Source organism: Chiloscyllium plagiosum, unplaced genomic scaffold (assembly GCF_037043375.1).
Source record: "Chiloscyllium plagiosum isolate Xiang-an unplaced genomic scaffold, Cpla_swu_hap1 HiC_scaffold_33, whole genome shotgun sequence".
In the NCBI taxonomy this organism is placed as follows: domain Eukaryota; kingdom Metazoa; phylum Chordata; class Chondrichthyes; order Orectolobiformes; family Hemiscylliidae; genus Chiloscyllium; species Chiloscyllium plagiosum.
Window position 1 is genome coordinate 54,389,346 of NW_028270171.1, and position 72,089 is coordinate 54,461,434.

The 72,089-nt window shown below is 45.6% G+C and overlaps 1 long non-coding RNA gene across 1 annotated transcript; it reads right to left on the bottom strand.

Moving 5' to 3' along the window:
- Positions 1-13,209: 13,209 nt before the first annotated feature.
- Positions 13,210-41,639, bottom strand: LOC148141498 (uncharacterized). The gene is made up of 3 exons (XR_015752540.1): positions 41,552-41,639; positions 31,704-31,819; positions 13,210-13,692 (listed from the first exon to the last, which is right to left on the bottom strand). It is a non-coding gene; the product is annotated as an uncharacterized LOC148141498 (long non-coding RNA).
- Between the last annotated feature and the right edge of the window lie 30,450 nt (positions 41,640-72,089).

Genomic DNA, 72,089 nt, shown 5'->3' on the forward strand with positions numbered 1-72,089 from the left:
AGGTTTGTGACAGGAAATTGTGGAAAAGAGGAAATTATATTCTTTTTTGAATGGATGAAGTCTTATCAATAAGGCAAGTGGATTTGTGACACTGAGATAGAAGAGGTTTAGACACAAGAAAGATATGGTTACAGGGTGAACAAAAGGTGGACATAAATACTCAATGGATCATAACCTTGCGGAAACTCAGGCAAAATGGGTAACACTAAGAAAGGCATCACAGGGAAAGCATTTGACCTCAGATCATGAAGTAGAATCAGTCTGAATGTAAATTCCGGCTACTAGTTGCCAAGGACACAAGCAGCAGAACAGTTTTAGCCACCGAACAGCATTCCGTTGCTCATAACTGCATTACACAGGAACTCATTGGAATTTTTTTAACAAACACATGGTGATAATTTTGGGAACATCAATATTCACAAAATGTGGGACAGTCACACTGGCAAGAGTGATATTGGAAGAGGAGTTCAGAGAATTAGTTTTCAGTGTTTCTTTGAATAACACATTGTGCAACTGGCTAAGGACAGAACTATCTCAGAGCGACCGTTGTGTGATGAAACTTCGTGAATGAGTAATGTCACCTGGAGAGATCCTCTGTGAAATAGTGATAAAGTGCAATTTAAAGAAATATAAAGTTTTAAAGTGAATAACAGAAAGGACAAGCTACAACTAGAAACAAAAAATAACCAATAACATGAGTTTGAGAGGAGAAGTGACCAAGGTAAATAGGCTAAACAGACTGAAATATGTGCCCGTCAATGAACAGTGGAAAACATTTGAAGGAGCAGTGTAAATCACTCAACAAAAGGACATTCCACTGAAACAGACAAATCCTAAGCAAGAAATCCCCATCTGTCCCACACTCAAGTAAAAAGGATCATATTAGATTACTGGGCTCAGAGGATCACCAAAAAGTACTTAAAATTCTGAAGTGAGAGAATGTTTTAGGAGTAAGTTTTAACGGGATTGCAAAGGGTCTGCCCTCAGGAGGAGGTCAGATGGAAGAGGGAATAATTGTCAAGGTTTTATGTCACAAAAGGAACTGGGAGAGGTGAAGGTGCTGGAGGTGGTGAGAGTGTTACAGAGAGTGGTCAGGGTCTGAACGGTGTTACAAAGCCAGTACGGATTGCTGCAGCTGCAGCTGGAGGTAGGGAGGGATATATGTATTTTTATTTATTCATTCATGGGATGAGGATGTCACTGATTGGACCAACATTCTTTGCCCAACTGCTAATGACCCAGAGGAGAGCACAGAGTCAGCCATATTGCTTTGGTTCTGGTGTCACGTGCAGGCCAGACCAGGTTAGAATGTCAGATGTTCTTCTCTAAAGGACGTAAGTGAACCAGATGAGTACTTCCTACTGGTCAACAATGCTTTTATGGTGGCCTCACCAATGTCTTGTACAGATACAACATGACATCTCAACTCTTACTCTCAATGCTCTGCCCAAAGAAGGTAACCATCCCAAACGCCTGCTTCACCAACCTGTCAACCTGTGACACCACTTACAACGAACTGTGTACCTGCATCCCTGGGTCTCTGACTGACAACACTACCCAGGGCCCGAACATTAACTGTACAAGCCCCGCCCTGGTTTGTTTCACCAAAATGGAACACCCCACATTTATCTAATTAAACTCCATCTGCTATTCTTCAGCCCACTATCCCAGTGTACTATTCGTCCTGTTGTATCATAGATAACTTTCTTCACTTTCCACTTTACCAACAATTTCAGTGTCACTCAAAAAACTTATTTACCACAAAACCAATATTCCCATCCAAACCATTTCTCCAAATGACAAACAACAGGGGACCCACTTCACCGCTGGTCACATGTCTCCAGTCAGAAAGGCAACATGCCTCCCATCACCCACTGTCTCCTACCATCAAGCAAATTTTGTATCCAGTTGACTAGCTCCTCCTGAATGCCATATCCTTTTACATTGATCTGAGCTTATTACCCAGTTTACCATACAGAACGTAGAACACAGAACAGTACAGCACAAGACACTTCGGCCATGATGCCATGCCCATCTTTTAACCGACTGTAAGATCAAACTAACTTACATACCCTTCATTTTGCTATCATCCATGTGACTATCTAAGAGTCTGTTAAAATGTCCCATTACACCCACCCACCACTCTCTCTGTAAAGAACCTACATCTGAAATCTCCCCTTACCCATCCTCCAATCACCTGACAATTATGCCCCCTTGTACCATGTATGCCATGGGATAAAGAGGTCTCTCACTGTTCACTCTATCTTTGCCTCACACCATCTTGTTCATCTCTACCAAATCACACCACACTCTTCTTCACTCCAATGAGAAAAGCCTTAGCTCTCTCAACCTTTCTTCATAAGACCTGCCCTCCAGACCAGGTAGTATCCTGGTAAATCTCCTCTTTACCCTCTCTAAAGCTTCCACATCCTTCCTGTAATGAAGGGATCAAAACTGAACACAATATTCTAATCGGGATTTAAACAGGGCTGTATAGAACTGCAGCATAACCTCATGGCTTTAAAACTCAATCCCCCAGCTAATGAAAGCCAATACAACATATTATTTCTTAACAACACTACCAGCTTAGTGGCAAATTTGATGGATCTCTGGTCATGAAATCCAAGATTCATCTGTTCCTCCACACTATTCAGTATTCTTCTTTTACCCCTGTATTCTGCATTCATGTCTCACCACCCAAAATGCATCAATTCACACTTTTCCAGATTTGACTTCATCTGCCACTTCTCAGCCCAGCTCTACATCCTGTCAATGTCCCATTGTAACCTCCAGCAGACATCCAAACTATTCACCACTCCACCAACCTTCGTGTCATTGGCAAACTTACTTACTCACTCTTTCACTCACACATCCAAATCATTCATAAAATCACAAAGAACAGAGATTTTTTGACCTCTCCCTGCAGGAAACCACTGGTCACTGAGCTCCAGGCTGAATGATTTCCATCTGTCATCACCCTGTCTTCTATGGGCCAGGAATTCTGTATCCAGACAGGCAGGTTTCCCTGTATCCCATGCTCTGTACTTTCTCAATGAGCCATAAATGTTTTGTCACATTCTCAAAGGATTCAACAAGATTTGTGAGGCATGACCTGTCCCTTACAAAGTCATGTTGACTTTCTCTAATCAAACTATGGTTTTCTAAGGAATCATAAACCCTGTAACTCAGAGTCTCCAATAATCTGCACATCACAGACAGAAGACTGACAGGTCTGTGATTCCCAGGATTATCTCTATTCCCTTTCTCGAACAACGCATGGCTGATTCACATAACCTGAACATCTTTGGGCTGTGGGTGGAAACCGGAGCACCGGTCGGAAACCCACGCAAACATGGAGAGAATGTGCAAACTCCACGCAGACAGTGGCCTGGGGCTGGATTTGAAATCGCGTCCCGAGTGCTGTGAGGCAGCAGTGCTAACCACTGAGCCACCGTGCTGCCCCATGTAACTCTCTAGAGCCCTGCTTCTGATCTTTGGTTCCTCAAACTTAAATTAGCTTCCTTCTTCCTCTTGACTAGATGTTCTACATCCCTTGCAACCTTGTCAAATGCTTTGCTGAATTTCATGTAGACAACGTTGACTGCTCTGCCTTCATCTATCTCTTGGTAAACTCGTCAAAGAATCAATCCAGTTTGTGAAACATGGTTTTCCACTAACAAAGCCATGCTGACTATCTCTAATCAGCCCTTGCCTTTCCAAATGTACGTACCTCCTTTCTCTCAGAATCGCCTCCAACAACTTCCCAGCACTGGCTCACTGGGCTGTGATTTCCTGGCTTTTCCCTGCAGACCTTAAGTGATGGAATAGCATTAGCCACCCTCCAGTCTTCCGGTAACTCATTGTGTCTGTTGATAATATAAATATCTCTGTTAGGGACACTGCAATCTCTTCCCTAGCTTCCCATGAATATTCAAGGATAGACCTAATTAGCGACTGAGGATTGATCTACCTTTATTTGTTTTAAGATTCCAGCACTCATTCTTCTCTGTTGAGGATTCTTTCCAAGACATCGCTATTTATTTCCCCAAGTTCCTGAGCTTCCATGTCTTTCTCTACAGTAAATTCTGACAACACGATTTTGTCTAATATCTCACCCACCTCCTGATAGTTAAGGTGCCCTATTCTCTACCAAGTTATTCTTTATCCCTATTGAAACTTGTGTTAGGTTTCTGAAAATTCAAATAAACCGTATCCTCGGTACAACCACTCCTACATCCGTATCTATTCTGCTATTTATATTCACACCAATAAAAATAACATCCAACAGGCTCAAAAACACATTCTCTTTTTCTTAAAAGCGTTTCTAACGGTCCAGTTCATTGACATATCCTTTCAAACATATTTCACCTCCCGACTTACTATCAGGCTAACACTGTTTGGTTTCAGACTGGCAGCAGAAAGGGTTATGGGAGTTCGTGTTTATCAATATGGAAAAGGTAGCTTACAGTTTCAACAGGAAATAGATGTTTTGGAAATAAGGAGGGTCGTGGGGACTGAAGGACATTATGGAGAAGGGGAGTGATGTGGGGATTTTATGAGGTTATGCACGTAGAGAATGCAGTGGTGATTGAAGAACATTATGGAGATAGGGAGTGCTGTGGGGCCTGAAAGGGGCCAAAGAGATCTGCAGGGCTGTTAGGCCTGAAGGATGTTGCAAAGATCAGGATTAGATTAGATTACTTACAGTGTGAAAACAGGCCCTTCGGCCCAACAAGTCCACACCAACCCGCCGAAGCGCAACCCACCCATTCCCCTACATTTACCCCTTTACATAACACTACCGGGCAATTTAGCATGGCCATTTCACCTGACCTGCACATCTTTTGACTGTTGGAGCAAACCGGAGCACCCGGAGGAAACCCACGCAGACACGGGGAGAATGTGCAAACTCCACACAGTCAGTCGCCTGAGTCGGGAATTGAACCCGGGTCTCTGGCGCTGTGAGGCAGGAGGATCATGGGGATTGAAGGAGGTTGCTCTGAATGGGAAGTTCGTTGGGTCAGGATGAGATTATGGAGATAGGGAGGGTGGTGGGGCGTTCTGGAGGTTGTGGAGTTAGGGAGGTTTATGGGGAATGATTCAGGTTACATGGATAGGAAGAGTCGTGGGGACTGAAGGAGTTTATGGAGATAGGGAGGACTGTGGGGACTGAAGGAGGTTATATAGATTGTAAGTTTATAGAGAAGCACAGGAAAGAAGAGCAGGTATCGGCCATTTTACCAGAGTCGGTCCCACCATTCAATATGATCACGACTGATCATTTAACCCAGTACAGTATTCCTGCTTTCACACCTTACTCTGATATTATAGTGACTGCTGGCATTTAGTGATACAGTGGGCTGTAGTAACTGGGACGGGGGTGGGGGGGTGGATGGGGGGTGTATTACAGAGATAGGGAGGGTTGTGAAAGCTGGGACAGGTGACAGATACATGGCGGGTTTTAGGAATGGGAGGGCTTTGCAGGGATTTGGAGGAATGCAGGGATGGGATGTGATAACAATCACAGGGAGGATTTTGGGAGCTCGATCTGAGATGGGTACAGCTGAGAACAGAAGTGAGTCAAACATTCAGGACAGGCAGGGACGAGGTAGGACTAATAAATTAAACTAATAAATTAAATTTATTTCAATGCAAGGGGTATAACAGGGAAGGCAGATTAACTCAGGGCATGGTTCGGAACATGGGACTGGGTTATCATAGCAATTACAGAAACATGGCTCAGGGATGGGCAGGACTGGCAACTTAATGTTCCAGGATACAAATGCTACAGGAAGGATAGAAAGGGAGGCAAGAGAGGAGGGGGAGTGACATTTTTGATAAGGGATAACATCACAGCTGTGCTGAGGGATAATATTCCCAGAAATACATCCAGGGAAGTTATTTGTGTGGAACTGAGAAATAAGAAAGGAAAGATCATCTTATTGGGATTGTATTATTGACCCCCCAATAGTCAGAGGGAAATTGAGAAACAAACTTGTAAGGAGACCTCAACCATCTGTAAGAATAATCGGGTACGTATGGTAGGGGATTTTAACTTTCCAAACATTGACTGGGACTGCCATAGTGTAAAAGGTTTAGATGGAGAGGAATTTCTTAAGTGTGTACAAGACAATTTTCTTATTTAGTATGTGGATGAACCGACTAGAGAAGGTGCAAAACCTGACCTACTCTTCGGAAATAAGGCAGGGCAGGTCAGTGAGGTGTCAGTGGGGGAACATTTTGGGGCCAGCGACCATAATTCTATTTGTTTTAAAATAGTGATGGAAAAGGATAGACCGGATCTCAAAGTTTTAAATTGGAGAAAGGCCAATTTTGACGGTATTAGGCAAGAACTTTTGAAAGCTGATTGGAGGCAGATGTTCGCAGCTAAAGGGACAGCTGGAAAAAGGGAAGCCTTCAGAAATGAGATAACAAGAATCCAGAGAAAGTATATTCCTGTCGGGATGAAAGGGAACGCTGGTAAGTATTGGGAATTCTGGATGACTAAAGAAATTGAGTCTTTGGTTCAGAAAAAGAAGGAAGCATATGGCAGGTATAGACAGGATAGATCGAGTGAATCCTTAGAAGAGTATAAAGGAAGTAGGAGTATACTTAAGAAGGAAATCAGGAGGGCAAAACGCGGACATGAGATAGGTCTGACAAAGAGAATTAAGGAGAATGCAAAGGGTTTATACAAATATATTAAGGAAAAAGGGTAACTAGGGAGAGAATAAGGCCCCACAAAGATCAGCAAGGCGGCCTTTGTGTGGAGCCACAGAAAATGGGGGAGATACTAAATTAATATTTTGCATCAGCATTTACTGTGGAAAAAGCATATGGAAGATATAGACTGTAGGGAAATAGATGGTGACATCGTGCAAAATGTCCAGATATACAGAGGAAGTAGACTGGATGTCTTGAAATGGTTGAAGGTGAATAAACCCCCAGGAACTGATCAGGTTTTCCCCAAGAACTCTGTGGGAAGCTTGAGAAGTGATTGCTGGGCCTCTTGCTGAGATATTTGTATCATCGATCGTAACAGGTGAGATGCCGGAAGACTGGAGGTTGGCAAATGTGGTGCCACTGTTTAAGAAGGGTGGTAAAGACAAGCCAGGGAACTATAGACCGGTGAGCCTGAACTTAGTGGTGGGCAAGTTATTGGAGGGAATCCTGAGGGACAAGATGCACATGTATTTGGAAAGGCAAGGACTGATTAGTAATAGTCCACATGGCTTTGTGCGTGGGAAAACATGTCTCACAAACTTGATTGAGTTTCTTGAAGAAGTAACAAAGAAGATTGAGGAGGGCAGAATGGTAGATGTGATCCATATGGACTTCAGTAAGGCGTTCGACAAGGTTCCCCACGGGAGACTGATCAGCAAGGTTAGAACTCATGGAATACAGGGAGAACTGACCATTTGGATACAGAACTGGCTCAAAGGTAAAAGACAGAGAGTGGTGGTGGAGGTTTGTTTTTCAGACTGGAGGCCTGTGAGCAGTGCAGTGCCACAAGGATCGGTGCTGGGCCCTCTACATTTTGTCATTTACATAAATGATTTGGATGCGAGCATAAGAGGTATAGTTAGTAAGTTTACAGAGGACACCAACATTGGAGGTGTAGTGGACAGCGAAGAGGGTTACAACAGGATCTTGACCAGATGGACCAATGGGCTAACTTGCAGATGGAGTTTAATTCAGATAAATGCGATGTGCTGCATTTTGGGAAAGCAAATCTTAGCAGGACTTATACACGTAATGGTAAGGTCCTAGGGAGTATTGCTGATCAAAGAAACCTTGGAGTGCAAGTTCATAGCTCCTTGAAAGTAGAGTAGCAGGAAGATAGGATAGTGAAGGCGGCATTTGGTATGCTTTCCTTTATTGGTCAGAGTATTCAGTACAGGAGATGGGAGGTCATGTTGCGGCTGTACAGGACATTGGTTTGGCCACTGTTGGAATATTCTGTGCAATTCCGGTCTCCTTGCTATCGGAAGAATTGTTGTGAAACTTGAAAGGGTTCAGAAAAGATTTACAAGGATGTTGCCAGGATTGGAGGATTTGAGCTACAGGGGGAGGCCGAAGAGGCTGGGGCGGTTTTCCTTGGAGTGTCAGAGGCTGAGGGGTGACCTTATAGAGGTTTACAAAATTATGAGGGGCATGGATAGGATAAATAGACAAAGTCTTTTCCCTGGGGTCGGGGAGTCCAGAACTCGAGGGCATAGGTTTAGTTTGAGAGAGGAAAGATATAAAAGAGACCTAAGTGGCAACTTTTTCATGCAGATGGTGGTACGTGTATGGAACGAGCTGCCAGAGGATGTGGTGGAGGGTGGTACAATTGCAACATTTAAGAGGCATTTGGATGGGTATATGAATGGAAAGGGATGGGAGAAATATGGGTTGGGTGCTGGCAGGTGGGACTAGATTGGGTTGGGATATCTGGTTGGCATGGACGGGTTGGACCGAAGGGTCTGTTTCCGTGCTGTACATCTCTATGACTCTATCACTCAGAGGTTATAGAAATAAACTGTGTGGTCGCGTCTGGGGGAGATTAAAGGTATAAAGGTTTGTAGTTATCAAAGAAAATTACATCAATTGGGACCAGCAGAGTTGACGGAGACTGAGTGCGTTTCAGAGACAGGAAGAGTTCATAGTCATCATTAGAAATGCAGAAACAAATTTATGAGAGAAACAGGGCCACTCTGCTTTGTGTCCAGAGTCAAGGAGGAGTCCAACAGCTGGAGGAGGTTACTAACGTACAGAGCTTTTTTTGTTGTCGTGACGGGAAGGTTACAGAGATCATGAAGGTAGTAGGAGTTCAAAAAAGTCACAAAGACAGGGAGATTTTTCAGGTCTGGAAAGGACTACACTGACCAGGATGGCTGAAGGAACTGAAGAGTTGTTTTTCTTCAGTTAAGGAGAGATGTGACAGAACCCGGAATTCAAGGCAAAGGCAGAAACTTGGAGAGTTTTACTGATATGAGGAGCTTACAGGGATAAGCAGGATTGTAGGGGCTGATAGAGATAGGGGAAGTGGTATTGATGAAACAGACAATGGAGAAACTGACAGACATAGGGAGGGTTCTGTGGAACAGATGAATTTACAGACATGATGGTGATAATGAAGCCTGAGAATTTTCTCATCTTCCTTGCCCAGCATTGTTCCTACATCATGCCCTCAGGGTCGGAATTAAAGTCCATGAACTCTTCCGTGTGCTGTTTACTGTGAGTGTTCTTACCGGCTGCAGGATTAACTGAAGGCTCCAGATCTCACTCTCCATCTCTCTGGCTGATCAAATGTCTTCAATGTGGTGATGGACGAGACAGGAATTGGGAATTCTGCTGAGCCAGGGACATCAGGAATACCGACTGGAGACAGAGAAGTAGACAGAATGGGAAATTAGACTAATGCAATGAAGATTACACATGGAGAATGGCACTGAATCCCACAGAGATCTGGAAATTCCCAGTCTCCATCCATGGCTTGTGCAGTTGCTTCCCTCTGGAGTGGAGAATGCTGTTGGCTCAGGATCTGGAGTAGCTGCAAGAGTGAGAGACACTGATAGAGTCTGCAATTAGACCCACACAGTGAGGGATATCACATGGAGAGAGACAGTGATATCAGCAGAGTGCAGGAATGTATCAGGATAACACAATGGTATCATCAGAAGTGGTTCTGACCAGTGAGCACTGCTCACAGTACTCAGAGAGGACTGAGCTATTTTATTGGGATAGGCTCCTCTGGTACCAGATTATGCAGTGTGCTATAAATGGACACAGATGAGGAGGGGGAGAGGTCTGAGGTGAATGGAAATTCCCAAGTCCAAAGAGAAAGGTTGAAATATTGGAACACCATGGAGATGTGAATGAAGACCCAAAGAAAGAAACAGTAAAGGACTGAGTTTAATTAAAATACGACATTGTCAAACAGATTTGTGACAGGAAATTATTGGTTAAAATAAAGTAAATGCCATTTCCGCCCCTCGCAATTCCTCATACACCACAAGTGACATCACTTCCGCCCCTCACATCATCGCTAATGTCACTCACTCACTGCCGTGTTTGCCACCACTTCCGCCCCCACCAACGCCACTCATCTGCATTCTGCTGACACCACCCCCAGGTCCCACCGTCACCATCCCTGCCCCCAGAACCCTGAGGGGAATACCACCCCTGCTCATGACTCCATCCCCATTCCCCCTAACACCACAACCACTACAGTTACAGGACGAATGATCAGTCTTCAGCAAAGGCCTCACCTTTATCACCCTCCGTCCACACATCAATGAATTTAATACACGCCGTGACATCGAACACTTCTTCCACCGCCTCCGCCTCAGAGCTTACTTTTACAACGAAGACTCCCGCCTATTTTCTGAGGACCCCTTTGCCGGCATGCAATACACTCCATCCACCTGGACACCCCGCGCTGGCCTCTTACTTGCCTTCGATTTCTTCATTTCCAACTTCCACCGAGACCTTAACCACCTCAACCTATCTACCCCTCCCCCACTCCAACCTCTCACCCTCACAACGTACAGCCCTCCACTTCCTCTGCTCCAATACCGACCTCACCATCAAACCAGCAGATAAAGGGGATGCAGTGGTAGTCTGGTGCACTGACCTCTACACCGCTGAAGCCATGACGCCAACTCAAAGACACCTCCTCCAACTTCCCCCTCTACCATGACCCTACTTCCATCACTAAACCGTCATCTCCCAGAGCATACATAACCTCATCACCTCAGGAGGAGATCTCCCACCCACAGCTTCCAACCTCATAGCCCTGGATCCCCCACTGCCCGGTTCTACCTCCCTCCCAAGATCCACAAGCCTGACCACCCTGGCCGACCCACTGTCTCAGCATGCTCCTACCCCACCGAACTCATGTCTGCCTACCTCGACATTGTCTTATCCCCCAGTCCAGGAACTACCCACATTCTTTCGAGACACGACTCACACCCTCCACTCCTCCAAGACTTCCGTTTCCCTGGCCCCCAACGCCTCATCTTCACAACGGATATCCAATCCCTCTACACCTCCATCCACAATGACCAGGACCTTCTTCATCTCCCGACAGCAGTACCCTTCCACCGATACTCTCATTCGTTTGGCTGAACTTGTCCTCAGTTGAAACTTTATTGCTGGAACAGCACAGCAGGTCAGGCAGCATCCAGGGAACAGGAGATTCGACGTTTCGGGCACAGGCCCTTCTTCAGGATTGTCCTCACCCTTAACAATTTTTCCTTCAAATCCTCCCACTGCCTCCAGACCAACGGGGTAGCCATGGGCACCCATATGGGTTCCAGCAATGCCTGTCTCTTTGAAGGCTACATAGAACAGTCCATATTCCGTAGTTACAATGGCACCATTCCGCCCGTCTTCCTCCGCAACACTGATGACTGCACTGGCACCACCTCGTGCTCCCTCGAGGAGATTGAGCAATTCATCAACTTTATCAACACATTCCACCCTGACCTTAAATTTACCTGGACCATCTCTGGCACCTCCCTCCCCTTCCTGGATATCTCCATCCCCATTAATGACAACCGACTTGACACCGACATTTACTACAAACCTACCGACTCCCACAGCTACCTAGATGACACATCTTCCCACCCTACCGCCTGCAAAATTCCCAACCCCTATTTCCAATTCCTCCGCCTCCACCGTACCTGCTCCCAGGAGGACCAGTTCGACCACATAACACACCAGATAGCCTCCTTCTTTAGAGATCGAAATTTCCCTTCTCACGTGGTAAAAGATGCCCTGCAACGCATCTCATCCACATCCCGCACCTCCGCCCTCAGACCCCACCCCTTCAACCGTAACAAGGACAGAACACCCCTGGTGCTCACCTTCCACCCCACCAACCGTCGCATAAACCAAATCATCCGCCGACATTTCCACCACCTCCAAACGGACCCCACCACCAGGGATATATTTCCCTCCCCACCCCTCTACACTTTCCTCAAAGACCATTCCCTCCGTGACGACTTGGTCAGTTCCACGCCCCCCAAAAACCCACCCTTCCTTCCTGGCACCTTCTGCTGCCACTGCAGGAATTGCAAAATCTTCGCCCACACCTCTCCCCTCCCCACCATCCAAGGCCTCAAAGGAGCCTTCCACATCCAAAGTTTTGCCTGCACATCCACCAATATCATTTATTGTATCCGTTGCTCCCGATGAGGTCTCCTCTACATTGGGGAGACTGGACTCCTCCTAGCAGAGCACTTTAGGGAACATCTCTGGTACACCCGCACCAAACAACCACACCACTCTGTGACCCAACATTTCAACTCCCCCTCCCACTCTGCCGAGGACATGCAGGTCCTGGGCTTCCTCCACCGCCACTTCCTCACCACCCGCCGCCTGGAGGAAGAACGCCTCACCTTCCGCTTCGGAACACTTCAACCCCAGGGCATCAATGTGAACTTCACCAGTTTCCTCATTTTCCCTTCCCCCATCTCACCCCACCTCCAGCCTTCTAGCTCAGCACCGCCCTCATGAACTGTCCTAATGGCCTATCTCCCTTCCCACCTCTCCATTCCACTCTCCACTCTGACCTATCACCCCCATCCCCACCCCAATTCACCCATTGTACTCTTTGCTACCTTCTCCCATCCTCCACTCTGACCTATCACCTTCTTCCCCACCCCATTCACCTATTGTACTCCATGCTACTTTCTCCCCATCCCCACCCCCCTCTCATTTATCTCCCCACTCTGCAGGCTCCCGGCCTCTGTTCCTGATGAAGGGCTTTTGCCAGATACGTCGGTTTTCCTGCTCCTCGAATGCTGCCTGACCTGCCGTGCGTTTCCAGCACCACTCTGATCCAAACTCTGGTTTCCAGCATCTGCAGTTTTTACCTTATTGGGGAGTAGACTACCGAGATAAGGCATGTTGTAGACACTGAAGCAGGTTACAGCGATAGGGATGGTAGTCAGGAATGCAATACATTTCAAATATGTGGAGGGACTATCGGGAAGGGAGGAGGTTACAGCGATAGGATCTGTTATAGGAATTAAAAATTATTGAAGATACTGGACCACAAGGCATGCCATACATAGTGTTGCAGAGTAGTGAATTTTAATATAACAGAACTTACATTGGGGTGGTGATTGAGCCTGGGGTGTGTGTGTGTGTATTGTGCTTCCCTCCAGCACTGTATCAATGTCATGTTGTGTTAATAGATGTTTGGAGCCCTTTCATTGTTCTTTGCTCTGTGCACTGTGGGTGACCTTACTTCACTGCAGGATTTATTGAAGGCTCCAGATCTCCTTTCCCTTTGTCTGTCTCTGGCAGACCAACTGCGTTCAATGAGGTGATGGACGATCCACCCCGCAGCTGGGAAGGCTATTAAGTCAGGACTTTCCTGAGTACCGACAGGAGACAGAGAAATAGACAGATTGGGAAATTAAACAGATGCAGTGAGGGTTACACATGGAGAATGGCACTGAGTTCCACAGAGATCTGGAAAATGGAGCGATATTAAGTAATAGTCCCAGATTGCTGGAAGATGTCAGGATCACACAATTGTGTCGGAAGAATGGGTTTAGCTTCATGATGCCCTGGTATCGGTGCTCAGGGATGAGCACCCAGTGAGCAGGTGAAGTAATGGCCTAGTGGTATTATTGCTAGAGAATATATCCAAAACCTCAGCCAATGTTCAGGGGAGGCAGGATTGAAACCAGCCATCTGAAAAGGAGACATTTGAAATCAATAATTTTAAAAATAATAATTAACAATCCACAAATAAGTATGAAACCATTACTGATGTGCAACAAATCCAAACACTTGTCCTTTAGAGAAGGACATCTGCCCATCCTCACATGGTCTGCACAACATACCCACAGCAAATTGTTTGCCTCTCAATTATCCTCTGAAATGGCCGAGCAAGCTACTCAGTTCAAGGGCTTCTAGGACTGGGCAAGAAAGGCTGGTCAGCCAGAGACTCACACATCCCATACCTGATTTTTAAAAAAAATCTATTAGGATGGTCCCCCTGGAACTGTGCTGGGACCAATGTCATGGCCAATCATGTTAGTAGGTTTATGGACATGGCATTAAATTGACAGAGAGGATGCAGGTGAAAGGAGCTTTCCAAATCCAAAGGGAAAAGGTGAAGAAATGGAACAGCATGGGGATGTGGCTGAAGACAAGCAGAAAGGAACAGGATGGGACAGAGTTTAACGAAAATTGTACATCAGCAAATAGATTTGTGACAGAAAATTGTGGAAGAGAGTATATCATGTTTTTTTTTTTAATGGACAACGTTGCTGCAATAAGGTCGATGGATTTGTGACACAGAGATAAAAGAGATTTAGAACCAGGGAGACATGGATACAGGGTGAACAAAAATATTCAGTGGTTCGTCATCTCGTTCAAACCAAGGCAAAATGGGCAACGCTTACAAGAATGTATAACAAAGGCATTACAGAGAAAGCATTTGGCCTCAGATCATGAAGTAGAGTCAGTCTGAATGTAAATTCTGGCTACTACTTGCCAAGGACACAAGCAGCAGGACAGTTTTAGCCAGCGAACAGCATTTTATTGCTCATCACTGCAATAAACAGGAACTCATTGGAATGTTTTAGCAAAGGCATTGTGATAATTTTGGAAAACTTCAATATTTGTATAATCTGGGACAAACACACGGGCTACATTGATATTGGAAGAGGAGTTCGGTTAATTTTTTTTTCAGTGTTTCTTTGAGAAACACATTGTGCAACTGTTAAGAGGCACAATTATCACAGAGTGACCATGTAATGAAACTTAGTGAATGAGTAATGTCACCTGGAGAGATCCTTCGGGAAATTGTAATAAAGTGCAGTTTATATAAATATAAAGTTTTTAAGTGAATCACAGAAAGGACAAGCTGCAACTAGAATCAAAAATAGCCAATGACATGAGTTTCAGAGGAGAACTGACCAAGGTAAACAGGCTAAACAGACTGAAATATGTGCCTGTCAATGAACAGTGGAAAACAATTGAAGGGAGAATGCAAAATACTCAACAAAAGGACATTGAATTGAAACAGTAAAAACCTCAGCAAGAAATTCCCACTGATCCCTCACTCAGGACAAAAAGGATCATACTAGATTATGAGGCTGAGACGATCACCAAAAAATCCTTAAAATCCTGAAGTGAGAGTGTGTTTTCGGAGTAAATGTTAATGGATTTCAATGGGTCTGCTCGCAGGACGAGGGCTGTGGGAAGAGGAGCCACATCCAGTGTTCATTGACATAATAGGATCAGGGAGAGGTGAAGGTGCTGGAGGTGGTGAGAGTGTGACAGAGAGTGGTCAGGGTGTTACAAAGCCAGGAAGGATTGCTGCAGCTGGAGGGGTTTGTCGAGGTAGGGAGGGACATAGGTGTTTTTATATATTCATTCATGGGATGCAGGTGTCATTTCCTGGAACAACATTCTTTCACCTCACTGCTAATTACTGAGCGTAGCTCAGAGTCAGCCATATTGCTGTGGGTCTGGTGTCACTTGTCGGCCAGACCAGGTTAGAGTGTCAGATGTCCTTCCCTCAAGCAGGTTAGTGAACTAGATGAGTTCTTCCTACTGATCAACAATGTTTTAATGGTGGCCCCACCAATGTCTTTTTTAGCCATAACATGACATCCCAACTTTTACTCTTAATGCTCTCCCGAATGAAGGTAACCACCCCAAACGCCTGCTTCACCAGCCTGTCTACCTGTGACACCACTTACAAAGAACTGTGTACCTTCACCCCTGGGTCACTGACTGACAACACTACGCAGGGCCCGCACATTAACTGTACAAGTCCCACCCTGGTTTGTTCCACCAAAATGGAACACCTCACATTTATTTAATTAAACTCCATCAGCTATTCTTCAGTCCACTATCCCAGCAGGACTGTTCATCCTGTTGTATCATATATAACCTTCTTCACTGTCCACTTTACCATCAATTTCAGTGTCACCCAACACAATTTCTTCCCAGGAAACCAATATTTCCATCCAAACCATTTATCCAAATGACAAACAACAGGGGACCCACTCCACCGCTGGTCACATACCTCCAGTCAGAAAAACAACATGTTACCCAGTACCCTCTGTCTCCAACCATCAGGCAAATTTTGTATCCTGTTCACTAGCTTCTCCTGAATGCTATATCCTTTTACACTGATCTGAGATTATTACCCAGTTTACCAGACAGAACACAGAATGCAGAACAGTTCAGCCCAAGACCCTTCAGTCATGATTTCATGCCAACCTTTTATCCAACTGTAAGATCAAAGTAAACTACATACCCTTCATTTTACTATTATCCACGTGTCTGTCCAAGAGTCTATTAAATGTCCCGAATGTATCTAATTTTACTACCACCATTGGCAGTCCATCCAACCACCTACCATTCTCTATCCTCTTATCCATCCTCCAATCACCTTAAAATTATGCCGCCTTGTAATAGTCATTTATGCCATAGAAGGAAAAGTCTCTGACTATTCACTCACTCTGTGCCTCTTATCATCTTGTTCACCTCCACAAAATCCCCCGCCCCCTTCTCCAATGAAAAAAGCCTTAGCTCCCTCAACCTTTCTTCGTAAGAACTGCCCTCCATTACAGGCAGCATCCTGGTAAATCTCCTGTGTACACTCTCTAAAACTTGCACAGCATTCCTGTAAACAGGGGACCAGAAATGAACACAATATTCCAAGTGTGGTCTCACCAGGACGCTATAAAGATGCGGTAAAACCTCACGGCTCTTACAGTCAATCCACTTCTAAGGGGAGACAACACAACATATGCTTTTTTAACAACTCTACCGACGTGCGTGCCGATTTTGAGGGATCCATGGACATGGACCCCATGATCTCTGTTCCTCTGCATTGCCAAGTATTCTGCCTTTCATCCTGTATTCTATATTCAAATTCGACCTTCCAGAATGAATCACTTCACACTTTTCCAGATTGGACTCCATCTGCCACTTACAGTCCAGCTCTGCATCCTGTCAATGTCCCATTGCAACCTCCAACAGCCCTCCACATTCCCCACCACTCCACCAACCTTCATGTTATTGGCAAACCTACTAACTCACTCTCCAACATCCACATCCAAGTCATTGACCACAATCACAAAGAGCAGAGTCTCAGAACCGATTGTTACAGAACATCAGTGGTCACTGTGCTCCAGGCTCAATACTGTCCATCTGCTGCCACCCTCTGTCTTCTCTAGGCCATCCAATCCTGTATCCAGACAGACAGATTTCCCTGTATCCTAATTTTCTTTCTTTTCTGAATGAGCCATCAACATATTCTGCCATATCCTCAAAGAATTCAATAAGGTTTGTGAGGCATGACCCGACCCCTCACAAACCCATACTGACTGTGGGGTAATTTAACAATGGTTTTCCAAGTAGTCATAAATCCTCTCTTTAGAGTCCTCGCCAATAATCCGCACACCACAGACATTCGACCAAATCTGTAATTCCCAGAATTCTACCTCCGTAACATGGCTGTGACTTTACAAATCTTCCCTCCTCTGCCAGGTTCCCCAGAAGGGCAATGGAGGGTGGTGGGGGGTACAGAGATAGAGAGGAATATCAGCACAGCAGGATTTTGCAGACATTAGGAGGTTTGCAGTGATAAAATGAGGCTTCAGTAATTGTGAGGTTTCATGGTGATGAAGGCATTTGAGGAGGGAGGGAGGGAGGATTGTAGGGAAATGAGATGTTTCACAGTTTAGGTGCTTTGTTAGGGCTGCAAGTAGTTACTGAGTTTGGGACGGTGTAAGCACAGGTGGATATTACATAAACATGTGGTTTTGGTTGCAATGCAGGAAGAGGATTCAGGACGCTGGAGAGTATGGGGCCTGAACGAGGTTACACAAATGGGAAGAGTTGTCAGAGGTGGAGATGTTTACAGAGACAGCAATGGTCTATTCTGGAGCAGAGGACCCAGATTGGGAGGGATGTGGGGACTGGAGGTGGTTTCACGGGGAGGGAGGACCATAGGGCCTCAAGAGGTTACAGAAATGTGGAGAGCTGTAGGGCTGACAGGAGGTCTTGGAGATGGGAATGTTGGGAGGGATAGAGAAGTTTACAGGGATGTTTGTAGGCCAGGGCTGGATCACAGACAGGGAGTGTTTTAGGGAGCTGAGCAGATTACAGAGATAAAGATGTTTGTATCGACTGGAAGAACAAACAGAGATATGCAGGATAGTCGTGACTGGAGATGTTAATGGATGTAGGGAAGGCTTAGGTTCTGGGGGTAATGGAGGCTGTGGAATCTGGATTTCTTTTCAGAGACTGGGATAACAATTTTGGTCAGAAACAGTTTCACAGATAAGGGAGCATAGCACAAACAGGAGGAAGTTGTAGAGGAAGGTGACGTTTAAACAGATAGTGGTGAAAGAGCTGGACAAGGTTATGAAGATGGGTAGATGGTGGAGACACAGGAGGAGCTTACATTGACATGGGACTGATAGTGACAGGAGGGTGTTAAATAGATAGTGGGTTTTGTAGGCTCTGGATTGGGAGAGGCACAGGCATGGAGTGAGTTCGACAGATCAGGATTACTGCAGAGACCTGAGAGGATTTCACTGATAGGGATGGTGGTCGGGTCTCCACAGACTGTTGGTGTTTAAGGACTGGATGAGATTTGGTAGATAGGGAGGGATGTAAGAGCTGCTGGAGCTTATGGAGAGTTGAAGAGTTGGAGCAATTTGCAGAGGTAGGTTTCTCAGACAGGAGTAGGTTATAGTTGTGAGGGTTGTGTGGTCTGAGTAAGTCAAAAAGAGGAGAGTTTTCGCGTCTGGAAGAGGTTACACTGACAGGGACAGTTGAAGAGACTGAAGCAAAAATGCATGGAGAAGGTTACACAGATAGGGAGGTGATTAGGAACTGAAGGTAAATACACATACATGGAGGGTTGTATTGTTAGATGGAGCTGAGAGGGATAGGGACCAATGTAGGGATTTACACAAATAGGGAAGGTTGTGTTTTTGGAGAAGGTTACACTGATACAGACAGTGTTAGGGAGTGTTTAGTGGACTACAGAGGAGCTCAGAGAGAATGTATTATGGGGAGTGGAGGAGATTACAGACACAGAGATGGCTGTCGGGTTGAAAAGAGCTTCTGCAGATCCTCAGTGCCGTAAAGCTGGAGGGAGATTCGAACAGTGAGTATTGCCAAGACTTGATTACTTCACTGAAATAGAGCAGGTCTCAGCAAATAACTGTCAAAGGAAAGTTGAGACAGTCCAGATGAGTTTTCAGAGATACAAATGTTTATGGGAGTTTCAAGAGGGAACAATGATTGGGAGTGCTCTACCAAATGGTAATAGTTATAGGGAGGGTTCTAAAAGCAGGAAGAGGTGACAGACATATCGATCTTTGCAAGGACTGGAGAAGGTTACATCGCCAAGGAGGGTTTTAGAGTCTGGAGGAGATTACAGTGTTAAGGAGAATATTGGGGATCAGGCCAGGTGTAAGAGACGGGGATGATGGACAGGGCTGGACAATAACCTGATTAGAATCGCCATCGTGTGTAACCAGGCCATTCGGCCCAACCAGTCCATTCCAAAACTCTGAAGAGCATCCTTCCCAGACCGACCCCTCTACCTATACATTAAACCCTGCATTTCTCGTGGTGAACTTACTTAAACCACACACAGAAAAGGAGCGACATGCAAACACACAGTGAGGGAGATACCCGCAAACACACAGTGAGGGAAGGACAGACACACACACACACACAGTGAGGGGAATACCCGCAGACACACAGCGAGGGAAGGACATGCACACACACACAGTGAGGGGGATACACGCAGACACACAGCGAGGGAAGGACATGCACACACACACAGTGAGGGGGATACACGCAGACACACAGCGAGGGAAGGACATGCACACACATACAGTTAGGGGGAATACACGCAGACACACAGCGAGGGAAGGACATGCAGACACACACAGTGAGGGGGATACACGCAGGCACACAGCGAGGGAAGGACATGCACGCACACACAGTGAGGGGGATACACGCAGACACACAGCGAGGAAAGGACATACACACACACAGTGAGGGGGATACACGCAGACACACAGCGAGGCAGGGACGCACACGCAAATCGAGGAAGGAACATACACACAGCGAGGGGGGACACGCACACACGCAGCGAAGAAGGGACACGCACACACGCAGCGAGGGAGGGACACACACACACACACACACACACACACAGCGAGGGAGGAACACACACGAAGCGAGGGAGGGACACACACAGCGAGGGAGGGACACAGACACATACAGAAAGGGAGGGACACACACTCACACAGCGAGGGAGGGACACAGACATATACAGATAGGGAGGAATACGGACACACACAGCGAGGGAGGGACACACACTCACGCAGCGAGGGAGCAACACGGACACTCACATCGAAGGGGGGGGGGACGTGCATCCGTGCATACACACACAGACACAGCGAGGGAAGGACATGCACACACAGTGAGGGGAGGACATGCACACACACAACGGGGGAGGGACACGCACACAGCGACGGAGACACACATACACACACACACACACACACAGCGAGTGTGGGACACACAAACACACAGCAAGGGAGGGACGTGCACACACAAACACACACACACACACACACACACAGTGAGGGAAGGACATGCTGAGACACGCAGTGAGGGAGGGGACATGCTCATACACAGCGTGGGAGGGACACGAACACACACAGAGAGGGTGGGACACGTACACACACAGCGAGGGAGGGACACACAGCGAAGGAGGGACAAGCACACACACCGCGAGGGCGAGGGCATGTGCAAACAAATTGAGAGGGGGCACACACACACACACACACACACATAGCAAGGAGGTAACTCACACATACAAGCGAGGGAAGAACACGCACGCACACACAGCAAGGGAGGGACACGCACACACACAGACAGCGAGGGTGGGACCACACACACACACACACACACACACAGGGACACACACACACACACACACACACACCAAGGGTGGGACCACATACACACACACAGAGCGAAGGAGACACACACACACAGTGGGGGAGCGACATGCGCATGAGGAAACACACAAACACAGACACATACAGTGAGAGAGGGACACGCACTCACGCAGCCAGGAGGAGACATGCACACACACACACACACACACACAGAGAGCAAGAGAGGGACACGCGCACACACAGTGAGGGAGGGACACACACATACACAACGCGGGAGGGACACACACACACACACACAGTGAGGGGGACACGCACAACTGCAAGAGTGAAAGACATGCACTCACATAGCGAGGGAGGGACACACACATACACAACGAGGGAGGGACACACACACACACACAGTGAGGGAGGGACACACACACACACACACACACAGCGAGGGAGGGACACGCACACACAGTGGCGGAGCGACATGCGCATGAGGAAACACACAAACACAGACACATACAGTGAGAGAGGGACACGCACTCACACAGCCAGGGGGAGACATGCACACACACACACACACACACACAGAGCAAGAGAGGGACACGCGCACACACAGTGAGGGAGGGCCACGCACGCACACAGACAGCGAGGGTGGGCACACACACACAGCGAGGGAGGGACACTCCACACACAGCGAGGGAGCGACACGCGCATGAGGAAGCACACAAACACAGACACACACAGTGAGAGAGGGACACGCACTCACACAGCCAGGGAGAGACATACACACACACACAGAGCAAGAGAATGACACGCGCACACACTGTGAGGGAGGGCCACGCACACACCCAGACAGCGAGGGTGGGACCCCACACACACACACACACACACACACACACACACAGCGAGGGAGGGACACATACGCATACACAGAGCGAGGGAGGGACACACACACACACACACACACACAGCGAGGGAGGGACACACACAGAGACAGCGAGGGAGCGACACATGCATGAGGAAGGACACACACACACACACACACACACAGCGAGGGAGGGACACATACACACAGCGAGGGAGGGAGAGATACACACACACACAGCGAGAGAGGGACACACACACAGCGAGAGAGGGACACACACACACACCGAGAGACACACACACACACAGGGTCTCACACACACACACAGCGAGGTAGGGACATGTACACACAGCGGGGGAGCGACACGCACATGAGGAAGCACACAAACACAGACACACAGTGAGAGAGGGATACGCACACACACAGCCAGGGAGGGACATGCACACACAGCGAGGGAGGGTCACACACAAACACACACAGAGAGCAACAGAGCGACACGTGCACACACAGCGAGGTGGGGAGACACATGCTCACACAAGAAGGGAGGGCCAAGCACACACACACACACCAAGAGGGACATACACGCACATACATACACACAGAGCAAGGGGGGAAACTCACACATACACAGTGAGGGAGTGACACGCACATACACAGCAAGGGAGGGACACACACAGACACACACAGAGCGAGGGAGGGACACACACACACACGAAGAGAGGGACACACACAGTGAGAGAGGGACACACCCACACACACACACTCACACACACACACACACAGTGAGGAGGGACACACACGGGAACACACACACATACAGCAAGGGAGGGACATGCACACACACAGCAATGGGGACATGCGAGCGCGCGCGCGCACACACACATACACACAGAGCAAGGGAGGGACACACACATAGAGACGCACACACACAGCGAGGAAGGGACACACACACAGCAAGGGAGAGACACGCAGCGAAAGGGACACACACAGACACAGCGAGGGAAGGACATGCACACACAGTGAGGGAAGGACATGCACGCGCACACACACAGAGAGCGAGGGAGGGACACACACACGAAGAGAGGGACACACCCACACACACACACACACAGTAAGAGAGGGACACACCCACACAGACACACAGTGAGGGAGGGACGCGCACACACACGCGCGCGCACACACACACACACACACACACACACACACACAGTGAGGGGAGGACATGCTGAGACACGCAGTGAGGGACGGGACATGCTCATACACAGCGTGGGAGGGACACGCACACACACCGCGAGTGGGGGACACGCACGCACAGCAAGGGAGATACACACACACACACAGCGAGGGAGGGATACACACACAGAGCGAGGGAGGGACACACACACATAGCGAGGGAGGGACACACACATACACAACGAGGGAGGGACACACACACACACACACACAGCGAGGGAGGGACACACACATACACAACGCGGGAGGGACACACACACACACAGTGAGGGGGACACGCACAACTGCAAGAGTGAAAGACATGCACTCACATAGCGAGGGAGGGACACACACATACACAACGAGGGAGGGACACACACACACACACAGTGAGGGAGGGACACACACACACGGACACGCACACAGCGAGGGAGGGACACACACACACACAGCGAGGGAGGGACACGCACAAACACAGCGAGGGAGGGACACACAAACACAACGAGGAAGGGACACACACACACAACGCGGGCGGGACACACACACACACAGCGAGGGACACACACACACAGTCACACACACACACACACAGCGAGGGACACACACACACAGTCATACGCACACACACAGTCATACGCACACACACACACAGCGAGGGACACACACACAATCACACACACACACACAGCAAGATTGACGTGCACACAGTGAGAGAGGGACACGCACAGACACACAGTGAGTGAGTGATACGCATACACACACATACAGAGCGAGGGGAGGACACCCTCACACACAGCAAGAGGGGCACACACACACACGCAGCGAGAGTAGGACACGCAGACATAGCAAGTGGTGGGACATGTGCTCAGAAAGCGAGAGGGGACACACAAACACACACAGCGAGGGGACGCACACACACAAAGTGAGGGAGGTGGACATGCAGACATACGCACACACAAACACACACACAGTGAGGGAGGGAAACGCACACACAGTGAGGGAGAGACAAACACACATTGAGGAGAGTTACACACACACAGCGAGGGAAGGGGACATACATGCATACACACACACAAACACAGAACAAGGGAGGGACACGTGCACACACAGTGATGTGTCTCCTCGGACGTGTAATCGTCCAGCTCTCACTCCAGTCTTCTCCCTCACAGGGTCACCGTCTCTGTGACTCCCAGGTACAACTAGGCCTCGATCCTCATTGCTGATTTATATTCTCCCAGGTGTGAGACAGCCTCAAGCTCCTGCTCCAAGTTGCTCCCTCACGTGGTCACTCCCTCTGTGACTCGGTGCTGATTTCGAACCTCCTGCTCTGCTTATTATCCAAATCCAAGTCCCAGTCGGCCTCGATCCTCGCTGCTGATTTATATTCTCCCGCTCTGTGCTGCTCTCTCTCAGGTTCTCTCCTTTGTGACTCCCAGGTAATGGTAGTCCTCAAGCCTGAACTGAGATTTATAACATCCCATTCCGCACTGCTCTCTTACAGGATCGCCGTTGTACCTGGAAGACAGTGAGAAAGAGGAGGATTAGACAGAGCAGAGGGTGTTACAGTGATTGAGGGAGCTTAGGGGATGAAATAGGTTGTCTGGGGAGCCAGGCAGACCTGCAGAAACTAAAAAATATTACTGGAAGATATAGCGAGAGTTGCAGACACTGAAGAAGACAAAGGAAATAGAGAGATGGTGGCTTGTTCATGACGGAGCATTGTAGAGTCTAAAGGGCTTCAAAGTTTGGGAGAAGATTTGTGGCACGGGTCGGCGTTTTTGTGGTTCTGTTCGCCGAGTTGGGAATTTGTGTTGCAGGCGTTTCGTCCCCTGTCTAGGTGACATCCTCAGGGAGTCTCCCGTGAAGCGTATCTGTGATGTTTCCTCTGGCAAATGTAGTGATTTGTATCTGCCGCTTCCGGTTGTCAGTTCCAGTTGTCCGCTGCTGAGGCCGGTATATTGGGTCCAGGTCGATGTGCTTATTGATTAAAACTGTGGATGAGTGCCATGCCTCTAGGAATTCCCTGGCTGTTCTCTGTTTGGCTTGTCCGATAATAGTAGTTTTGTCCCAGTCGAACTCACGTTGCTTGTCATCTGCGTGTGCGGCTACCAAGGATAGCTGGTCGTGTCCTTTCGTGGCTAGTTGGTGTTCATGGATGCGGATTGTTAGCTGTCTTCCTGTTTGTCCTATGTAGTGTTTTGTGCAGTCCTTGCATGGGATTTTGTACACTACATTGGTTTTGCTCATGCTGGGTATCGGGTCTTTCATCCTGATGAGTTGTTGTCTGAGGGTGGCTGTTGGTTTGTGTGCTGTTATGAGTCCTAGTGGTCGCAGTAGTCTGGCTGTCAGTTCAGAAATATTCTTGATGTATGGTAGTGTGGCTAGTCCTTTGGGTTGTGGCATGTCCTCATTCCGTTGTCTTTCCCTTAGGCATCTGTGGATGAAATTGCGTGAAGTTTGACTCCACCCCACAGCTCACCAATAGGATAAACAACACACTGAGAAACCTACCAATAAAACCGGACCGCTAACCAGGTTTGATCTACAGAGAATGAAACCTGAAAGCAACAACACCCCCAGATTCTATGGACTACCTAAAGTGCACAAACCAGGCATCCCACTCAGACCCATAATATCACACAAACTGGCGAAAGAACTACAGCAGAAACTGAAACACCTGATCAGCGGATCCAGATACTCTATACAGTCAACACAGGAATTCTTGGACATCATCAGAAATATACACATAGACAAGGAAGAAACCATGGTCTCATTCGATGTCACGGCACTGTTCACCTCTATCGACAAAACCCTAGCCAGAGAAACAATAGCCAACCTGCTGGACATACAGAACAGACAACAAGACGGGGAACCTATCAACAAAGACGGCATACTCAAACTACTGGACCTGTGCCTCACAACACACTTCACATTCAACAACCAAATATATGAACAAATCAACGGCACACCCATGGGCTCACCCATCTCTGGACTCATAGCAGAAGCGGTAATGCAAAGATTAGAACAAAGTGTCTTACCGCAAATTCAACCCAAACTCTGGGTCAGATATGTGGATGACACCTTTGTAATAATTAAAAACACAGAAATAGAGAACACACACCGGATCATCAACGCCACACTCACAGGAATCCGATTCACTAGAGAGGAAGAAAAGTACAACAAACTCCCATTCCTAGATGTGACGGTACAGAGAACATCTAACGGAGAATTCACCACAAAGGCATACAGGAAACCCACACACACAGACCGAGTCCTGAACTACGAAAGCATCCACCCCAACACACACAAAAGAAGTTGCATCAAGACACTATTCAAAAGGGCCACAACACACTGCAGTATACCAGAACTGGAAAAAGAGGAAGAAGAACACCTATACAATGTATTCGCCAAAAGTGGATACCCCCGCAATTTCATTAGGGATTGTCTGTATGGATTTGCGAGACGACTGTCCTCTGATATTGATGAGGGCAGTGCAGATGATGTGGTTTATATGGAGTTCATTAAGGTCCCACACGGAAGGCTGGACCAAAAGGGAAGGTACCATGGGTTCCAAGGTACATTGGTAAATTGGCTCCACAATTGGTGGAGGGTTGGTTTTGTGATTGAAAGCCTTTGCCCAGCGGGTGTACCACAGCTATCTGTGCAGGAGCCTTTGCTGTTCATTATGGACATTAATCACTGGGATGTGAAAGCAGAAGGTAACATTAGTAGGTTTGCAGATGACATGAAAGGTGAGGGTGTTCTCCACAGTGAGGGGGATGCACTCAGGCTGCAGTCTGATATCCATCACATGATAAACTGAGCAGAGTAATGTCAGACAGAGTTTACTTCAGATCACGGTGAGGTAATGCACTGTGGCAAGTTTAATTAACAAATGATATACATCATGAATGGAAGGTCCTCCTGGGGTACTGAGGAATATAGGGACATTGGTGGGCAAGTCCCTGGATGTCTGAAGGTGTCAGCACAGGTCAACAGGGTGGGGAATACACTTGAACTGTGAGCAGGAGGGGGGACCCACATTCCCTTGGGAAGCATTGCTGGAGCTGCTCGAGAGCATTTAAACTCATCTGGCAGGGCTGTGTGACCCCAAAGAGTCGTAGGGCCAGAAAGAAAGTTGAGGCTGGTACAAATGTTCAAGAGAGCAATATAAGTAGGCAAGGCAAGCAAGAACATAGCAGACAATTAGGAAAAACTGGTGGATTAAACTGCAGTTATTTCAATGCAAAGTGCCAGACAGATAAGGCCGATGAACCCAGAGCATGGATGGGAACATGGGATTGGGATACCATAGATATTACAAAAACACAGTTGAGGGAGCAACAGGACCAGCAGCTCAATGTTCCGGAGACAGACTCTTCAGGAAGGATAGAACAGGAGGCACAACAGGAGGAGAGCTGGTGGTTTTGATTGGGGGAAACATCCCAGCAGGACCGAGAGGGAGGATTCATGCAGCATCGCCCAGTTAAGCGATATTAGTGGAACTGAGAAATAAAACTGGTCGTTAGTTTTCTACGATCGTACGACAGCGATAGTCAATGGGAGATGAAGGAGCAAATATATCAGGAGATATCAGATATCTCTTAAATTAATAGGGTTGTAATGATAGGGGATCTTAACCGTTCCAAACCTGGACTGGGATTGCTACTAAGTTAAGCATTTGGATGGAAGGAATTTGTTAAGTGTGTTCCGAAAACTCCTAGTCATTATGTAAGTGGTCCAACTGGAGAATGGGGCTAAACCTGACCTCCCCGTGGGAAACAAGGTAGGGAACAGGACTGAGGTGTTAGTGGGGGAGCTCTTTGGAAAGTTACCACAATTGTATTAGTTTGAAAATAGCGATGGAAAAGGACCTGGTCCACAAGTTAAAGTTATTCAATGGAGCAAGATAGTATAAGACATGAATTTTTAAAGTAGATCTGTGGAGGCTATTTGCAGATAAAGGGAAGCCTGGCAAGTAGGAATATTTTAAAACCGAGATAACAGGAGGGTTCAACGCCAGCGTGTTCCTGTTAGTGTGCAGCTCAATGCTGACTGAATTAGGAAACACTGGCTGAGTTTCGAGACTGTGGTCAAGAAAAAAAGAGGTCACATGTCAGATATAACTGGCTGACTCAAGGGAGCATCGGGGCAGTAGAAATACACTTAGGATGGAAATCAGGAATGTAAAAAGAGGACATGAGATAGATTTGGCAGAGAACGTTAAGGAGAATCCAAAGAGACTCTGCAAGTGTATTAAGAGGAAAAGAAGAGCTAGGGACAAACCCGGTATTCTTAATGATCAATGAAGCCAACGATGTGTGAAACTACAAGATCCGAAACAAATATTTCACTTTGGAACTTACTGTGGATAAAGACTGGGGCGCTCATGGAACTAAACAGTGTTTGGCCTGACCACTATTGGAATACTGTGTGCAATTCTGATCTCAATGCCATCGGAAGGATGTCGTGGAACATGAAAGGGTTCAGAAGAAATGACCAAAGTTGTTGCCAGGGTTGGAGGGCTTGCGCTTCAGGGAGAAGCCTGAATAGGCTGGGGCTGTTTTCAGTTGAACATGGGAAGCTGAGGAGTTAACCGATAAAAGGTGTTTAAGATCATGATAGTCATCGACAGGTTCAAGAGACAAGATTATTTCCCCAGGCGAGGGAAACTTTTCAAAGGGATCTAAAGGACAACTGACTCTCGCAGAGTGGATGGGATAAGCTGCCAGAGCAAATAGTGGAGGCTGATAGACATACATTTAAAAGGCATGTGGATGGGTGTATGAAAAGCAAAGGTTTAGAGGAATATTGGCAAAATTGTGGCAAATGCGACTCGAAACACCATGCAGGAGTTGGTCCAAAGGGCCTGTTTCCGTGCTGTACATCTTTAAGACTCAATGTCTTGAAATGAGTCCAAATTGTAGAAAAGGAGGTGCTGGAGGTTTTAAAACACAAAGGTAGATAAATCCCCAGGAACTGATCAAATGCATCTCAAGACATTGTGGGAAGCTGGTGAAGAAATTGTAGGGCCACTAGCAGAGATATTTGTACAATTGAGAGCTGCATTTGATAGGCTGTTAGACTGGAGGGTGGCATTGTGGACAGTGAAGAAGGTTTTCTAAGATTACAAAGGGATCCTGATGAAATGTGTGACTGGCTAAAAAACCGTAGATGGAGTTCAATCTGAATAAATGCGAGGTAATGCATTTGGTACAACAAACACGGGCAGGACTTATACAATTAATGGCAAGACCTTCGGTAGTGTTGTAGAACAGAGGGACCTCAGGGTTCAGCTACATAATTATTTGAAGTTTGCAACATGGATAGACAGGATAGTTCAAAAAAAAGGTATTTGCCTCACTTGCTTCCATTGCTCAATCCTTTGGATATAGGAGTTGGGAAGTCACATTGAGATTATACAGGCCATTGATGAGTCCTCTTCTGGAATACTGTGTCCGGTTCTGGTCGAACAGTTATCGGAAGGGTATTATTAAGTTGGAAAGGGTTGGGAGGAGATTTACTGGGATGTGGCTGGATACGAAAGGCTTCAGTATAAAGAAAGGCTGAATAGGTTGGTATTTTTCACTGAAACCTGAATGTTGACAAATGACCCATTAGAAGTTTATAAAATCATGAGGAGGATAGATAGAGTTAATGAGACTTGTCTTTTCCCATGGACAGGGGAGTTTCAAGACAAGGCACTACATTTTTAAGTTAGAGGAGAGACATACAAAATAAAAGACATGAGAGGCACATTGTTACACAGAGGATGGGTTGTGTGTGAAATGAACTTCCCAAGGAAGGGGTGAACATGGGGACAATTACAATGTTCAAAAGACATTTGGATTAGTACAGGAATAGGAAAGGTTTGAAGGGATATGATCCAGGAACAGGCAGGTGGGATGAGATCTGTTTTAGAGTATGGTTAGGGTTAACGGAACAGTGCGGAATGACTCTGACTATGATTATAAATTTGTGTCATCAATTAAGAAAGGCTGCAAGAGATAGCCAGGGAACTACAGACTGATGAGGGAGACATGGTGGGTCAGTTGTTGGAGGTCATTCTGAGAGGTAGGCCTTACTTGCATTTGGAAAGATAAGGCCTGTTTACGGACAGCAAGCATGGCTTTGTGCGTGGGAAAACATGTCCCACAAACTTGTCTGGAGTTTGCTCAAGATGTGACCAAAAAGATAGACGAAGGCAGAGCAACAGACGTTGTTTCTGGCTTCCGCAAACCCTTGTTCAGGATGTAGCATGATACATTGGTTAGAAGGGGTAGATCACAAAAGATCAGGGAGAGCTAGCCAACTGGATACAAAATGGAATGACAGTGGGAGGCAGAGGGTGGTGGAAGAGGGTTGTTGTTCAGACTGGAGGCCTCTGACCAGCAGTGTGCTGTAAGGATTGGTGCTGGGACCACTGTTGTGGACCACTTACATAAACAATTTGAGTGAAAATATAGGAGTCCCTGTTAATATGTTTATAGATACCAAGATTAGTGGAAGAGTGGGCAGGGAATATAGTTATCGAAGGGGATGTTAATCAACTGGGCCAAGGAATGAAAGATGGCGTTTAATTCAAGTGTTGGATTCAGTTAAGACAAACCAGGGAGGACTAACACGGGTAATGGTTGGGCCCTGGACAGTGTTGTAGAAAAGGGAGAGACCAAGGGGTGCAGTTACACTGTTCCTTGGACTGGCATCACGGGGCGACAGGGTGTTGAAAGCGGCAATTGGCACACTTGTCTTCATTGGTCAGAGCATTGAGAACATGAGTTGGAGATATTGGTACCATTGTCGTCTATATTTCTCCTGGGCAGAGGAGGCCACGGGGTGACGTTATAATGGTTTATGAAACGATGTAGGGCCGAATTAAGGTGAATTGCCAAGGTTAGGTGAGTCCATAGCAGGAGGCATAAACGTGAGGTGTGAGAGCAAGGATTTAAAGAGGGAGCTGAGGGGCAACATTGTCCACAGAGGATGGTGCATAGACGGAATGGACTGCCAGAGGAAATGGTAAAAACAAGTACAATTACAACATGGAAAAGACACTTGGGCAGGTACATGGAAGGAGAAGATTTGAAGGGATATGAGCCAAACATCGGCAAACGCAACGCATTCCATTTAGGGAACCTTGGCCAAAGAGTCATGCCGCACAGAAACAGACGCAATGTCTCCAGTTATTGGAGGAGGAGACTATCGTGACAAGACATGTTGTAGAGACTAAAGCAAGGTACAGCGATAAGGATGGTCATCTGGACTGGAAGTTTCAAATATGTGAAATAATTGGTGAGAGGGGAGGAGATGACAGAGATAGGAACTGTTATAGGAGTTAGAATGATTGAAGACACTGGTCCTCAATACAAGCCATAGATACAGTGTTGGAGAGGGAATAGGGAACAGAAAGATCCCAGGCAGCATTACCACCCTCTCGTGGGAGGCCTGCTTTCCCCTCAGCTGATCTGATGCTCCCTAAGAAAGCACAGGCCTGGACTGATAACTGGGAACTCCCGATGCTGTCTCATTACAACAAAACTTGCAGCAGGCTTGGTGATTGAGCCTGGGGTGTGTCTGTACTGTGCTCCCCCTCCAGCACTTTCTCTATGTCATGTCCTGTTAGCTGATGTTTGGATCCCCCTTATTACTTTCTGCTCTGTGCACTGGAATGATCTTACCTGGTAGCAGTAATTATTGAAGACTCCCGAGCTCCCTGACTTTGTCTTTCTGGCTGACCAACCATCGTCCCAACCAGCAGTTGGCAAGTCTATTGAGTCAGGAACTTCATGAGTACCTGTAGCAGACACAGAAACAGGCAGAATGGGAAATTAGACTAATGCTTTGAGGGTTACAGACATAGAATGGCACTGAGCCCACAGAGATCTGGAAATTCCCATTCTACATTCCTGACCTGTGCTGCCTCATCTCTCTGGAGTGGAGAATTCTGTTGGCTCATGATCTGGAGTAGCTGCAAGAGTGAGAGACGATGACAGAAGCAGCAATTAGATCCACACAGTGAGGGATACCACATGGAGAGGTACTGAGTCACATCACCAGAGTGCCGGGTCAAACAATTGTGCAGGAAGAGAGTTTTGATTCATGTTGCACTGGGATATACAAACTGTGAGCAGGCGAAGTGATGGCTTAGTGGCATTATTGTGTGACAATTTATCCAGAAACTCAGCAAGTGATCTCTGGACACAGATCCAAATCCCACCATTGCAAATGATTGAATGTGAAGTAAATGCTTCAAAAACGATGTAATTAAAACCTGTAAGTGAATATTAAACAATTGCTGATGCTAAGAAAAATCCATCGGGTGCATTCCTGTCGTTAGTGAAGTAATCTAAGGTGGGACTGGGATATCACAGGCATTACAGAAACACAGCTGAGGGAGTGAAAGGACAGGCAGCTCAATGTTCCAGGGGACAGATGCTGCAGGAAGGACAGAAGGGGAGCTGAGAGAGGAGGAGAGCTGCTGGTTCTGACTGGGTGAAACATCCCAGCAGGACTGAGAGAGGATATTCCTGCGGGACCGCCCAGTGAAGCTGTGTTTGTGGAATTAATCAATAACAATGGGTCTTCCCTTTCCTCTGATTGTTCTACAGATCCCGAGAGCCCCGTCCTCCTGCACCTTGACCTTCTCAAGATGGCGGCCCTGAGCGCTCCCTCTTCCCTCAAACAAATGGCGGCCGTGAACCTGAGCCGCTTCCTTGATCAGAGACCGCCACCTCCTTACCCGGGCCTGGAGGGTCTTTGTCGATTTATTTTTAACCTGTATCCGGGACTTGTGAAATCTCTCCGCTCCTTTCTCCCAGCGAGGCTCCCACACACCGGCTCTGAACGCCGCTCTCTGAAGCCGATCGCAGCCGCTGCTGGAGAAAGCAGCTCCTTGTCTCTCCCTGTCTCTCTCCTGATCAATGTGACACTGCGCATGCTCTGCATAGAAACCAAACTGCGCGTGCGTCTGAGGTTACCGGTGAGTTTATAGAGAATATTCACATCTGCGCAGGATCATGGGTGAAATACTAGTCATTAAGAATTGCTCTGTAGAGTTACAGTCATTGAGCTGCTAACTATGTAAATAGATTGTTCGGTTCAACTTAACCATACCGGCCAGGTATGTAAATTACCAATCGTTCTGGGAGTTTGAATATAAGTTTCTGACTCGAGTTGTGTAAACCGACCTGTGAATTCTTCCTGAAGATGGGCTTATGCCCGAAACGTCGATTCTCCTGTTCCCTGGATGCTGCCTGACCTGCTGCGCTTTTCCAGCAACACATTTTCAGCTCTGACTCCAGCATCTGCAGACCTCACTTTCTCCTGTGAATTATTCACGCCGACCTGTGAATTATTCTCAGCTCGTCTCCCTACACTATTGCAAAATCACCTATGTGTTTATCTAAGGATTGTTTAAATCTCCCTAATATACGTTATCAGATTTACATCTCAACTATTTCTTAAAATCTCACATTGATTTGTGAGAAAGGTTGAATACTCCACTATGTAGTGAGAACGATCAATCCTGCAAAACAGTTTGCTTTCTGACCAATCCTGAAGCGTTCACTCCCGAGAATGCTTTGGCCCCGCTTCTCACTCACTCTGGTTGGAGGTCCGGCCGCTGCTTGGTCCTCCAGTTCCGCCCCTTCCTCCCATTTGCAGAGTTGATTCGGGCGTGACTCAGCAGCTAAGCACCAGAAACATTAAGGGACAAGGGAAGTTAGAGTCGATGTCTTGTGATGCGGTGAAAATATCCCAAATCTTGGACCGGGAGGCTTGGTTTCAATTCACAGCTAATGCAGGTGTGTCTAATAACAACTTTGAACAGGTTCATTTGGAAAAACAAGGGAAAAACAAGAACAGAGTAAAAACAATTGAAAATGCACAAAATGTGGTGGGGCTCTCAATGCTCAGATGATTTTAGTCTTTACCAAGTGTTTCAGGGTCCCAATGGGTCCCAGTACAGACTGTTCCACTCTAATAGTGCATAGCCAGATACCACGATTGTGGGTGTTGTGCTACAGAGGTGTTTTTCTGGCACTCCCTCGGTTTTGGAGGTGAAAATAGGTGAGAAGGAGCAGGGTTTTGTATGGAGTTACCTGTTGCATTCCTGCTGCAGCATCTTATTATTGCCCTGACTTGATCTCATACATGTTTGGTAGAGATCAGTGACATTTCATAAGCCCACAATACAAGATCTGTCACTCTGTTTAAGACAGCGGAAGTCTTTTGTAGTACAATAGTCATAGAACAATACAGCATATTGGTAACATTGTCGTCTATATTTCTCCTGGGCAAAGGAGGCGACGGGGATCACAGTTATGCCTGAAATACAGTGGAACAGACGAGGATTAGACAGAGCAGAGGGTGTTACAGTGATTGGGGGAGTTGTAGGGGATGAAACAGGTTGTCTGGGGAGCTAGGCAGACCTGCAGTAACTAAAGAACGTTACTGGAGCGAGAGTTGCAGACACTGAAGAAGGCAAAGGAAATAGAGAGATGGTGGCTTGTTCATGACGGAGCTTTGTAGAGTCTAAAGGGCTTCAAAGTTTGTGAGAAGATTTGTAGCTCGGGTGCTCATTGTAGTGGTTCTGTTCGCAGAGTTGGGAATTTGTGTTGCAGACGTTTCGTCCCCTGTCTAGGTGACATCCTCAGGGAGCCTCCTGTGAAGCCCTTCTGTGATGTTTCCTCTGGCAACTATAGTGATTTGTCTCTGCCGCTTCCGGTTCTCAGTTCAGCTGTCCGTTGCAGTGGCCGGTATATTGGGTCCAGGTCGATGTGCTTTTTGATTGAAACTGTGGATGAGTGCCATGCTTCGAGGAATTCCCTGGCTGTTCTCTGTTTGGCTTGTCCGATAATGGTAGTGTTGTCCCAGTCGAACTCACGTTGCTTGTCATCTGCTTGTGTGGCTACTAAGGATAGATGGTCGTGTCGTTTCGTGGCTAGTTGGTGTTCATGGATGCGGATCGTTAGCTGTCTTCCTGTTTGTCCTATGTAGTGTTTTGTGCAGTCCTTGCATGGGATTTTGTACACTACATTGGTTTTGCTCATGCTGGGTATCGATTCCTTTGTCCTGGTGAGTTGTTGTCTGAGAGTGGCTGTTGGTTTGTGTGCTGTTATGAGTCCTAGTGGTCGCAGTAGTCTGGCTGTCAGTTCGGAAATGTTCTTGATGTATTCCAATATGGCTCGTCCTTTGGGTTGTGGCATGTCTTCATTCCGTTGTCTTTTCCTGAGGCATCTGTGGATGAGATTGCGTGGAGTTTGACCCCACGCCGCAGCTCACCAATAGGATAAACAACACACTGAGAAACCTACAAAAACAAAACGGACAGATAACCAGTTTTGACCGACAGAGAATGAAATCTGAAAGCAACAACATCCTCAGATTCTATGGACTACCTAAAGTGCACAAACCAGACATCCCACTCAGACCCATAGTATCACTACCAGGGACACCATCACACAAACTGGCTAAAGAACTACAGCAGAAACTGGAACACCTGATCAGCGTATCCAGACACTCTATACAGTCAACAAAGGAATTCGTGGACATGATCAGAAATATACACATAGACAAGGAAGAAACTATGGTCTCATTCGATGTCACGGCACTGTTCACCTCTATCGTCAAAACCCTAGCCAGAGAAACAATAGCCAACCTGCTGGACATACAGAACAGACAACAGGACGGTAAACCTATCAACAAAGATGGCATACTCAAACTACTGGACCTGTGCCTCACAACTCACTTCACATTCAACAACCAAATATATGAACAAATCAACGGCACACCCATGGGCTCACCCATCTCTGGACTCATAACAGAAGCGGTAATGCAGAGAACACCGAACGGAAAATTCACCACAAAGACATACAGGATAGAAACACACACAGACAGACCAAGTCCTAAACTACGAAAGCAACCACCCCAACACACACACAAAAGAAGTTGCATCAAGACACTGTTCAAAAGGTCCACAACACACTGCAGTACACCAGAACGGCAAAAAGAGGAAGAAAAACACCTATACAATGTATTCGCCAAAAACGGATACCCCCGCAATTTCATTAGGGATTGTTTGTATGGATTTGCTGGACGACTGTCCTCTGATATTGATGAGGGCAGTGCAGATGATGTGGTTTATATGGAGTTCATTAAGGTCTTTGACAAGGTCCCACACGGAAGGCTGGTCCAAAAGGAAAGATCCCATGGGATCCAAGGCAAGTTGGTAAATTGGCTCCACAATTGGTGGAGGGTTGGTTTTGTGATTGAAAGCCATTGTCCAGCGGGTGTATCATTGTGATCTGTGCTGGAGCCATTGGTGTTCATTATGGGCATTAATCACTCAGATGTGAAAGCAGAAGGTAACATTAGTACGTTTGCAGATAACATGAAAGGTAAGGGTGTTGTCCATAGTGAGGGGGATGCACTCAGGCTGCAGTCTGATATCGATCAGATGATAAATTGAGCAGAGTAATGGCAGACAGAGTTTACTTCTGATCACTGTGTGGTAATTCACTGTGGCAAGTCTAATAAACGAATGATATACATCATGAATGGTAGGTCCTCCTGGAGTACTGAGGAACACAGGGACCTTGGTGGACCTTGATGTCTGAAGGTGTCAGCACAGGTAGACAGGGTGGGGAATACACCTGAACTGGGAGCAGGAGGGGGACCCACATCCTGGTGGGGAACGTTGCTGGAGCTGCTTGAGAGGATTTAAACTCGTCTGGCAGGGCTGTGTGACCCCAAAGAGCCGTAAGGCCAGAAAGCAAATTGAGGCTGGTACAAATGTTTAAGAGAACAATATAAGTAGGCAAGGCAGGCAAGAACATAGCAGACAATTAGGGAAAACTGGTGGATTAAACTGCAGTTATTTCAATACAAAGGGCCATAACAGATAAGGCAGATGAACCCAGAGCATGGATGGGAACATGGGATTGGGATACCACAGATATTCCAGAAACACAGCTGAGGGAGCAACTGGACCAGCAGCTCAATGTTCCGGAGACAGATGCTAAAGGAAGGATAGAACAGGAGGCAAAACAGGAGGAGAGCTGTTTGTTTTGTTTGGGGGAAACATCCCAGCAGTACCTAGAGGGAGTATTCATGCAGCATCGCCCAGTTAAGCGATATTGGTGGAACTGAGAAATAAAAATTGTCCATTAGTTTTCTACTGTCGGACTACAGCGATAGGCAATGGGAGATGAAGGAGCAAATATGTCAGGAGATTTCAGATATCTCTGAGAATAATACGGATGTAATGATAGGGGATCTTAACCGTTCCAAACCTGGACTGGGATTGCTACTAAGTTAAGCATTTGGATGGAAGGAATTTGTTAAGTGTGTTCTGAAAACTCCTAGTCATTATGTAAGTGGCCCAACTGGAGAATGGGGCTAAACCTGACTTCCCCTTGGGAAACAAGGGAGGGGACAGGACTGAGGTGTTAGTGAGGGAGCACTTTGGAAAGTTACCACAATTGTATTAGTTTGAAAATAGCGATGGAAAAGGACAGGCCTGGTCCACAAGTTCAAGTTATTCAATGGAGCAAGATAGTATTAGACATGAATTTTTAAAGTAGATCTGGGAAGGCTATTTGCAGATAAAGGGAAGTCTGGCAAGTAGGAATATTGTAAAACCGAGATAAAAGGAGAGTTCAGCGCCAGCGTGTTCCTGTTAGTGTGCAGCTCAATGCTGACTGAATTAGGAAACACTGGCTGAGTTTCGAGACTGTGGTCAAGAACAAAAGGGGTCACATGTCAGATATAGCTGGCTGACTCAAGGGAATCCCTTCAGGAGCATCGGGGCAGCAGAAATACACTTAGGATGGAAATCAGGGTTGTAAAAAGGGGACACGAGATAGCTTTGGCACAGGAAGTTAAGGAGAATCCAAAGGGACGCTACAAGGGTATTAACACCAATAGAAGGTCTCGGGACAAAACCGGTATCCTTAATGATCAATGAAGACAACGATGTGTGAAACTACAAGATCCGAAACAAATATTTCACTCTGGAACTTACTGTGGGTAATGACTGGGGCGCTCAGGGAACTAAACAGTGTTTGGCCTGACTACTATTGGAATACTGTGCAATCTGGTCTCAATGCCATCGGGAGGATGTCGTGGAACATGAAAGGGTTCAGAAGAAATGACCAAGGATGTTGCCAGGGCTGGAGGGTTTCCGCTTCAGGGAAAAGCCTGAATAGGCTGGGACTGTTTTCAGTTGAACATGGGAGGCTGAGGATTTAACCGATAAAAGGTGTTTAAAATCATGATGGTCATCGACAGGGTCAACAGACAAGGTCATTTCCCCAGGCGAGGGAAACTTTTCAAAGGGATCTAAAGGACAACTGGCCACAACAGAGTGGATGGAATAAGCTGCCAGAGCAAATAATGGATGTTGATAGAAATACATTTAAAAGGCATGTGGATGGGTGTATGAATTGCAAGGTCAGGCAGCATCCAGGGAACAGGAGAATCGACGTTTCGGGCATAAGCCCTTCTTCAGGAATTCCTGAAGAAGGGCTTATGCCCAAAACGTCGATCCTCCCGTTCCCTGGGTGCTGCCTGACCTGCTGCGTTTTCCAGCAACACATTTTCAGTTCTGATCTCCAGCATCTGCAGACCTCACTTTCTCCTCTATGAATAGCAAGGGTTTAGAGGGATATTGGCAAAATTGTGGCAAATGTGACTAGAAACGCCATGCAGGAGTTGGTCCAAAGGGCCTGTTTCTGTGCTGCACATCTCTAAGACTCAATGTCTTGAAATGAGTCCACATTATAGAAAAGGAGGTGCTGGAGGTTTTAAAACACAAAGGTAGATAAAACCCCAGGACCTGATCAAATGGATCTCAGGACATTGTAGGAATCTGGTGAAGAAATTGTAGGGCCCCTAGCAGAGATATTTGTACCATGGAGTGCTATGTGTGATTGGCTGTTAGACTGGAGGGTGGAATTGTGGACAGTGAAGAAGGTTTTCTGAGATTACAAAGGGATACTGATGAAATGTGTGAATGGCTTAAAAACTGTAGATGGAGTTCAATCTGAATAAATGCGAGGTAATGCATTTTGTACAACAAACACGGACAGGACTTATACAATTAATGGCAAGACCTTCGGTAGTGGTTGTAGAACAGAGGGACCTCAGGGTTCAGCTACATAATTCTTTGAAGTTTGCAACATGGAGAGACAGGATAGTTTAAAAAAGGTGCTTGCCTCACTTGCTTTCATTGCCCAGTCCTTTGCATATAGGAATTGGGAAGTCATATTGAGATTATACAGGCCATTGGTGAGTCCTCTTCTGGAATACTGTGTCCAGTTCTGGTCGCCCAGTTATAGGAAGGATATTATTAAGTTGGAAAGGGTTGGGAGGAGATTTACTGGGATGTGGCTGGATACGAAAGGCTTCAGTATAAAGAAAGGCTGAATAGGTTGGTATTTTTCACTGAAACCTGAATCTTGACAAATGACCTCATAGAAGTTTATAAAGTCATGAGGGGGATAGATAGAGTTAGTGGGAGTTGTGTTTTCCCATGGACAGGGGAGTTTCAAGACAAGGCACTACATTTTTAAGTTAGAGGAGAGACATACAAAATAAAAGACATGAGAGGCACATTTTTGCACAGAGGATGGGTTGTGTGTGAAATGAACTTCCCAAGGAAGGGGTGAACATGGGGACAATTACAATGTTTAAAAGACATTTGGATTAGTACAGGAATAGGAAAGGTTTGAAGGGATATGATACAGGAACAGGCAGGTGGGATGAGATGTGTTTTCGAGTATGGTTAGCGTTAAAGGAACAGTGCGCTATGACTCTCTGACTATGATTATAATTTTGTGTCATCAATTAAGAAAGGCTTCAAGAGAAAGCCAGGGAACTGCAGACTGATGAGCGAGACATCAGGGTGGGTCAGTTGTTGGAGGTCATTCTGAGAGGTAGGCCTTACATGAATTTGGAAAGATAATGTCTGATTACGGACAGCCAGCATGGCTTTGTGCATGGAAAAACATGTCTTACAACGTGACTGGAGTTTGCTCAAGATGCGACCAAAAAGACAGATGAAGGCAGAGCAACAGGCGTTGTTTCTGGCTTCCGCAAACCCTTGTTTAGGATGTAGCATGAGACATTGGTTAGTAAGGGTAGATCACAAGGGATCAGGGAGAGCTAGCCAACTGCATACAAAATGGAATGACAGTGGGAGGCAGAGGGTGGTGGGAGAGGGTTGTTGTTCAGATTGGAGGCCTCTGACCAGCAGTGTGCTGTAAGGATTGGTGCTGGGACCACTGTTGTGGACCACTTACATAAACAATTTGAGTGAAAATATAGGAGTCCCTGTTAATATGTTTATAGATACCAAGATTAGTGGAAGAGTGGGCAGGGAATATAGTTATCGAAGGGGATGTTAATCAACTGGGCCAAGGAATGAAAGATGGAGTTTAATTCAGGTGTTGGATTCAGTTAAGACAAACCAGGGAGGACTAACACGGGTAATGGTTGGGCCCTGTTCAGTGTTGTAGAAAAGAGAGAGACCAAGGGGTGCAGTTACATTGTTCCTTGGACTGGCATCACAGGGCGACAGGGTGTTGAAAGCAGCAATTGGCACACTTGTCTTGATTGGTCAGAGCATTCAATACATGCGTTGGAGATATTGGTAACACTGTCGTCAATATTTCTCCTGGGCAGAGGAGGCCACGGGGTGACTTTATAAAGATTTATGAAACCATGTAGGGTTTAAGTAAGGTGAATTGCCAAGGGTAGGTGAGTCCAAAGCTAGAAGCATAAACGTGAGGTGAGAGAGCAAGGATTTAAAGAGGGAGCTGACGGGCAACATTATCCACAGAGGATGGTGCATAGACGGAACTGGCCGCCAGAGGAAATGGCAAAAACAAGTACAATTACAACATGGAAAAGAAACTCGGGCAGGTACGTGGAAAGGAGAAGTTTTGAAGGGCTATGAGCCAAACACAGGCAAACGCGACTCATTCCATTTAGGAAACCTCGGCAAAAGAGTCATGCCGCACAGAAACAGACCTGATGTCTCTAGTTATTGGAGGAGGAGAGTCTCGAGACAAGGCATGTTGTAGAGACTGACGCAAGTTACAGCAATACGGATGGTCATCTGGACTGGAGGTTTCAAATATGTAATATAATTGGTGAGAGGGGAGGAGATGACAGAGATAGGAACTGTTATAGGAGTTAGAATGATTGAAGACACTGGTCCACAATACAAGCCATAGATACAGTGTTGGAGAGAGAAAGATCCCAGGCAGCATTACCTTCCTCTCGTGGGAGGCCTGCTTTCCCCTCAGTTGTTCTGATGCTCCCTAAGAAAGCACAGGCCTGGACTGATAACTGGGAACTCCGGATTCTGTCACATTACAACAAAACTTGCAGCAGGCGAGGTGATTGAGCCTGGGTTGTGTCTGTACTGTGCTCCCCCTCCAGCACTTTCTCTATGTCATGTCTTGTTAGGTGATGTTTGGATCCCCCTTATTACTTTCTGCTCTGTGCACTGGAATGATCTTACCTGGTAGCAGGATTTATTGAAGACTTCCGACCTCCCCGACTTTGTCTTTCTGGCTGACCAACCATCGTCCCAACCAGCAGTTGGCAAGTCTATTGAGTCAGGAACTCCATGAGTACCTGTAGCAGACACAGAAACAGGCAGAATGGGAAATTAGACTAATGCTTTGAGGGTGACACATATAGAATGCACTGAGCCCACAGAGATCTGGAAAATCCCAGTCTACATTCCTGACCTGTGCTGGCTCATCTCTCTGGAGTGGAGAATTCTGTTGGCTCATGATCTGGAGTAGCTTCAAAAGTGAGAGACGCTGACAGAGGCAGCAATTAGACCCACACAATGAGGAATACCACATGGAGAGGTACTGAGTCACATCACCAGAGTGCCGGGTCAAACAATTGTGCAGGAAGAAAGTTTTGATTCATGTTGCTGGGATATACAAACTTTGAACAGGCGACGTGATGGCCTAGTGGCATTATTGTGTGACAATTTATCCAGAAACTCAGCAAGTGTTCTCTGGCCACAGGTTCAAATATCACCATTGCAAATGATTGAATGTGAAGTAAATGCTTCAAAAACGATGTAATTAAAAACCTGTAAATGAGTATTAAACAATTGCAGATGTTAAGAAAAATCCATCGGGTGCATTCCTGTCTTTAGTGAAGTAACCTAAGATGGGACTGGGATATCACAGATATTACAGAAACAACAGCTGAGGGAGGGACAGGACAGGCAGTTCAATGTTCCAGGCGACAGATGCTGCAGGAAGGACAGAAGGGGAGCTGAGAGAGGAGGAGAGCTGCTGGCTCTGACTGGGTGAAACATCCCAGCAGGACTGAGAGAGGATATTCCTGCGGGATCGCCCAGTGAAGCTGTGTTTGTGGAATTAATCAATAACAATGGGTCTTCCCTTTCCTCTGATTGTTCTACAGACCCCGAGAGCCCCGCCCTCCTGCACCTTGACCTTCTCAAGATGGCGGCCCTGAGCGCTCCCTCTTCCCTCAAACAAATGGCGGCCGTGGCTGTGGGCGGCTTCCTTGATCAGAGACCGCCACCTCCTTACCCGGGCCTGGATGGTCTTTTTCGAGTTATTTTTAACCTGTATCCGGGACTTGTGAAATCTCTCCGCTCCTTTCTCCCAGCGAGGCTCCCACACACCAGCTATGAGCGCCGCTCTCTGAAGCCGATCGCAGCCGCTGCTGGAGAAAGCAGTTCCATGTCTCTACCTGTCTCTCTCCTGATCAATGTGACACTGCGCATGCTCTGCATAGAAACCAAAATGCGCGTGCGTCTGAGGTTATCGGTGGGTTTATAGTGAATATTCATATCTGCACAGGATCATGGGTGAAATATTAGTCATTAACAATTGCTGTGTCGAGTTACAGACATTGAGCTGATTAGTATGCAAAGAGATTGTTCGGTCCAACTTAACCATACTAGCCAGGTATGTAAATTACCAATCGTTCTGGGAATTTGAAAATAAATTTCTTACTCGAGTTGTGTAAACCGACCTGTGAATTATTCACGCCGACCTGTGATTTATTCTCAGCTCGTCCCCTACATTATTGCAAAATCACCCATGTGTTTTTCTAAGGATTGTTTAAATCTCCCTAATGTCCGTTATCAGATTTACATCTCTACTATTTCTTAAAAATCTCACATTGATTCATGGGAGAGGTTTAATGCTCCACTATGTAGTGAGAATGATCAATCCTGCAAAATAGTTTGCTTTCTGACCAATTCTGAAGCGTTCACTGCCCGAGAATGCTTTGGCCCCGCTTCTCACTCACTCCGGTTAGACGACCGGCCGCTGCTCGGTCCTTCTGTTCCGCCCCTTCCTCCCAATTACGGAGTTGATTCAGGCGCGACTCAGCAGGCTAAGGGACAAAGGAAGTTAGAGTCGATGCCTTGTGATGTGGTGAAAATATCCCGAATCTTGGATCGAGATGCCTGAGTTCATTTCACAGCTTGTGCAGGTGTGTATAATAACAACTTTATTAAGAAAAAACAAGGGAAGGCAGGAACAGAGTAAAAACAATAGAACATGCAAACAATGTGGTGGGGCTCTCAATGCTCTGGTAATTTTAGTCTTTACCATGTGTTTCAGGTCCCCAGGGCATCCCAGTACAGACTGCCATTCCTCCTTCTGCACAGCCACATACCACGATTGTGGGGCAAAGTGATGTGGTGGGGTACAGATTCTGGATTAGTGGTGTTGGAAGAGCACAGCAGTTCAGGCTGCATCCGAGGTAGCAGTAAAATCGACGTTTCGGGCAAAAGCTCTTCATCAGGAATACAGGCAGAGAGCCTGAAGCGTGGAGAGATAAGCTAGTGGAGAGTGGGGATGGGGAGAAAGTAGCATAAAGTACAATAGGGTGAGTGGGGGAGGGGATGAAGGTGATAGGTCGGGGGCGGTCGGAGGATGGAGTGGATAGGTGGAAAAGAAGATAGGCAGGTAGGACAAGTCAGGACAAGTCACGGGGACAGTGCTGAGCTGGAAGTTTGGAACTGGGATGAGGGGGGAAGGGGAAATGAGGAAACTGTTGAAGTCTACATTGATGCCCTGGGGTTGAAGTGTTGCGAGGCAGAAGATGAGGCGTTCTTCCTCCAGGCGTCTGGTGGTGAGGGAGCGGCGGTGAAGGAGGCCCAGGACCTCCATGTCCTCGGCAGAGTGGGAGGGAGAGTTGAAATGTTGGACCACAGGGTGGTGGGTTGATTGGTGTGGATGTCCCGAAGATGTTCCCTAAAGCACTCTGCTAGGAGGCGTCCAGTCTCCTCACTGTAGAGGAGACCGCATCGGGAGCAACGGATATAATAAATGATATTAGTGGATGCGCAGGTAAATCTTTGGATGTGGAAGTCTCCTTTAGGGCCTTGGATAGAGATGAGGGAGGAGGTGTGGGCGCAGGTTTTGCAATTCCTGTGGTGGCAGGGGAAGGTGCCAGGTTGGGAGGGTGGGTTGTAGGGGGGTGTGGACCTGACCAGGTAGTCGCAGAGGGAATGGTCTTTGCGGAAGGCGGAAAGGGGTGGGGAGGGAAATATATCCCTGGTAGTGGGGTCTTTTTGGTGGTCGCGGAAATGTCGGCGGATGATTTAGGCATTTTCGAAGGTTGGTGGGGTGGAAGGTGAGCACCAGGGGTGTTCTGTCCTTGTTACGGTTAGAGGGGTGAGGTCTCAGGGTTTTAGGTGCGGGATGTGGACGAGATGCGTTGGAGGGCATCTTTAACCACGTGTGGGGGGTGATGGGGGGTGGGGTCATGTTCGAGGGGGCGGTAGTACGAGGTGTCCTCGAGTTGGGGTTTGGCTTCAGTGGTGTAGAGGTCAGTGCGCCAGACTACCCCCTTTACCTGCTGGCTTGATGGTGAGGATGGGATTGGAGGGCTGCACGTTGTGAGGGTGAGAGGTTGGAGTCGGGGAGGGGGGTAGGCAGGTTGAGGCGGTTAATGTCCTGGCGGCAGTTGGAAATGAAGAGGTTGAAGGCAGGTAATAGGCCAGCGCGGGGTGTCCAGGTGGATGCAGTGTGTTGGTGGTGGGCGAAGGGGTCCTCGGAAGGTGGGCGGGAGTCCTGATTATGAAAGTAAGCTCGGAGGGGGCGGAAGAATTGTTCGACGTCACAGCGTGCATTAAATTCATTGATGCGTGGACGGAGAGGGACGAAGGTGAGGCCTTTGCTGAGAACTGATCGTTCGTCCTCAGTGAGTGGAAGGTCTGGAGGGATGGTGAAAACTCGGCAGGGCTGGGAGCTGGGATCTGGTGTGGGTGTGGAGCTGGCATCATCATCCTAGGAAAAAGACTTCCACTGTCTACCTTTCTCATCCTCTGATCATCTTGTATGTCTCTATCAAATTCCCTCTAGCCTTATTCTTGCCAATGAGAAGAGTTTCAAGTCTCTCAGCCTTTCCTCACAAGACCTTCTCTCCAGACCAGGCAACGTTCTGGTAAATCTCCTCTGCACCTTTCCCAATGTTTCCAGATCCTTCTGGAAATATGGGCACCAGAACTGAACACAATATTCCAAGTGTGGCTGCACCAGCGTTTTGTGTAGTTGTTGTATGGTATTTCAACTTCGGAACTCAATCCCTCCACGAATGAAACCTAACACACCGTTTGCCTTCTTAACAGCACTATCATCCTGGGTGGCAACTTTCAGGGATCTGTGTACATGGACTCAAAGATCCCTCTGCACACCACACTAACAAGAATATTTCCATTGACCCAGTATCCAGCCTTCCTGTTATTCTTCTCAAAGTGCATCACCTCACATTTAGTTGTATTGAACTCTATTTGCCACCTCTCAGCCCAATTCTGCAGTTTATCCAAGTCCCCTTGCAACCTGTAACATTCTTCCAAACTGTCCAGTACTACACTGACTTTAGTGTCATCTGCAAATTTCCTCATCCATTCACCTATACCGGCAGTGGTCCCAAAACAGATCCTGGTGGCACGTGACTGGTAACTGGACTCCAGGCTGAATATTTTCCATCAACCACCACACGTTGCCTTCTTTCAGAAAGCAAGTTTCTAATCCAAACTGCTAAATCACCCTCAATTCTATGCCTCTGCATTTTCTCCAACAGCTTACCACGTGGAACCTTGTCAAAGGCTTTACTTTTGTCCATGTGTACCACGTCAAATGCCCTACCCTCGTCTACAAGCTTGGTGACCTTCTCAAAAAACTCAATGAGTTTTGTGAGACATGACCTGCTCTTGACAAAACCAAGTTGACTATCTGAAATCAAATTGATGTTTGCCAGATGATTATAAATCTTATCTCATATAAGCCTTTCCTAAACCTTTCCTACAACAGAAGTAAGGCTCACTGGTCTATAATTACCTGGGTTATCTCTACTGCCCTTCTTGAACAAGGGCACAACATTTGCAATCTTCCAGTGCTCTGGTACCAAATCTGCAGACAATGACAACTCAAATATCCAAGCCAAAGGCTATGCCACCTTCTCCCTAGCTTCCCAGAGAATCCTCGGATAAATCCCATCCAGCCCAGGGGACTTGACTATTTTCACTCCTTCCAGCATTCTTAACACCTGTTCGGAACTAACCTTGATAATTTCTAGTCTAATATCTCATACCTCATTCTCCTCCTCTACACTATTCTCCTTTTCCTGAGTGAAAACCGATGAGAAATGTTCATTTAGCATCTCTCTGATCTCCACAGGATCAACACTCATCTTCTCATTCTGTCTGTGATAGGCCCTATTCCTACCCTAATCATCTTTTTATTCCTCACATACCCATAGAAAGCTTTAGGTGTTCTCCTTTATTCTATTTGTTAAAGACTGCTCGTGTCCTCTCTTTGCTCTTCTGAACTCTCTCTTTAAATCGTTCTTAGCTGATCTGTAAATCTCCATCGCCTCATCTGAACCATCTTGCCTCATCAACACCTTAGCCTCCTTCTTCTTCGTAACAAGAGATGCAGTTCCACAGTAAACCGCGGTTCCCTTACCTTATCACTTCCTCCCTGCCTGACAGGGACATACCTATCAAGGAAACGCAATATCTGTTTCTTAAACCAGCTCCACATTTCCATTCTCTGCATCCCCTGCACTTTGCTACCCCATTCTGTGCATCTAAATCTTGCCTAATAGCATTGTAATTGCCCTTGCCCCATCAATAACTCTTGACCTGTGGCATGTTCTTATTCCTTTCCATCGCTAAACAAAACTTAACTGAATTATGCTCACTCTCTCCAAAGTGCTCACCTACAACTAAATCAAACACCTAGTCTGGTTCATTACCAAGGACCAGATCCAATGTGGCCTCCCCTCTTGTCGGCCCTTCGACATACTGTGTCAGGAAACCCTCCTGTACACATTGGATAAAACTGATCCATCCAACGTATTAGAGTGAACGCATTTCCAGTCAATTTTGGGGAAGTTAAAGTCTCCCATAATGACCACCCTGTTACTTTCACCCCTATCCAGAATAATTTTGCTAATCCTCTATTCCACCTCCCTGGAACTCTGCAGAGGCCTATATTAAAAAAGAACTCCAAGCTGTGTGACCTCTCCTCTCCTGTTTCTAACCTCAGCCCACACTACCTCAGTAGACGAGTCCTCATCAAAAGTTCTCTCAGCCACCGTTATGCTCTCCTCATCTAAGGTGACATGCATGGACCCATTGCAGAGCTTCAAACTCCATGAGGCAGCCATACTCTCTGACAGACAGACTCAGTCTGGAACCTCCTCTGTCCTTAAGACCTTATGCACTGCCTATGCTCCTCCATTTCCCCTTTGCACGTTCCCTTTCCAACCCACCCCACCTGCATCACTCCACGAATGCTGCTGTCAAGGGCAGAAGTCAGTGGAATACCCTCCCTCACCTTCTCTATACTCCTTTAAGATGTATTTTAAAATCATTCTCTTTAATCAACGTTTTGATCATCCATGAAGCACCTTAGGAGATTTGCCATTGTGAAAGATTCCATACAATGCAAGTAGTTGTTGTTATTGTCGTACATTAGGAGAAACAGGAATGACGCATTCAAAATTCTAACAAGTAAGTCACTGACAGGTGTAGTGTGTAGGCCACCAAATAATAACATCACATTGGGATGGGCAATAAACAAAGAAATATCTATTGCCTGTAAAAATGGTACGGCTATTACCATGGGTGATTTTAATCTACATGTAGATTGATCGAACCAGCTCAGTCAGGGTAGCCTTGAGTTTATTAAGTGTATCCATGATAGTTTTCTTGAACTATATGATATGGAACTGACAAGGGAGCAATCTATCCAGCATTTGGCGCTGTGCAATGAGACAGGAATAATTAATGACCTCAGAGTTAGGGATCCTCTTGGAAGAAATGATCACTGTATAGTTGAATTTAGAATACATATGCAGAGTGTGAAGATAAATTCTAATACCTGGGTCCTGGGCTTCAACACAGGGAACTACAATAGAATGAGGGAGAACCTGGATAAAGTAGACTGGAAACAAAGATTTTATGGTGGGACAGTTGATGAGCAGTGGAAGATTTTCAAACGCACTTTACGAAGTGCTCAGCAATGGTATATTTCAGTGAAAAGGAAGGACTGTAAGAAAAGGCATACTCTGCGATGGGTTTCTAAGGAAAGCGATCAAACTGAAAGAGAAGGCATGCAACGTGGCCAAAAACAGCCTGAAACTAGAACTGGGAAAACGTTAAAGGTCAACAGAAAGACACAGAAGAGCTATAAAGAAAACTAAGATAGAACATGAGAAAAATAAACTAGCACAGACTATAAAGACAGATAGCAAAATTTTATATTGAATGAGAAAAGTGGCTAAAGTCCTTTGGAAATTGAGAAGGAACATTTAATTATGGGATATCACAGTGGAGGAAACTAATATCTTGCCAATAATTAGCAAAGAGACAAACATAGGTGAGGATTTGGAAACTATCATTATTACGGAACAGCTAGTGTTGGACTGTTGGAGTTAATTGAGCTAATGACAGAAAAGTCTTCTGATGCTGATGGAATGCATCCCAGGGTACTAAAGGAGATACCAGGAGAAATAGCAAATGCACTGGCAGTAATTTTCCAAAATTCACTGGACTCTGTGGCAATCCCAGCAGATTGGAAAGCAGCAAAAGTGATGCCACGTTTTTAAAAAGGAGGTGGACAAAAAGTGGGGAATTATACACAAGTTAACTTATTCTCTGTCGTGGGAAAGATGCTTGGGTCTATTATCAAATAAGAAATAGCAGGGAATCTTAATAGAAATTGTCCCATTGGACAGACAGAGCATGGGTTCATGTAGGGCAGGTCATGCTTCACAAATCGTTTGGAATTCTATGAAGACATTTTGAGCAAGGTGGACAACGGGGACCCAGTGGATGCGGTGTACCTGGATTTCGAAAAGGCCTTCAACAAAGTGCTGTGCAAGAGGCTGTTGCATAATATAAAGGTGCATGGCGTTAGGAGTAGAGTATTAGCATGGATAGAAGATTGGTTGACGAACAGGAAGCAAAGTGTGGGGATAAATGAGTACTAGCCAGGCTGGCAATCAGTGACTAATAGTGTGACTCAGGGATCACTGTTTGGGACTGCGATTATTTAGAATTGATACAGATGATTTGGAGTTGGCGACCACATGTAGGGTGTCAACGTTTGCATATGACACTAAGGTGATTAGTGGAACAAATTGAAGCAGAGGACTTTGAAACTTTGCAGAGGAACATAAATATATTGAGTGAGTGGGCAATGGTCTGGCATTTGGAAAATAATGTTCATAAAGTCCTACTGTTTGGTTGGAGTAACATTAAAAAAGAGATTATTACTTGAATTTTAAAAGGTTGCATCATTTGCTATGCAGGGGTCACCTGAGTAACCTTCTGCATGAAGGTTGGTCAACAGGTACAACAAGCAATTCAGAAAGCAAATGGAAGTTTGGCCTTCATTGCTGAAGGGATTGCGTTTGAAAGCAGAGGTTATGTTCCAGCTGTATTGGGTGCTGGTGAGGCCACACCTGGAGTACTGCATGCAGTTTCTGTCTCCTCACTTGCTCAAGGATGTACCAGCACTAGAGGGGGTGCAGAGGAGGTTAACTAGGTTGATTCCGGAGTTGAGGGGGTTGGCTTAACAGAGACTGAGTAGATTGGGATTATATTCATTGAAAATCAGAAGAATGGGAAACATATAAAATCATGAATGGAATGGATAAAACAGAAGTAGAGAGAATGTTTCCACTGGCAGATGAAGCCAGGACAAGAGGGCATCACCTCATGATTAGAGGCAGCAAATTTAGGACTGAATTGAGAAGGAACTTCTTGACCTCTATGGAATTTATTGCCCAGGGAAGTAGCTGATGCTAGTTCAGTAAACGTTTTTAAAGCTAAGGAAGCTTTTTTTTTAAAGAAATAACTAATTAATTAAGGGATATGGTGAGAACGTTGGTAAATGGTTCTGCATCCACGAAATGATCAGCCATGATCTTAATGAATGGCAGAGCAAGCTCAAAGGGCAGGACGGCCTTCTCCTGTTCCGAGTTCTTTTGTTGTTTTATTTTGCATTCCTCCCGCACTCTTGACTTTCAGGTGCTGGTATTGGATTAGGATGGACAAAATTAAAATTCACAGAACACCAGGTTATAGTCCAACAGGTTTATTTGGAAGCACTCACTTTGCAGCTTCTTCATCAGGTGGTTGTGTGATTTTTAACTTTGTGTCTCACTCTTGTAACTGATAAACAGCAACAAAAGCCACGAAGCAGTGAGCATGCTCCAGGCAACAATGGGCCCCTGGTGGTTGATGTCAGCGGAAGACCAATGGAAAGGCAGGGGCAGAACTGGAGGACCTGGCGGGGCATTTTGTCCTCCGACCAATCAGAGTAAATGAGGGATGGGACTAGACTATACCACGTGATCATCCGCACGGTGGGTGCGGGTGTGCGGGACGTGTGGATGGAGAGCTGTTCGTAAGGAAAGAAATAAACAGCAGGAAGTTGGACGGAAATGGTGCTGGTATGGGCTGAGAGATTTTACAAACATTTGGTGCACATCAGAAAATACAAATTTGAAACTTTCAGTCCCGTTTTTGCAGTAAACTGGAAAATAACCTCATCGTGTGATCGCCGCCATCATTATTTGTGGCAAAGATTCACTGGACACGTGCGCGGCCGCTAGCTTTGTCGGGGGCAAAGTTCAGAGGTAGCCCTCCCTGGTAGAGAGTCATAGGGCAGGATTTACACAGAGCACATTCAAACCCAGAGAAATGGGTGGGTTTTTTTTCTGGATTTGTTTCTTCATCCATTTAAATGATCTGGATGTGAATAGAGGCGGTACAGTTAGTAAGTTTGCAGATGACACCAAAATTGGAGGTATTGTCGACAGTGTTAAAGGTTGTCTCTGAATACAATGGGATATTGATCAGATGGGCCAATGGGCTGCGGAGAGGCAGATAGGGTTTAATTTAGATAAATGTGAGGTGCTGCATTTTAGAAAAGCAAATCAGAGCAGCACTCACACTGAATTGTAAGGTCTTGGTGAGTCTTGCTGAACAAAGAGACCTTGGAGTGCATGTTCATGGTTCCTTGAAAGTAGAGTCACAGGTAGATAGGATAGTGAAGAAATTGTTTGGGATTCTTCCCTTCGTTGGTCAGAGCATTGAGTAAAGGAGCTGTACAGGACATTGGTTACGCCACTTTTGGAATATTGTGTGGAATTCTGGTCTCCCTCTTATCAGAAAGAGGCACTAAAACATGGAAGGTTTGAGAATTGATTGTTTAAGGATGTTGTCAGGGTTGGAGGATTTGAGTTGCAGCGAGAAGCATAATAGGCTGGGGCCATTTTCCCTGGAGTGTCAAGGGCTGAGGTGTGATGTTGAAGAGGTTTATAAAATCGCGAGGGGCATGGATAGCGTAAATAGACAAGGTGTTTACCCTGGGGTGGTGGAGCCCAGAACTAGAGGATATAGGTTTAGGGTGAAAGGGGAAAATTCAAAAGGAGCCTAAAGCGCAACTAAAATTGTAACATTTAAAAGGCATTTGAATAGGAAGGGTCCAGAGGGATGTCGGTCAATTACTGGCAAATGGGAATAGTTTAGGTTAGAATATCTGATTTGCGTAGATGGGTTGGACTGAAGAGTCTGTTTTTGTGCTAGACATCTCTGACTGTGGGATCATAAAAGTGAACACTGCTCTGATTCACCTCTGGGCTCATTGATGTCCACTTGTTCGTTATCTAGCTTCCTCAGTCTCACATGAGTGTATTTTTGCCATGTTAAGTATTTTACTAATACGTTCACAGACCTTTTTGTAAATGGATTGTCCACTGCTGCCCGACTCCTGACCGTATGCTGCTCCATTATCAGGTTATTTTTTCCACAATATCTTTGACAGTCAAGAATTCTTTTTTCCAATAGTGAGTGGATTTTTCTTCCATTTCTGACAGTCAAATTCTGCACCATTTTCATTCCCTATAATTCATATTGCACTCCCTGAAACATCATGTGTATTTCTCCTTCCACGGATACCAGTGATCATTGCCAAAGCCCTGTTGCCTGTGGAGAGGGTGATGTTTGACTTCCTTGTACAGCTGCAGTTTGAATGGTGAAGGTGCTCCCACAACATGGTTGGGTAAGAGACATTACAGATTATTCACTCAGCGATAGTGAAAAGTAGAAGATATCTGTACAACTCAACATGTTTTTAATTTCACAAAAATATTGAGAACGTTTGACATAAGGCCACAGCTGGAGAATATTATGTCTAGTGACCAAACCTATTGCCAAATAAGCAATTTTTCAGGAATGCCTTAAAGGAAGAAAGCAGATCTTAGAGGGTGGGAATTCCAGACCGTGTTGCCTTGGAATCTATAGAAACAGTCACACAGCTGAACTCAAAAATAAACGCATCATTGGGAGTCGAAGCTAAAATGAGTTATTGAGATGTGAAAGGGTGTCTGATGCATGGGGATAGGAATGATTACAGCCAGGAATTAAGTCAAGGGTGTGAAAGAAAATTGCTGTTGCTTATAAATGGGAGACTTTTGATGGATCAGCAAGTTCTGGTACAAGTGAGCACTTGGGCGGTAGAGTTTTCAATATTCTGGAGATTATAGGGAGGGTGATTGTGGGATGCTGGCCAGGAGTGGATATAGATAATGAAATCTAGAGTTAACAAAAGGAATGAATGAGAGTTTCATTAAATGAGCTGAGACTGTGGTGAGTTCAGGTGATATCACTGAAGTCGAAATAGTGGTCTTGGAGTGGGACTGGGCTATTACCCTCACCTCACCTCTGGAATTCAGCTGTTTGTCAGTTTGTGAATCAAGTCTGTAACAAGATCAGGAACTGAGTGGCCCTGGCAGAACCCAAACTAGGTGTCACAGAAGGTTATTGCTGAGCAGTTGCATGACAGCACTGTTGATGACACCTTCCATCACTTCACTGCTGAGCGAGTGTCGACTGATGGAGGGAAATTGGCTGGGTTGGCTCTGTCCTGCATTTTTGTGTTGAACATCCCTGAGAAATGTTCCACAATGTCAGTAGATGCCGGTGCTGGTGCAGTACTTGTCTTGGTGGGCAGCAATTTCTGGAGCACAGCCAACAGTATTATTGCCACAATATTGGTAGGGCTGACAGCCTTTACGCTACTTCTTCATTTCTTGATCTGATTTGAAGTCAGTTTTCAACCAAGTTGATTCACGTCTGTGATGTCAGGGACCAATGTAGAAGGCTCATCCACTTGGCACTAATGGCTGAAGATTGCCTCAAATGCTGTTGCCTTGTCTGTTGCATGGATGTGCGAGACCCCTCCATCAGTAAGGGTGGGGATATCTGTGATGCTTCCTGCAGTGAGTTGTTTAATTGCCCATCTCCATTCCTGACTAGGTGTGGCAGAACTGAAGAGCTCAGATCTGATCCATTGGTTGTTGGATCACATAGTTCTATTTGGTGTTGCTTGCGCTGTTTGGCGTGCAGGTTGGGTAGCTTCACCAGGTTGGCACCACATTTTTAGGTATGCCTGGTATTGCTCCTGGCATTCCCTGCGGAACTCTTCATTGAACCAGGGTTGATCCCCTGGCTTGATGTTAATGGTTGAGTGGGGGATATACCAGGCCATGAGATTTCAGATTGGGCTGGAGTCCAGTTCTGCTGCTGTTTAGGCCCACAGTGAGATTGACGTTGCAGGGTCAAGAGGGCTGATTGTGTTGTTGTATTTTCCAGTGCATTGGTAGATATAATGTGGTCCATCCAGTTTCATTCCTTTGTTGAGACTGTGCAGTGATTAATACAATGAGTGATTTGATGGGCCACTGTCAGGAATGCAACTTTTAAAAAGGGTTTTGTGATTTCCACATGAAAGAAGTGAAACTATCATGGTATTCGAACAGATGAAAGACTCAACAGACAATCAAGGTATTTTTCAATGGATAATTTCAGTTACATCACACTAAAGTTTTGCTATAAATTCTGTGCCTTGGAATTGTGCCCTCCACAATCACCTGATGAAGGAGGGGTGCTCCGAAAGCTAGTGTGCTTCCAATTAAACCTGTTGGACTATAACCTGGTGTTGTGTGATTATTAACTTAGAATATTACAGCACTACTAACAGGGCTGCATGTAAACAGGCTCAGTCCAGTTAATCAATACATTCAGAAGGATTTCCTCCAAGTTTGATGACGCAATATTCGTCAAAACCGTCAATTTCAAACTGCAATGTTGTTATTAACAAAAACTTCAGGCTGACACAAAGCTCCCCACCCCACTGCAATGTGGTAACTGGGCCCGGCCCAGAAATTGGAACTGGGACATTTGTGGACTGTGATCTCAAAGGAAGCGAGCAAGCACAATTCTGACAGATTAATCCTCAAAGATGAGTAGCAAGTTTGAGACAAGGCAGGTAGTATACCATCTTGCACTTAGCTTAATTGCATTTCTTATTTACAGTCATTTTTTTTTCATGGTTGGGGAGTTTTATCCTCGTTGTTCATAGTTGCTGCCTCTCGCTCCGCAAGTCAAATCATAGGATCGATAACAAAACAATAAACTGGAGGTGCTGGAGATCTGAATCCCAGAAACAAAGTGCTGGAGAAACTCAGCAGTTCTGAGGGCATCGGTGAAGAGAAAAAAATGTTAAATTTCAAGTTCACTGACTCTTCATCTGAACAGACAAAAGGTCACTGGACTTGGAACTTACAATGTTAATTCCCCACAGAGATGCTGCTGGACCTGCAGTTCTCCAGCACTGTGCTTTCTATAGTGAACTTTATTTACAAAACAGATCGGAAAAATACTAATCTCCAAAAGTGAAAGGTTCATTGCAAACATGAGCAGAGTTTCTTCACTTGAGTTACACAAGCACACCTCAGTTTAAAAACAAGATTTAACTCAAAGTAATATCCCATCTCAAAATTAGCAAAGTTACACCAGTGATAAAGCTCATCCACCCAATGAGGCACTTCAGCACAACATCCTGCAGTATTGCAAACAGCCACCTTTATCAAAGAATGATCACATGTCACAAAATTGAAGGCCAAGAGCATGTCTCTTTGAAGGAGCTGAAGTCAAACTCAATTTTTGGAAGGATTTTTGTTGAACCTGATTGAACATTTAAATCTCAGAGCATAATCTTTGCTTTTTTAAACATCCCACATCTTGGTAAAGGTTCAGTTCGGCCTGACACATAGAGCCAAATGTCAAGCAAACATCACACTTTCCATTCACTTCGAAAAAGGGCTGACATCACATTTCTTCAGGTTTTAAAGTATTTTATAAATTGTTTGTAAAATCATTTGTGACATTAAAGAACTGGACAATAAATGTCACTGTATGCAATAAGAGTGAAGCCTGTGACAGCAGATTTAGCTTTGGAGGGCAGTTTATGCGCTTTCTAAATTCTGGGAGCATCGTCGACCACGTTGGGGGGGAAATTGCGGTCCTTGAAGAAGGTCCGCCCCAACGTGGTCGACGATGCCCTCCACCGCATCTCTTCCACTTCCCGATCCTCCGCACTTGAGCCCCGCCCCTCCAACCGCCACCAGGACAGAACCCCACTGGTCCTCACCTACCACCCCACCAATCTCCATATTCAGCGCATCATCCGCCGTCATTTCCGCCACCTCCAAACGGACCCCACCACCACGGATATATTTCCCTCCCCTCCCCTATCAGCGTTCCGTAAAGACCACTCCCTCCGTGACTCCCTCGTCAGGTCCACACCCCCCACCAACCCAACCTCCACTCCCGGCACCTTCCCCTGCAAACGCAGGAGATACAAGACTTGCGCTAACACCTTCCCCCTCACCTCCCTCCAAGGCCCCAAAGGAAACTTCCATATCCGCCACAGAGTCACCTGCACCTCCACACACATCATCTATTGCATCCTCTGCACCCGATGTGGTTTCCTCTATATTGGGGAGACAGGCCGGCTACTTGCGGAGCGTTTCAGAGAACACCTCTGGGACACCCGGACCAACCAACCCAACCACCCTGTGGCTCAACATTTCAATTCCCCCTCCCACTCCACCAAGGATATGCAGGTCTTTAGACTCCTCCATCGCCAGACCACAACAAATCGACGGTTGGAGGAAGAGCGCCTCATCTTCCGCCTAGGAACCCTCCAATCACAAGGGATGAACTCGGATTTCACCAGTTTCCTCATTTCCCCTCCCCCACCTTGTCTCAGTCTAATCCATCGAATTCAGAACCGCCTTCCTAACCTGCAATCTTCTTCCCGACCTCTCCGCCCCCACCCCAGTCTGACCTATCACCCTCACCTTGACCTCTTTCCACCTATCACATTTCCGACGCCCCTCCTCCAAGTCCCTCCTCCCTACCTTTTATCTTAGCCTGCTGGACAAACTTTCCTCATTCCTAAAGAAGGGCTTATGCCCGAAACTTCGACTCTCCTGTTCCCTGGATGCTGCCTGACCTGCTGCGCTTTTCCAGCAACACATTTTCAGCTTTGCGTTGTTGGTGTATAGTAAGCAATTCATAAAGTTACTTATGTATTGTTGCTGACTACGTGCAAGGTATTCAAATCTGCAAGGTTGCCTTCAATAGTGTGAATGCACCTATTGTAAATATTTGGAATATTCCAGAACTGCCCAGTGCTTGGCAAATTTAGGGGGGACAAAAAATCACATTGATTAATTTGAAATTAAGAATCCAAGAGGACTTAACCACTGAAGTATTCAATTCAAATAGTTAAATGGAGTGCTCACATTTAAAATACCTGTTATCCATAGGAATGGATGGACTGACAGAATTGGGACGAAATTCCTAGCTGGGGCATGTGAAATGTGCTTTGATAAAGTCACCTGCATTTACCAACAATAATTTGGCAAGCTCGGAAATTTAATAAACAATACGAGCTTCATTGCTGCTCCTGTCGGGTCCCAAGCTCTGTGAAAAAAAAATAACAATGTTCAGGTTTATTGCATACACTCTGAAACCCGTGTTCCTTCTACAGATCCGGCAAGTTTCCCTAATGAGCATAGTCCATCCAAATGATGTTGTTAACTTTGGCCAACTCATTTCTTTCCTAGCCTCTACAGCCTGAAGAGTGACCAGAAGCAATTACTCCACACATGTGGGAACATTACCAATGAGGATTTTTTTCCTTCAGAATTGACTTCCATATATTCAGTGCCCAGAACAGATAAAAATCTTGTTACCTTTTATACAGCAATGATTCAGTGGGAGTAAAACGCCAACCTTATCTTGCTTAACAATCACGCTGCTTAAATGTTAAATATGAACACTTCTTAATAGTTCGCCAGATCCTAACGAAATATTTTGTGCGAAACAAATCACATGATACATAGTTATTCAGATAATAAAACAAGTTTGTTTATTGAAGAACTCAGAGGAAAAGGTCATGAAACAATGTGAGTTTCATATACCTCAATCATCATTTCAAGTGCATTCTCTGCATAAATTCTCCTTTTCCTCCTCGAAGTATTCAACTTCTTCAATAATTGAGAGAATGAAGTCACAGTTGTACAACACAAAATCAGACCCTTCACTCCAACTTGCCCATGCTGACCATATATCCAAAATTAATCTATAACATTTGCCAGCATTTGTTCCATATCCATCTTAAACACTTTCTACTGATTATCAGTTTATTTTATTTTATCAGCACTTGGAATACTGACATTTTTTTCTCCCAACATTGGTTAAAGAAATCATAAGTTCATTCATCTAAGTTAATTTTGTAATCTTTCACAAAGAAACAAGTGAGAACAACATATAGCGGAGAGAAAAACAAAATACTGCAGCTGCGTGATATCTGGAAACAGTCTAAAGCTGAGGCATTGATACTGCACAAGTTTGTCAGCACGGTTTCAATTACTGACAATAATTTAGTAATGTCTTAGCCTTCCCATAGTTAAGGTAAATGTGAGATATCTGAATTTCATGAATTGGTTCGTATTGCACTTTGAGAAGATTAAACCAAGAATAATTTTTGTTGATCAAAGGAGAAAGTGATGACCAAAGAAGCTAGACATCAGAGTCGAAAAGTGTCATGTTGTAAAAGCACAGCAAGTCAGGCAGCATCCGAGAAGCAGGAGAGTTGATGTTTCAGGCGTAAGCCCTTCATCAGGAATCACAGGCTTCAGAAAAATAACTGGCATAGACTTATGCCAATACATATGTAGAAGGGTCAGAGCATGTTACTATCAGATTACAGACTAATTTCAGATTTGGTACCATTCAGTGCAACATTTCAGTATGATATTTACATGTGTACCTAAAAGAGAAGTTGTCTAAAATTACAAGCTCTCGAATGATTATACGATTAAACCTGGAAATAAAGCTGGTGAACTTTAATGGCAAAGTGAAGTCCCATCAGTATCGCCTTGGGCAGTGTCAAGTAAGAATTTGACAACAGAGTTGCCACTTCGGTGTAACCTGCAGTCTGGCCAAATTGCAGCAAAAATCTGTTCAATTTTATCTGCAACCTATTGAATGCAAAATCCTCCTTGCATAATAATGAGGCAACATTTTGGGATGTCATTTTTAAAATATATTATTTTCGAAGTTACTCACAATTAAGAGTGATCACTTGGTGCTGTCTGCATAACACAGTACGAAAAGGAATTAACAAAAAAAAAATTATAACCCAAATTCAAAGTCACTAATTCATTGATATTGCATGGGTCCAGCATTTATAAGTAATCAATTTTTAAAAATAAATACAGATACATTTACTAACTATATTGGAGTACAGTCAAGTTTCTTACTGAACAGTGACAAGATTGGATAGGGTCTGCATGGATTTAAGAGAGGGGAATCATACTTAGCAAATCTACTGAAAGAATCTACAGAGTCGAATATTAAAGAAAGAAATTGGAGGACATTTAGAAAAGCTTATCATTAAACATGGTAGACTCGGTTTTGTGAAAGAGAAACTATATTTGACAAATTTACGATAGTTCATTGAGGAGATAACAAGCAGGGCTGATAAAGGGCAATCCAATGATGTTCTGTATTTGGATTTTAAAAAATGTAAATGATAAGGTGCTACATAAAAGTTAATTGCACAATTTAGGAGCTCATGGTATCAGGGTAATGTATTAGCATGGACTGAGGATTGGTTAACCACACTGGCAGTTGCTGAGTTCTCACTTGGCGTACTGTATACAATGTTAGCTCCCATATTTAATAAAGGATAAACTAACATCGGAGACCATTCAAAAAAGATTCACTGAGCTGCTTTGAGGACAAAAGGGTTGACCTATCAAGAATAGATAAGCAGGGGTGATCTTATGAAAACAAGATTCTGAGGAGCTTGACAGGGTAGATGTTGACTAGATCTTCTAGCACCAGTGACGTCTCAAACCAGGGGACATTACATAAGGGAACATTCATTTTAGAAAAAGTAAAGAATTTTTTCTCTCAGTGAATGGCTAGAATTTTCTCGCCCAAACAATTGTGAAAGTTAAATGTGGGAGGGGAATGGTTGAGTTACTCTTCAGAGGGTTGTTCTGGCTTGTTGGGCTGAAGGGCCTGTTTCCACACAGTAGGGAATCTGTGATTCTATTTCAAATTATTTTAAAAGAGGGCAGATAGATTTTTGAAATATTGACCAGTTGAGGGCTATGCGGATCAAGCATAAAAGAGGTGTTGAGGTCTGGGTTGGCCAAGCCATGATCTGATAGAATGGAGGATCAAGTTGAGGGCGATAAATGCCCTACTCCTGCTCCGATTTGTAAATGTGTTTTTTTGTTTCCAAAGAAGAACGAGATACAATGTGCTAAAGATCTCAGATGTTGTGAAAAGGAGTGAAAATTGGGTGTTTCTGTACTGATTCAGATGGCATTGATTCATCAATCACAGCTATACAGTTATGAGTAGGAAGGCAATTCCCTCCATGAATAAAGGAAATCTACTGCAGAGCTCACACAAAGGGAATTCTTACCCTCAGCAAACTCTCCCATCACATTCCCCAACATATCAGCTGAAGCGCATGCTGAAGCCAACAAAGTGACCCGAGGGTGATTGATATCAACACCGGACCAATGAAAGGACGGTGGGCGGATCTGGAGGACCTAGCGGGTTGTTGGTCCTCCAACCAATCAAAGTGAATAAAGGGCGGAGCTAAACAACCATGTGATCACCCCCGCGCGGGGCGCAGAGTCGCTGTAATGAATGCTCGGGAAGTTATGGAGAGAAAGGATACGGTAAGGAAAGAAATAAACATGGAAACGGGAGAAAGACTGTGTTGCTATGAGCGGAGAGGTTTTACAAACAAATTGTGCACGTCGGAAAACACAAATTTGAACGTCCCAGTCCCGTGTTTGCAGTAAATGAGGAATGGCCTCAGCGCGGCTGCAAGCCTGAGTGAGCGCCGCCATCTTTATTCGGGACAATGATTCACTGGACATGTGCACCGTCGCCATCTTTGTAAGGGGCAAGGTGTAGCCAGGGGCAAGGTGCAGCCTTTCTCCAGGAAAGAGTCATTGTGATCATAGCAGCTCATACTGTTCTGATTCATTTCTGGGCTCCCTCATGACCACTTTGTCAATGTCTACCTTCCTCAGTCTCGAACCATAAGTGTATTTTTGGTCTGTTTAGTACTGTATTATTACTTTTATAGACTTTTTGTAAATTAGTTTTTCACTGCGGCCCAGCCCCTGACCATGTGCTGCTCTATTATCAGATTACTTTTTTTCTTTTTCATTCCCTGTAATTCATTTTGCACTCCCTTAAACATCAACTGTGTTTCTCCTTCCACAGATGCCAGTGATTAATGCCAAAACCCTGGAGCCTGGGGAGAGTGTGATGTTTGACTTTCTTGTACAGCTGCAGTTTATGGGGTGAAGGTGCTCCCACAATGTGGTTGGGTAAGAGACATTACAGATTATTCATTACAGCAACAGTGTTTATTTGAAGATAATGTCCAAATCAAGAACAGTTTGTAGTTTTATTATCATGCTTTTAATTTCACAAAAATACGATCGAGAACTTTAGCTATAAGGCCAGAGATGGAGATTTTAGGTCAGGTGACCAAAAGCATTGCCAAAAAGCAGGTTTTGAGGGATGTCTTAAAGGTGGAAAGCAGACCTGTGAGGTTTTGTCTGCAAATTCCAGACCATGTTGCTTTAGTAACTGTAGAATCAGCCACACAGTTGAAGTAATGAATTAACAAATCGTTGGGAGTCTCGAAGAAAATGGGTTGAGACCTCGACAAAGGATGTGTGGTGCAGGGAGCTAGGGATGATAACACCCAGGAATCAAATCAAGAATGAGAATTTTAAATTGTTGTTGGTTCTGAATAGGAGCCTTTTGACGGATGAACATGTTCGGAGAGAAGTGAGCATGTGGGCGATAGAGCTTTCATTTTTTTCTTGAGATTACAAGGAGGTTGAATTTGGGAGGCTGGCCAGGAGTGTGTTTGGATAATTAAGTTTGGAGATAACACACGATGGATGAGAGTTTCAGTATATGAGCTGAGATGAGGGTGGAATCAGCTAGAAATAGTGGTGTTGGAGTGGGACTGGGCTGTCACTCTCACCTCACCTCTGGGATTCAGCTGGTTGTCAGGTTGTGAATCAGGGCGGTAACACAATCGGGAGCTGAGTGGCCCTGGTGGAGACTAAAATGAGTGTCACTCAGCTGGCTGTTGCTAAGCACCTGCTGCTAGACAGCTCTGTTGATGACTCCTTCCATCACTTTACTGCTGATCGAGTGTGGACTGACAGAGGGAAATTGCCTGAGTTGGATTTGCCCTGTGTTTTTAAGTTGAACATGCCTGGGTAATGTTCCACATTGTCGGTCGATGCCAGTGCTGGAGCGGTACGTGATTGGTGGGTGGCAAGTTCTGGAGCACAAGCTATCAGTATTATTGCCAGAATGTTAGCAGGACCCATAGCCTTTACACTACTTAACCATTTCTCGATATTGTTCGAACTAAATTGAACTGGCTTAAAGTTGACATCTGTGACGTTAGGAACCACTGGAGAAGGCTGAGATGGATCATCTCACTTTGCATCTGGCTGACAATTACTGCAAATGCTGTCATCTTATCTTTTGCATGGATGTGTGAAACCCCTCCATCAGTAAGGGTGGTGCTTCCTGCAACATGCTGTTTAATTGTTCATTACCATTCACAACTGGGTGTGGCAGAACTCTGATCTGATCCATTGATTGTGGGATCACTTAGCTCTGTTGCTTGCTGCTGATGCTTTTTGATGTGCAGATAGTCCTGCTTGGTAGCTTCACCAGGTTGGCACTTCGTTTTTAGGTCTGTCTGGTGCTGCTCATGGCATTCTGTCCTTTGCTGTCCATTGTGATGGGTGAGAGCAGGATGTACAAACCCATGAGATTACAGATTGTGCTGGAGTACAGTTCTGCTGCTGTTGTTAGCCCACAGTGCCTCAGAGAGATCCAGTTTGAGTTCCTACCCCTGTCCCATTTAGCACAGTGATAGTACCACTCAGCACAATGGAGATTTTTCTCAACATTAAGGTGAGGCTTTGTCTCCCAAAAGACTGTGGGATGGTCGCTCTTACCGATACTATCATGGACAGATGCATTTGCAGCTGGCAGATTCATACTGATAAGATCTAGTATGTTTTTCCCTCTTGCTGGTTGCGTTACCGCCTGCTGCAAACCCTGTTGAGCAGCTATGTCCTTGAGGACCCTACCAGCTCAGTCAGTAATCCTGCTGCTGAGCTACTCTTGGTAGAGGACATGGAAATCCTGTACCCAGAGTAGGCTTGTCACCATTTTATTGCCTCAGTGCTTACTCCAAGTGTTATTCAATATGGAGGAGCACTGATTCATCAGCCGTGGGAGCATGGTACGTGGCAATCAGCAGGAGCCATGAGACATAAGGTGTCCAAAGTCAATGCTGAGTACTCCGAGGGCAAATGGTTCCTGTGTATATACCACTGTGCCATCACCTCTGCCTGGTCTGTCCTGCTGGTGGGACAGGACTTATCCAGAGATTTCAGGAGAAAGTGAAGACTGCAGATGCTGGAGATCAGAGTCAAGAGTGTGGTGCTGGAAAAGCACAGCAGGTCATCTTGATGAAAGGCTTAGGCTCGAAACGTCGATTCTCCTGCTCCTCGGATGCTGCCTGACCTGTTGTGGTTTTCCATCATCACACTCTCTATCTAGGGATGGTGATAGTGGTGTCTGGCCATTATCTGTAAGGGGTTACTCTGTGAGTATGACTATGTCAGGCTGTTCCTTGACTAGTCTGTGAGACAGCTCGCCACGTTTTGGCATAAGAAAAAAAAAACAGATGTTAGTGAGCAGGATGTTGCAGAGTCGAGAGGGCTGATTCTGTGGTTGTATTTTCTAATACCTTGTTAGGTCCATCCAGTTTCATTCCTTTGTTGAGACTTTGCAGTAATTAATACAGTGAGTAGCTTGTTGGGAGACTGTCAGGTTGGCAGGATTTGTTTCGCCATTGACAATGGTTTCATGGAGATCAGGAGATTCCTAATTCGTTATTTTTTCTTGAATTCAGATTCTACCATCTGCCGAGCTAGGATTCGAACAAGGACTTCAGTTGGACATTTTAATATTCTGGATAAAAGTTAAATATATTAGGCTTGTTCACTCATTTTAAATATCACTAACACTGGATTTGTTTCTTTGTAAAACACTGTCCATCATCCTGTCTCCTTCATCCTTCCCTCCAACAACAAGAGCAAGGAACACATTGAGTTTCTTTGTCACTAAGACTGAGACATTCCGATCAGCTGCCTCTGCTGCTTCCCTCCCTCCCACTAGCCCACCGAGGCAAACTGCCTTACATGGTGTTCCTGATTTTTGTTCCAAACTTACATCTTTCTCCAGTCTCTTGTCAAGCCTTATCAGAGCTCACCTTGATCTTTTACTAGTCTCGCTAAACTACAGACATTCCAACTCTGTTTCCTCCTCATAACTCCCCCTCGCCAATTCACAGGTATTGTTCCTTGTTCTGTCTGTCTGTCTTTCCTGGTTATGTCCTTCTCATCCATTCTGCAAAAAAAAACTAACATTTGACCTCACCATCATTTGTCAATCCTGCTCCATCTCACTCTCCCTTTCCTTTCTGAATTTCTTGCATTTGGTGTCCCTCAAGGATCTATCCTTGGTCCGTCCTGTTTCTCACCTACGCACTGCCAGGAGATGACATCGTCTAAAAGCACTGTGTTAGGTTTCACATGTACATCGAATATGTCCAGCTCTCCCTCCCCACCATCCCTCTCCATTGCTCCACTGTTACTCAGTTACCAAACTGCTTATCACATTCCCACTACTCGATTAACTGCAATTTCCTCCAAAGAAACATTGTTACGGTTAAACCCATTGCCTTCAGTTGCTATTACAAGTTCCTTTCCCTTACTGCTGAGCCCCTCACTCTCACTGAGTGCAGTCTGAGATAGAACTACTCTTCACAACATTGCTGTCATATCTGTAACCCCAAGGTGACCTTCTGATCAGACTTCTACGCAATCACAAACACCCGGAATTCCAAACTCTAAAATGTTGCTTGTCTCCACCTCACCCCAGCTCCATTTCTACTGAAACCCCTTACCCGTGTTGGTGTTACCTTAAACTTGATGAATCTGAAATGAACCCTTGATTTCGTGACTGACCCAGAATCTGCTAGCTTTCAGTGTTTCCTGCACAATTACCCCCCGATCCCTTTCAACAGTTTCCACCATTTAAATAGACCTCTGTTCTTTTATTATCCCCTCCCAAATGACCGACTTAACTTTTTCCCATCTGACAACTTGTTTCCCCCTTCTCCTGTGCATCTTTTTTTTTTAGATTAGATTACATTACAGTGTAGAAACAGGCCCTTCGGCCCAACAAGTCCACACCGACCCGCCGAAGCGAAACCACCCATACCCCTACATTTACCCCTTACCTAACACTATGGGCAATTTAGCATGGCCAATTCACCTGACCCTGCACATCTTTTGGACTGTGGGAAGAAACCGGAGCACCCGGAGGAAACCCACGCAGACTCGGGGAGAACGTGCAAACTCCACACAGTCAGTCGCCTGAGGTGGGAATTGAACCCGGGTCTACAGGCGCTGTGAGGCAGCAGTGTTAACCACTGTGCCACCGTGCCGCCCAATCTCTCTTCACAATGCTCTTAGAACTTTACAGTAATAACTTTTCCAGGAGTTCCCCCCCACACTCCACCCCCATTCCTCTAAACATTTACTGGGAGCACTGGGCAGTGTGAAGCATGCAGAGTTGCTCTGTTTTTAGAGATGCACTATGGGAGGAGCTTGCAGCCCATTGGTCAGAATGGAGACAACTTGCCCATCGAGCTGCATGAGCCTTTCACACCCCATGTCTTATTGATGAGGCACAGCAGCAGAACGGAAGGAAAAAAAAGAAGAAGCAAATCCTGCTCTCCACATCTCACTGACTCTTGGAATATTCTGTCCCATGTGTCAAACATCAGCCCTGTTCAGTCACATGAAATTCCAAAGTGGAAACACCTAGAAACCCACATAGATTTCCCACCTGAACTGACTGCTAACCTCCACAAGGGGTAATGTGTCCAGTCATCCTGGGCCAGGAGGAGGGGATGGTGCGAGTTTCTAACCTGAACTGACAGAGATGGATTTTATAAACTTGCATTACAGGATACTACAGGTGGACATTCAGCTGGTAATCTCAGTCATTGTAACACCTAACTGTGATTGAATTAGTCAATTCATCCAGACCTGGATATTCGCATTGTGAGAGAGTATTGTATTCCATCTGAATCCCATTTGCTGCATAAAAGTTCTCCTTTGAATCTTCCCAAACCTTTAATGTGTGTCCTGTAATCCTTGTATAATGAGCTGATGGGTGTAAGGTTTATTATTATAGCGTGTAACTTTTCTAAACCCCTCTGTCACAGCTCCTCTCAATTGTCTTTGCGACAAGGAGAACACCTCAGTTTCCCCAAACCCCTGATTCCCCAATGTCTGTTTGCTCTCTATAAGGCACACATCAGGATTGTGTTGGAACATTCTCCACTTGCCTGCATCAGTGGAGACACCAACACTATTAAAGAAAGTGAACATCCTCCAGGACAAAGCATTGTGCCTGAGTGGTGTCCCATCCACCACCTTCAGCATTCCCTCTCCCCACCCCAGAGACACCATGGCATCACTGTGTAAAAGGTAAAGGCAGCATTGTCCTACCAGACCATAGGGCTTCTCTCTCATTAAGGAGGAAACTGTAGCCCCTGGAAGAAACCCATGCAGACACTGGGAGAATGTGCAAGTCCCACAGAGACAGATGTCCAAAGCTGGAATCGAACCTGGGGCCCTGGCAGCAGTGCTAATCACTGAGCCACTGTGCCACCATAAAATTGTAATTTGATTCACAACTACCACTTCCTCTGATAGTCCATTCCACACACAAACCATTGTCTGAACAAAAAAAAAATCCACAACGCCTTTTAAAAGCCGTTCTGCTGTCACCTTAAAAGGTATGTACTCAGTCTTGAATTGCGTCTCTTCCTGGAAGGACACCTGCTATTCACATTACTGATACCAACCCTCCATGATTTGAGAAACATCAAATAAGGTCACTCCTCAGCCTCCTGCGCGCCAGTGAAAGAAGTCGCAGCCTATCCAGCGTCTGCTTATAATTCAAACTATCCATTCCCATCAACATCCTGGTAAATCTCTTCTGAATCCGCTCCAACTACATAATGTCCTCCCGATATCAGCATGACCAGAATTGGACATGGAATTCCAGAAAAGGCCTCCCCAACATCCATAATAATGTCCCAACTTTTGTACTCAAAGGTCTGAGCAATGAAGGCAAGTGTGCTAAGCACCTTCTTAACCACCCTGTCTACATGTGACACAGACTTGAAAGACCGGAACCCCTCGGCCTCGTTGTTCCACATCACTACTCGAGGCCCTATCTTTAATTAGTGTACGTATGCCCTCGTTTGTTTTATCAAGATGTAATATTTTGCATTTATTCCAATCCAAAAATCCAAAAAAACCCTGAGCATTAAAGACAGCAGGAGTATACTTAAGAGGGAAATCAGGAGGGCAAAAAGGGGACATGAGATAGCTTTGGCAAATAGAGTTATGAATAATCCCAAGGGTGTTTATAAATACATTAAGAACAAAAGGGTAACTCGAGAGAGAGAATAGGGCTCCTCAAAGATCAGCAAGGCAGCCTATGCGTGAAGCCGCAGGAGATGTGAGAGATACTAACTGAATATTTTGCATCAGTGTGTACTGTGGAGAAGGAAATGGGCAATATAGAATTTGGGGAAATTGATGTCGACATGTTGAATATGTCCATCTTACAGAGGAGGACGTGCTGGGTGTCTTGTAAACCGTAAAGCTTGGTTAATCCCCAGCACCTGATCAGGTGAACCCTAGAACTCTAGGAAGCTGGGATGTGATTGCTGGGCCTCTTGCTGAGATATTTGTATCATCAATTGTCACAGGTGAGATGCCGAAAGACTAGAGATTGGTTAACGTGGTGCCGCTATTTAAGTAAGGAGGTAAGGACAAGCCAGGGAACTATCGACTGGTGAGCCTGACATTGATGCTGGGCAAGTTGTTGGAGGGAATCCTGCGGAACAAGATGCGCATGTATTCTGAAAAGCAAGGACTGATTAGTAATAGCCAGCATGACTATGTGCGTTGGAAATCATGTCTCACAAACTCGACTGAGTGATTTGAAGATGTATCAAAGAGGATTGATGAGGGAAGAGAGGTGGACATGATCTATGGAATTCAGTAAGGTGCTCGACAAGGTTCCCCATGGAAAACTGGTCAGCAAGGTTGGATCTCATGAATACAGGGAGAACTTGCTGTTTGGACATAGAACTGGATCAAATGTAGAAGGCAGGGTGGTGGTGGAGGGTTGTTTTTCAGATTGGAGGCATGTGACCAGTGGAGTGCCGCAAGGATAAGTGCTAAATCATATATATATGATTTAGATATGAACATAGGAGGCATAGATAGTAAGTTTGCAGATGACACCACAATTGGAGGTATAGTGGACAGCAAAGAGGGTCACCTCAGATTACAACAAGATGTTGTTCAGATGGGTGAGAAGTGGCAGATGGAGTTTAATTCAGATAAATGTGACATGCTGCATGTTGGTAAAGCAAATCTTAACAGGACTGATACACTTAGTGGCAAATTCCTAGATAGTGTTGATGAACAAAGATATCTTGCAGTGCAGGTTCATATTTCCTTGAACGTAGAGTTGCAGGTAGATAGGATATTGAAGAAAGTATTTGGAATACATTCCTTTATTGATCAGAGCATTGAGTATAGAAGTTGGAAGGTCACGTACAGGATGTTGGTTAGGCCACTTTTGGAATATTGCATGCAATTCTGTTCTCCGCCAATCGGAAGGATGTTGTGAAACTTGAAAGGGTTCAAAAAAAGATTTACAAGGATATTTCCAGGGTTGGAGGGTTTGAGCTGCAGGAAGAGAGCAAAAAGGCTGGGGCTTTCTTTCCCTGGAGCATCAGAGACTGAGGGGTGACCTCCATAGAGGTTGAAAAAATCATTGGTAGCATGGATGGGGTAAACAGACAAGGTCTTTGTCTGAGTAGGAGAGTCCAGAAATAGAGAGCATAGGTTGAGGGTGAGAGGGGAAAGATATAAAAGGGAATTAAGGAGCAACTTTTTCATGCAGAGAGTGGTGCGTGTATGGAATAAGCTGCCAGAAGAAGTGGTGGAGGCTGACAATTATTGCATTTTAAAGGCATTTTGACTCTTGACAAGAATAGGAAAGATTTAGAGGGATATGGCCCAGGTGCTGACAAGAGGGATAAGATTAAGTTCGGATATCTGGTCGGCATGGACACATTTGAGCGAAGGTTCTGTTTAGTGCTGTTCATCTGTGACTCACAGCTCAGTGGGTTTCAGTCTCTTCAAAGATCAATCTTAGTCTGTTTTATTTCAGTAAAGCTACAACAGTCAGTAGGGCGACGGTTTATTTGTTTAAATACACATCTTATGATACTTTGATTAAGTTTTTAAATATAAAATATTGGTACTAATTTATTCGAGAGTCGTGTTTTGTAAAGCTGTAAGACTGTGCCTTTTTCTGGGTCTGTGGTTTGTTAAGGTGCAGAGATGGCCATTCGTACAGTGATGTGTTCTTCCTGTTGGATGTTGGAGATTAAGGCAAGTTTCAATGATCCTGATTGTCTGCAGAAAGTGAGGATGCAAATCCTGTAGGATTTCATGGACTAGATGGAGCGATGGTTAAAGGTAATGAAGAATTTACAGGAGCCGGGGTGTGTGATAGGTCGCAGTTTCAGAAAGGAAGGAAAACTGCCAATCCAGTCAGGTAGATGGCTTTCCTTTCGGAAAGGGAGGAGTGGAGGGCAAGTAGTGCAGGAATCTCCTGTAGTTATTTCCATCTCCAACAAGTATACTGTTTGGGAAAGCATCGGGTGTCACAGACTCTCAGGGAAATATCGCACTGACAGCCAAGTTCCTAGTGTAACGTGAGGTATATCAGGTTCCACGCGATCGATGGTGATAGGGGCCTCTCTAGTCTGCAGCACAGAATGCAGTTTCTGTAGCTAACGGTGAGACATCAGAATGGGGTGGGGTGCCTCCCTAATGTCTGGGTGAAGGATGGCTCCGAGGGTGCAGAATATTCTGAAAGGGGAGAATGATCAGATGGAGCTCGCTGTACATTGGTACCAATGACATAAGAGAAAAGGATGAAGTCCTGATGAGGGAAAATAGCAAAATAACCTGGAGGATAATAAGCAGGGTCCTTGTGGGTAGTAATATCTGGATTACTCCCGGTGCCACAAGCTAGTGAGAGTAGGAATAGCAGGGTAGAGCAGATGAATGTGTGGCTAAGGATCTGATACAGGGGAGAAGGATTCACATTTTTGGATCATTGGAATCTCTGCTGGGGTAGAATTGACGTGCATAAGAAGGATGGATTACACCCTGAATTGGAAGCTGTCTCATATCCAAGCAGGGAGATTTGCTAGTGCTACTCGGGAGGCATTAAACCAGTGAGGGCGTGGGGGTAAACATAAAGAGATAGTGAGAAAGGACCCAAGTCTGAGACTGGTACAGTTTAGAAGTTAGACAGGCAAGCGCAAGGCACAGAATGAGGTAGGACTGACAAGTTACAATAGACAATAGGTGCAGGAATAGGCCATTCTGCCCTTTGAGTCAGCACCACCATTCATTATGATCATGGCCGATCGTCCACAATCAGTATCCTGTTCCTGCCTTATCTCCATAACACTTGATTCCATTATCTTTAACAGCTCTATCCATCTCTTTCTTGAAAGTATCCAGAGACTTGTCCTCCACTGCCTTCTGGACCAGAGCATTCCTTGTGCCCACTACTTTCTGGGTGAAGACGTTTCTCCTCAACTCTGTTCTAAATGGCCTCTCCCTTATTTTTAAACTGTGTCCTCTGGTTCTGGACTCACCCATCCGTGGAACCATGCTTCCCGCGTCCAGAGTGTCCAACCCTTTAATAATCTTGTAGCTCTCTATCAGATCCCCTCTAATTCTTCTAAACTCAAGTGTATACAAACTCAGTCGCTCTAATCTTTCAACATATGATCATTCCGCCATTCCGGGAATTGACCTCGTGAACCTACCCTACACTCCCTCAATAGCCACAATGCTCTTCGTCAAATGTCGAGACCAAAACAGCACACAATACCACTCACCTCGCCTATCCAAGTTAACCTGTATTCTCATAACATCCTCCTCACATTTCACCCTGCCACCCAGCTTTGTGTCATCAGCAAATTTGCTGATATTACTTGTAATATATTCATTTATATTATTAATGTATATTGTAAACAGCTGCGGTCCCAGCACTGAACCTTGTGGTACCCCACTAGTCACGGCCTGCCATTCCGAAAGAAAGCGTTTATCACTACTCTTTGCTTCCTGTCAGCAGCCAATTTTCAATCAGTATATTCCCCTTTGTAAATCCATACTGACTCTGACGAATCCTATTACCGCTATCCAAATGAGCCATAATTTCATCTTTTATAATTGACTCCAGCATCTTTCTCAGCACCGACATCAGTCTAACCGATCCATACTTCCTTGTTTTCTCTCTCCCACCTTTCTTGAAAAGTGGGACAACATTAGCCACCCTCCAGTCTGACTCTACATCTCCTGATTCTCTGTCTCCCCCTTCGCAAGGGGCTGAACGTCATCCCTCACCAACAGGGCCATCCCACCCCCTTTGCCCATCAGTCTGTCCTTTTGATAGCACTGCACTGCATTTATTTCAATGCAAGAGGTTTGACAGGGAAAGCAGATGAACTTAAGATATGGTTTTGAACATGGGACTGGGAGAAAGTGGGTATTACAGAAACGTGGCTTAGATTGGAGAGGACAGGTAGCTTAATGTTCCAGGGAATAGATGTAAGAGGAAGGTTAGAAAGGGGGATAAGAGAGAAGGTGGAATGGTGTTTTTGATTAGGGATAACATTATTGTTGTGCTTAGGGAGGATATTCATGGGAATTCGCCCAGTGAACTTACTTGGGTTGAACTGGGAAATAAGAACAGGATGCTCACCTTATTGAGGTTGTCTGTGTGGGTTTCGTCCGGGTGCTCTGGTTTCCTCCCACAGTCCAAAGGGTGGATAATC